At 53.1% G+C, this 71,168-nt stretch overlaps 2 protein-coding genes and 1 long non-coding RNA gene across 3 annotated transcripts; 1 reads left to right on the top strand and 2 right to left on the bottom strand.

Moving 5' to 3' along the window:
* Window positions 1-37,824: 37,824 nt before the first annotated feature.
* Window positions 37,825-42,601, top strand: LOC119103970 (osteoclast-stimulating factor 1). The gene is made up of 5 exons (XM_037227680.1): window positions 37,825-37,935; window positions 39,114-39,220; window positions 40,146-40,263; window positions 40,734-40,945; window positions 41,313-42,601. The coding sequence occupies exons 2-5, from the start codon at window positions 39,125-39,127 to the stop codon at window positions 41,526-41,528; spliced, it is 642 nt and encodes a 213-aa protein (XP_037083575.1). The 5' UTR covers window positions 37,825-37,935; window positions 39,114-39,124; the 3' UTR covers window positions 41,529-42,601.
* A 5,808-nt stretch (window positions 42,602-48,409) lies between these two features.
* LOC119103880 (uncharacterized) lies at window positions 48,410-65,918 on the bottom strand. Its single transcript, XR_005094833.1, has 3 exons — window positions 65,813-65,918; window positions 65,273-65,401; window positions 48,410-48,591 (listed from the first exon to the last, which is right to left on the bottom strand). It is a non-coding gene; the product is annotated as an uncharacterized LOC119103880 (long non-coding RNA).
* Window positions 65,919-66,440: 522 nt separating this feature from the next.
* Window positions 66,441-70,367, bottom strand: LOC119102986 (uncharacterized). The gene is made up of 8 exons (XM_037226436.1): window positions 70,277-70,367; window positions 69,865-70,034; window positions 69,202-69,374; window positions 68,406-68,512; window positions 68,127-68,331; window positions 67,568-67,794; window positions 66,891-67,069; window positions 66,441-66,471 (listed from the first exon to the last, which is right to left on the bottom strand). Exons 1-8 carry the CDS (start codon window positions 70,364-70,366, stop codon window positions 66,468-66,470), a joined length of 1,155 nt encoding a protein of 384 aa, XP_037082331.1. The 5' UTR covers window position 70,367; the 3' UTR covers window positions 66,441-66,467.
* Between the last annotated feature and the right edge of the window lie 801 nt (window positions 70,368-71,168).

Here is a 71,168-nt window from a genome sequence, read left to right as displayed (position 1 = left end):
TCGCCGCCCGCGTGGACGCCGCGCCGGGTGTCGACTGACTGCCAGCGGACGACCCAGGAGGCCGTGCAGAGCCGAGCAGACGACCAGAGCCGAGCCAGCTGATCATCCACCCGCCGCGGGCAAGTTCGGAGTCCGAGCCCGGATTCAAACCCGAGCTCAAGCCAGTCAGTACCGAGCAGAACGCCATGCCAGCAAAACCCCAGGGCCAGGCATCACCCCGGGGAACTCCTGGGGAATTCCGACACACGTTATCCCAAGCCGTGGGCCTGTCTCGAGCCAGGAAAGAGCGCATTCAAAACGGACCTGAACGTGGACGTGGATGTGAGTGAACTAAGCTGATGGCCGGAACCTGGAGCGAGGGGTGTGTAGAACAAAACCCGCGGTAGCGTCGCATTCGAAAGGACAGCGACTCACAGGGCCAGCGCGGACTCAGCGAGAGAACGGCAATCGGACTGGGGGGGGGGGGGGGGGACTCAGTGGACGGAGGCGCTTTGCATTCGACCATCCGCTTGACGCAGCCATCAAGATGCGAGTGGAAAGCTGCGACGAATAGCTGATGTACTGCAGTCTTATCTCCGTCTCCATCCCTCTTCGGCCACGTCCCCGCAATTCTCCCGCCCCTCCCCCCCCCCCCCCCGCCTCGCTACACTTGTCAGACGCCAACAAGATGCAAAAACTCTGCCGGGAAATTGGCAGTTTAAATGGGACTAACCCGACATGATGGGCTTGCCATGTGCCGGGTGGGGGCACGCAGGCGACGGGGTTGAGGGTCGGGGTCACGCACCGGGCAGGTCACGTTACATGTGAGGGTATGTTATTAGGACTATCACGGAGAAGAGTCGTACTGCGTAAATATAAATAAGCGCCGCCTGCTTATATGTGTGTCTATGGATTAGGTTTCAATGCATTAGGCTCGTTGGCTGATTGTGGTTTTAAGGAAAGAAGCGAGACAAGCAAGCGAAAAATGAACATGGTGCAAGCGAGCAGCAATCAAGTCATGCATCCAGACCCTGATGACATGTGGGGTCGGCATCCGGTGTACCACAGCTGGACGACGACTCGTTTCTTCGCTCCAGGCTCACGTCTCCCCATTTCGACGACGCTTCCCTCGCGTCTCGTCCACAATGGGGTGGCCCACTACTCCCTCGGCCACGCCTGCACCAGCGTCCCGTCTAGTGAGCAGGCGTCGCCTCCGGCGCTTCTGAGCCCTCGCCTCCCGCATGCCGGAGTGGGCTTTGCGAGGCGCCGCCCCACAGCGCGTCCTCTCAGAGACCTGGAGGTGGACAGCTGCTGTCGTCCAAAGGTAAAACCGCATATGTTTATTGTTGGTCATTTTGCGTTTTTATGTTATTCGATTCGTCTACTCATGCTGAATTCGGTTATCTAAACCAGCAGTTGAATTTTTCACAAACATTTAGCCCTTTCCTTGAGCTAAAAGCTTGTGAAAAGTTCAACTATTAGTGTGTATACCCGAACTCAGCATCAGAAGCCGAACCAGATGACAAAAAAAAACGCAGTATGGCTAGAAATAAACATATGGGGTTTTACCTTTGGACGACAGAGCGCACCTGATGGGACGGTGGAGCCTTTCGGCAGAGGGTCAGGCGTGACCTGCGCTGTCGCCTAACGGTCTCCACGGTCGGTGCACTCTGCAGACTCAGCCTGACCAGCCTGTCCGACGACCTGGTAGCTTGACACACACACACACACACACACACACACACACACACACCCTCTCCCCCTTCCCATCCGTGCTGAGCAGTCCACCTCCAAGGGCTTATGAGGCCCGACGAGTTCCCCGTCGGGAGAGAACGGTCTGTGTCCTGGTCTCTCCTGAGGCGCTGTCCACCGACGGATAGAGCCAGTTACCACCGTGCATAAGCCCGCATCTCGGACGGTCCGGAATGGTCTCTGGTCATGCCATGACCTACGCCTCCTCATGCCTTCACTCCTGAGGTCGAATGAAAGACGACGAAACGAGTCGACTGCTTGCTGGTCAAAAAAAAGAGAACGAAACCGAGCTTTCTGGTCGCGCTTCGCATGGATACGCCAGTCCGAAACAGGTATCTTTGAACGCTTTAGGATGCCAATTTGCACGTTTGGAAGGTGTTCCTGAAATATGTTTCACCTGAGCAATCTTGATATTCATAATAGGGGTGGATTAGCATTCACAGCACCGCGGACCGGTCCTGGAATGTGATGGTAGGGCCTAGGCAAGTAAAGGTAGGAACTCCATTTTCAAGTCGCTGCCGCTGTTATCTCTTCAAAGGATAAGCTCCAAATTACGCAAGTTTGATATACGCCGCAGTCCATTTTTAACGGCTCGCATTGATTTTAAAAGACTTTTGCAGGCGTTATTTCACCACGGCTGTTCCCGGGCGGCTGGTGCCCTCTGCCCGGCACCTGCAGCCGGCAACGCCGCTCGATCTCATGGAAACTGCAGCCCAAACATTTAGGAAACTCCTTACCTATTTCGGGCACGAGAACCAGTGGGTGCCCCAAAAGGGGGCCTTATATACCCGGGTCAGGGGCTTCAGGGTCATTCGGTTACAGCGTGGGGTGCCTGCCGGCTGCCATGTCGGTGACACAAGGGTGGGACCCCAGGACCCCAGGCTGATACGGAAACCTTCATAAGGATGCATCACATATATATAGATCGCCGACATGACACCGGAGGCCCCCTGACCTGGCCGTTCGACCTCAGATAAGCGCAAAGGCCCTCATTGATACGGAATATCCCTTATCGTAGCGGGTGCCTCAATAGTTGGCATCGAGATACAGTTCGGTATAAATGGTATCTGGTTGAAATGAGAGGGAGAGCACCGTTCGGTGCCGCGGCCCTGCCTGACAAAGGGTCTTCCATTGTCGCTTTGTGGACTTTCATAGCAAACTCTCATTCCCATTCTCCTTGTGAGAGGTCTTCGACAAACGCAAGAGGCCCCTGGCTTTCGGGATTCCATCCCTGTTCCTGTCCAAGAAATGTTTCCCTGGACGACTCGAGGCCTCTTGCCAACACTGGGCCCTTAATTAGTCACTGCGGGCGGCTGACCAACAAAGAAGCCCTAATTGCTTCAGGGGTCCCAACCAATGCAAATCGCGAGTTTCGACCATGTCCCTGCTTGGGAAATGACCCCCAGGACTCAGATATACACGGAGGCCGACTGTTCGGTGTTGGTGGTCTATGACAGAAATAGAGAACGCAGCGTGCTAGGGTATCCCAATCGGTGCGAGGCCCCCTAACTGACATTTGACGGCCCGACTCTGCATTCGTGCGCTCCAATCGAGTACTTGCTCGTCCATCCGGAGGGGCATTTCGGCTCCTACATAGGACCCTCGAACACTGTCCCAGGTCGACTCTGGGCTTATTGTCAATGCAGGGCCCTGGTTAGGCATTGTGGTTTCCTGACCGACACATATTCACTTAAGGACTCCGACCAATGTAGATTGCGGATCTCGGCCCTGCTCCTGCCTGGGAAATGAGCCCTAATTCCTAGACCCGACCTTGGAGCATAACCAGGTGACAAATATTTGGCGTGTCACGGTCTCTTAGACTCCTCCCCCCCCCCCCCCCACATCAGAAAGGAAGCCACCGCCCTGGTCTAATACGCTTGCTTGCTCTGTATCGGCAAAAAATGTTGCCATTGGGCTTCATTCCAATTTTGTTCAGCGTCGTTTGTCGACACCAGGTTTCGGTAATTGACGTAGGGTCGATGCCACCAGGCTTCATTCGTCTCAGGGAGCAAACAGTGTAATTTGAGTTTCGGGAATTATGATGTCTGTTATGGAGACTCGGCTGGTTGTCGCGGGCGGGGTGCGGCTTGTGGCAATCAGCCGCGGGGCGTGAACGGTCTCGGAAGCAGAGCGTAATTTGTTTGCGCAATTGATAACGTCTGTCTTGGAAACCCGGTTGACTGCTGCACGGCGGGGTGGAGGCGCAGCACTCCCGTTAGGCATGTCCGAAGCGGCTGGTGCATGATGGGATGGTTATCGCTATTGGCTTAGTCAGCGGGTGTCGATCGTCAGATTTTGCAGCTATTTCATCGAATATTCCCGTCGGAGTGAAGGTCCACGCATTTGAAGGGTTCTTCCGAATGCAGGCGGTCAAGAACTTGGTCACGTTTTTGAGCTGTAAATATTTCACCGTTTTGTTTTTTTCCGATAAGTCGTTGTGGTAAAGTGACGCAACCTGCTTCAGGTTGCAGGTTGCAAAAGGCAAGACAAGCCTAAGGCTATCGAACGACAAACCAGCCTTGGACAAGCCCAAGGCTATCTAACGACAAGCCTGGTCATGGAATGCAATACACCACAAACGCCGCATGACATAAAACCCCGTGTTATATCATCATGCATGCAAAAATCGTACATTCTGATAAGGCTAAACTGTTCCAGGACTCACTGTTCATTCCAGAAATGTGTGCGAATAGCGAAATGACGGATAATTTCTTTTCAGTCCAACGGGAACCGCCAGGCGCACGCCACCGAAACATACCCACTATTCAAACTAATGGGTTGTGTAGCAGTCAGCTGGCTAACTGGGAGGACTCCGTGCCACTGACGTCATCAAATATGGTATACTTGACGTCATGTAGGCTTTGCTTCCAAACTACCTTTATTCTCACGCAAGCTCGATGTTGCCACTTTTTCGGACCGGACGGTTCTTACCTGGCTAGATAGCCTTGCTTCAGGTCATATAACCCAAGGCTATCTAACGGTGTAACCTAAAACATCGCTGCCTGTTGCCAAAACTCTTCCACAATAGCACAATACTAGACTAGTGCCAGGAAGATACATTAATCGTGTAGTTAAAATTATGCAGCGTGCAGGACAAAAAGCAGGAAAAAACTCAAATAACTCGCCGCAGAGCTCTAATTCTGACTAGATCAGTCAGGCCAAGGCTGTCAAGCGCACTGAGGTGGGCATGACATCGCAGTTTTCGTTTTCTTTGTCTCTTTTGCCTGTGAAGCAATCAGTCGAAGCCTTCTTTAAATCTGATGTATTCTCGAGCTCCTATTTGTTATGTCTATTATGTGCTTGGGCTCCAGAAGGCTTGGGGAAGGGGGCAAACTCGCCGTTTGGGGGCGGGACAGATTGGACATGGAGGACCAGCGGACCACCCGAAAGAATTCAAGCCGACACCCGTGCCGTGACCACACTTCGGCTGATAGCGTCTGTGATAGAGTGTGAATCATCTCACTTTTTACCGGCAGAAAATGCCATCTTGGAGGCCGACGCGTCTCTTGCGGGAACGTCCGGGTTGGTGTGCTGTTTCCGGCGGGCCAGCGAACCACTAGCTGAGTTGCCGCGTCGCCGGAGCGTGCGGGCTGGTGTGCTGTTACCGGCAGGCTAGTGAACCAATGCTGAGTCGCTGAGTCGCCGCGTCGCCATAGCGTCCGGGTTGGTGTGCTGTTACCGGCTGGCCAGTGAACCAATGCTGAGTCGCTGAGTCGCCGCGTCGCCATAGCGTGCGGGCTGGTGTGCTGTTATCGGCAGGCCAGTGAACCAGTGCTAAGTCGCTGAGCCGCCGCGTCGCCATAACGTCCGGGTTGGTGTGCTGTTACCGGCGGGCCAGTGAACCACTGGCTGAGTCACCGCGTCGCCATAGCGTGCGGGCAGGGTGAGCTACCAATCCAGCGGTGGCGGACCGGCTCCGCGCCGCCCTCGTCGTCAGGGAGGAGAGGGGCAGGGCAACGGCGGGGCTCCGGCCCCCTTCACGGAGAGCGCTTCGGCCAGAGGGGAGCATGCCCTCTCTCTTCGGGATGTCGTGTGCCCAGTCGCACACGGCCAACGAGGAATGTAAAACGTCAACATCGAGATCAACATCAAGAATCCAGGAACAAGGCCAAGATCATTACCAAGGTTAACATCGAGATCAAGACCAGCTATATATATATATATATATATATATATATATATATATATATATATTGTGTGTGTGTGTTGTGTAGAGAGAGAGAGAGAGAGAGGAGAGAGAGAGAGAGAGAGAGAGAGAGGAGAGAGATAGATAGGAGAGAGAGAGAGACGAGAGAGAGAGAGAGAGAGAGAGAGAGAGAGAGAGAAGAGAGGACAGAGACAGAGAGAAGAGAGAGAAAGAGAGAGAGAGAGAGAGAGAGAGAGATAGAGAGAGATAGAGAGAGAGAGCGAGAGAGAGATAAGAGGAGAGAGATAGAGAGAGAGAGAGAGAGAGAGAGAGAGAAGAGAGAGGAGAAGAGAGAGAGAGATAGAGCGGAGAGAGAGAGAGAAGGAGAGAGAGAGAGAGAGAGAGAGGAGATAGAGAGACGAGGAGCGAGGGAGAGAGAGAGGCCGCTCTCTCTCCCGTGCGCTCGCTCTCGCCTCTACCTCGCTCCGCTCGCTCGTCGCCTAAGGAGCGAGGAGGGCGGAGAGAGCAGGAAAGAGAGCGAGGAGCGAGAGAAGAAGAAGACGGAGAGAAGAAAGAGGGTGAAGGAGGAAGAGAGAGAAGAAGAGAGAGGCGAGAGAGAGGAGAGAGAGAGAAGAGAAAGAGAAGAGAGAGAGCGAGAGAAATAGAAAAGGAGAGAGAGGCGAGCAGGCCATACTGAGCCTAGGAACCTGTAAAACATCCAAACCAGACGAAAAAACAAAACCCATCACGAGCTAACAAACTAAATCATTGGCAAGCTAAACAGGGCAAACTAAACGGGCAGGTGATATTCGCGCGGTGTGGACCGACGTGGGAAAGGTCACGATCCAACGCACCCAGGGTGACTGCACCCAAGTCATCGAGACAGAATACGGTCTGAACCCACCGACAACGTCTGCCTAAGCCTAAAGACAGACGTCTACCTGAGCCTACGGACGGACGTAAGCATGAGCTCTCTAATGGACGCCTACCTGGGGCCATTGACGGAAGTCTACTTGAGCCTATTGACGGACGTCGACCTGAGCCTGCTGACGGACGCCTATCTGAGCTTACCCATGAAAGTCTATCCGATCCTATTGACGAATGTCTACCTGGGTTTACTAACGGACGTCTACCTGAGCCTGCTGACAGACGCCCACCTGAGCTTACTGACTGACGTCTACCTGAGCCTGCTGATGAACATCCACCTAACCCTACTGACGAACGCCTACCTGAGCTTATTGACAAACGTCTGCTTGAGCTTACTGACGGACGTCTACCTGAGCCTGCTGACGGACGTCTACCTGAGCTTTCTGAAGGAGGAATACCTGAGCCTACTGACGGACGTCTATCTGAGCCTACTGGCGGACGTCTTCCTGTGCTTTCTGACGGACGTCTACCTAAGCTTTCTGGAGGACATATACCTGAGCCTACGGACGGACGTCTGCCTGAGACCAGCCCTGCCAGCCTTCCCGGAGACAGCTGATCTTACCAGGTTGAACTGCTGATCTTGGCTAGATCGGTGGTCGGCTGCAGCAGCGCCGGCTGAGCGGCCGACCCGGACGCTTCGCACGGCCGCTGGGTCTGGCTGGAGCAAGCACTTGGTATTACCAGTGTGGTGCGCCGGCGAGTACGGGCATTTGACGAACGGATAAAAATATTGTCATGGTAGTAGGTAAGCGTAAGGTAGGAAATGCCCCACTCCAGCGTGACATTCAACGTTATGCCACCATAGTACATGACATCAGGGGTAGAGCTTTGTATCCCTTTGGGGGTCAGCCCCCCCTCCATGTAGAGCTGACCTCCAGCATTGTTGAGCTGCCCCCCCCCCCCCCCCTCCTCAATGCGGGGCTGAACCCTCATATTGGACTGGGCCATCGCTGTATTTTGCTCGGCCTTCACAATGTGGAGCCTGACTCTCAATACCCCATTCAGTTTTTTGAAGCAAAGATAATTTAAGATATTGTGGGGACCCACAAGCTGGAATCAAAGGAGGCATTTATGCAGCACAATACCCCAAAAGCTTACGTTAAACGAAACCCGCAAAAAGTTGTCCTTTTGTAAGTCTCTAAACTCACAGTGAGTGCTTTTTGCGTTAGTTGGGGCTTTACGACGCTTCTGGGACCATATGGCGACTGCCTGCCTTTCATCCAGGCAGAAAGGGTGGCACCGCTGGGAATCGAACCGCACAGTAAATCGTTAAACGCAAAAACAATGATCTGTGCACCTTGTCTAACTCGCAATACTACTCGAGCCACATGTCATGACGCGAATATTGAATTGTTCCTGGTGGTAGCAAAAACTGACATCTATGAAAAGTTATAGGTTTTTGAAGCAATACTTTCTTGAAGTGAAAGATACGACTAGCGCCCTGGAATATGAGTAACATGTTCTGTGTCGTCAGCATGGAAATATTCAGATAATGTGCTGCAAGGCCCTGCCAGATGTTCAGGTCCTCTGACCTGGTCATCTGACACAGGACCGACGCAAGGATAGGACACTGGTGCAAAATGATCCCTTATTGGCACTGGGAGTCTAATGTTTAGCTGTCGCGATCATTTCTATTGTCTCTTGTCGTTGGCAAGGGAGTCCTTACCAACGCAAGAGGTCTTTTGTCATTCGAGATTCTGCTCCTGTCCCTATTCAGGAAATGTGCCTACGGCCGACTTTGGACTTACTGTCGACACGGGGCCCGTGTTGGGCACTGCGAGCCCCTGATAAGCATAAGGCCGTACCAATGCACGCCCTTTCGGATTAACATTTGCAGGCCCGGCGCTACCCCTACATAGAAAAGAAGCCCCAAGGCGAAGACCTGCGCGGGACGGAGTGTTCGGTATTGTCTACTGGCTGATGCCCCTTCCCCGGGCTGCCCTTCGGACCCTTTGATTGGACCCTTAATTGGCGCTCCCTTGGGACCCGAATGGTTCCTCAGGGCCTCAGGACCTAAATACCTGAGGTAGATCGTATGCCTATGTCCTACCGATAGTGGTGGGCTTGGTTCCTCGTGAAAATGAAAATGTGGAAAAATATTTGTGCCTTCTTGATTTTGACGCCACTTGAGAATAAAGGGCTTGGAGGTTCTCGTGGTGCTCCCCTAGAAGTGGGTTCCTCTTCAGAATACAAGTCGTGATGCCCGAAATGAAGGCACGGGATAATTCTTCGGCAAGAGGTCCGACTCAGGGTTTCGGCAGGGTGGAATGCATAGAAGTGATATAGTTCCTGATGTTGGTGCCCTTTGAAAAAAGAAAATGCAAGGGTCGTTGAAATGGACTGGTTTTAATTGGATGCCTTCTTAACAATAAAGGTTATGGTGCCACAAAATAAGAGCTTTCGCGGCTCAGTTTCAATGCCGAATGGGCCCGTTTCGCATTTCCTCCCATGAAAAGGTGCGAACATTGTGGTACCGTGAACTTTTTGTCTCTTGAAAACAAGCGTTTTTGGGACCCATTGTGGCGCCCCCTGGAATGGGATGCCTGATTAAACAACGTCTGCAATACTCCGCACTCGAGGTTTTGTGGTGCCTCTTCGTGGAGTGGATCGATCCAAAATTTGATCAGGAAAGACAGCAAAGAAATCCTGATGTTCCTTAAAGTGAAGGTTGCGGGGCCCCTTGGATGGCCGGCTTGGACTTTGATGCCTAAAGTAAATGGATGTATTGGTGTTGCGAAATAAAGGTTTTGGTATCGCTTTGCCGAATGGGCCGATCCCTGACTTCGTCTATCGAGCGCCACAGATATTGCAGTTTACCATGAAATGTGTGGTCCATTGGAAAGAATAGTTCTGGGACCCTACGAAGTGCCCCCGGAATTGAGTGTCTCTGGAAAGTAAAGGTTATGGGTACTCAAAATGAAAAAAATTGTTAGTGCCAGTGTGTCAGACACCAAAAATCGTACGGATCAGAAATTTCGTCACGGTAAAACGCGCAGAAACCACTCTTGAAAATGAAGGTCATGATGCCCCGAAATAAAAGTTTTGGAGCATCTCACCGAAGCTGTAAGATTCTGTCCGGGGTAGAAGGTGCCTCTTTAGAATGAAGATTTGCGGCCCCTCGTGGTGGCCTCTGGAATCGGATGCATCATGTAAACAAAACTTGTGGTGTCGGAAACAGTGGTGGTGTATCCGGGGGACGATGATCCGGGGGATACATCCACGGATACATGTATCCGTGGATGTATCCAGACGGGGGCAGCGGACAACTTTCCCGCATCTTTTGAAGCGGGGGCAAAGATGTCTTTTTGCCACCCATAATTTCATGTGGCCTAGAAGGGTCCTAGGCTTGCTTAATGGTAGTATACTTAATGTTACTACAGCAAGCGTAGAGGGTCCATGTCCGGTCCCGAAAGTGTCCATCTTAAGCTCAGATTGGAGTTGTTTCGTGTCTGTGAACGGCCCACCTTAAGCTAGAAATGGCTCCTTTCCAGACGGGAAAACACACATGTCACTTCCAGACACGGTGGGGGGGGGGGGGGGGCTTTCTGGTATGGGAGGGAATCATCGTAAACCCAAAAATGGCCTGTCTCAGATCGGTAAAAGGGCCCAACGGAGGCCCAGACCCTCTCAAGTCCGAAAAGCGTCTATCATAAACCCAGGCGTCCGTCTCAGGTCTGGATAGAGTCCATCATGAGCACAGAAAGGGCCCCTCAGATCTGGAAAGGGCCCATCGTACAGTCAAGAAGGACAATTCTTAAATCATGAAATGACATATTTTAGACTGAGAAAGTGGGCATCTCAGGTCCGGAAAGGGCCCATCTAAACACTTGAGCCCGAGAAGAGCCTATCTCAGATCCCACAAGCTCCATCTTATACCAGGGGAGAGGTCAAAGTTTTGGTAAGAAGGGGTGGAGCGGCACATAGCTTGAGGAAGGGCTCTCGGTGAAAAGGCACCGCGAAAAAAAAACACGAGATTTGGCCCATTTTATTTCGAAGGATCCAATATTTCTTCATTCGTTATGATCATGCCTACAAACGCGTTCGTTAATGGTCCCATTGTATTTAACACTAATGAGACACCTTTCCTCTCGCGGACATTGAACTCAACAAGTAGAACACTAGAGACACCAGGGGCCCCCTAGGGGATAGGAGGGTTAGGAGAGAAGGATGCGGGAGATTTCCGTCGCAACCCGCCACCCGGGGTACCTGCCGTCTTATAGCCCAAGCTTCTAGCGAGAAGCCCAAGGGCCCATATGGACCAGTAGCGCGGGCATAAGAGGAGGCACAGGGGGCACATGCCCCTCCCTACCTTACGTTCCGTGGGATCCTTTGGGCCCATCGGGACCTACGTTAAGAGCTCAATTTGAGCACACGAATGGTCCAAAAGGCCGGTCGAAAGTCGCATTCAGGGGCCCGGTCTGCAGGGCCTAGCACAAACATGCCAGCTAGAGGGTTCTGCGCGCTGCTCAGGGGCTCCTGTGTCGATAGAGGTCTATACGTCGGCTCGACACCCTCAGTGGCGCACAGTCGGTTCCGTGGCGGCATGGGCCTGAAGGTCCATTTTCCAAGCGGGGGCAAAGCCGGAGCCAGCGATTTACATTTGTAGGAGCTCCACAGCGCCTATCGTGGGGTCCTGTACTGGCAAGGGGCAAAGTCGGCCAGAGGCAGTGTTCGAGGAAGCCCGAAGAGGATGGAGGGTCCGCCGGACCCGGCGATCAAAGGCTCGATTGGAGGGTCTAAGTGCACTAAGGGCTGGTGGGAGTCTTATATTCAGGGGCCCACAGCGCCCAACAGAGAGTCCTCTAAGGGTCTCGTGTGGGGCCCCGAGCAGACCAAAGACAGTGTTTGCTGAGGCCCGAAGAGGGGCCCGGGAGGCCCAACGGAAGCGACTATTACAGGCCCGGTTTGAGGGCATAAGGGCCCGAGGGATTGATTGTAGGTCATATGAATAATCACAGTTTGCAGGTTCGTGATCTGACATATCAGTTAGAGGTTCTGTTTTACCGTTTGGAAACCCCTAAGACAATGCAAGTGCGTAAGTTGGCCAGAAACCATGAACACCGAACCATTGGCTGCCTGTTAGTTTGAACCCTGGTGACACATTTCCCAAGAAGGAGGATGACCGAGGGCCTTGATTGGCATTAGTCTGGTCTGGTTCCCTGAAACAGTGGTTTGGGCCCTGTGTCGGTCGGGGCCGAATGTGCATAACAGGGTGTCATGTCTGCTGAAGGCCTCTAGTCGGTCATGGGCTTTGTCTGAGGAGGTCCAAAGAGGGACTGAAGGGCCCTTCGGGGCCAAAGATCAAGGACCCGATTGGACTGGCACCCGGCCCCCACCCGTAGTGTCGTGACCTGAAATGTCAGTCAGAGGGCTTCTATTAAGGCCCTCTTATAAGGGTTCTCTATGCCTATTCTATAGGGCCTCGACACGGAACCAGACACTCGGCTTCATGTCCGTCCGAGCTCTTGAGGCCCATTTCCCAAGCCAGAACGAGGCCGGGGTCCTCGATTTGTAATATTTGGGGTCCTGGACATAATGAGAGGCTTCTCTGTCGGTCACGGGTCACAGTGCATAACAGGGGCTGTGTAGCGGCAAGTGTCGGCGAGAAGCGGTACTTGCGGGGGCCCGGGGAAGGACCGAAGGATTTCTTCAGACCAATGATCAAGGGCCCTATTGGAAGGCTGAATGGCCCAAAACAGGCTGGCTGTAGGTCACATTAAGAATCTCTACCCGTAGAGCCGTGGTCTCAAATGTCAGTTGGAGGATCTCTTGCACTAATTGGGGACCGCTGACACAGAGCACTCCTCTGTTTCGGCCAGAGATTACCAACACCGGACAGTCGGATTTTTATCGGTGTGAGCTCTGGGGCCCATTTCCCAAGCAGAGGCACAGCCGGGCCCGCGATTGGTCGGTCCCTTGGAACAATGCGGAAACCCTGTGCTTTCAGGGGCCAGCAGTGCTTAACAGGGTATTCTGTGTCAACAAAGGGCCTCGAGTCAGTCATGGGAAGATTTGGTGAACAGGGACGGGGACAGAACCCCGAATGGCAAAGGGCCTCTTGTGTTGGTCGTGGTCCACTGACAATAACAGGAAGCATGAGCGCTTATGATTATTGTTTACCTTGAGGCAGTCGAAGGGTGCTGTGCCGGTCAGGGACTCCAGCACCGAACGGTGGGCCCTCCAGCCCAATACCAACGTGGTCCCGTTAAGCTTAAGTGGAACCTATGTGCTCATTATTGGGCCGCCTGCGGCGATCAGAGATGTTGCGTCAATAAGGGTTCCTGCATCGATCCGCGGTCAGCTGCGGTCTGCTTGGGTCAGAGGGCCCGCCCGTATCAGGGAGGGGACCAGTTTGATATGATGTATCCCCCTAAGGTCTTCCGGACTGGCCAGGAGATCTCGCCCGTCTTGCCAGAATCTCAGCCGGAAAAAAAACGCGGTGGGACGGAATGGCCCTTCAGCCCTTGACCGGAGACAATAATGTGCTCCCTAGCATTTTTTGTGACGTTTCCTGGAAAGAAATAAATGGTCTCAAGAGTTTCGAAGCGGGTGGGTCCAAACAAGTTTAAAAAAACGATCAACGCCATCCTATGTTAGCCTGAAAATGTTTATTCTTTTACAGGATCGACTAGTGAAACAATTTGTCAAAAGGTTTGAGCCTGCGCGCCTGCAAGCCCAAAGGAAAGGGCAGCGATTGCCTGGGCCGCAGTTTCTCTAAAACCGAACGGCGTCGGCCACCGCAATTAACATCAGGCGAGCGGTGCTGTGCGCGCGAGAGGACCGTCGTGGAATGATGCTTCCTAATGTCTTTTGAGAAATAGCCCATGGCGTTCAAAGATTAGGCTGTGTGTATCTTTTTGCAACTTTTAAGATGTCTTCGTGACATAACTTAAACTGTTCAGTGCATTTGCGAGAAATACTATTCACATAGATATGACAGTAGTAATAGCCTTATTCCTCAAACGAAACCCAGGAGAATGGAGATATAGATTGGTTGATATTTCGGCAACATGCATTTAGCGAAACAATGGCAGAAGTGAATTCACCACTGCCTGCTGATGATCCCACTCGATTCTTAAGTTGTTTTTTTTTAACAGCAAGCCACAGTTTTTACAGGACATCAGTATTCAGGGGATTAAAAAAGAGCGATTGCCAGTCATTACCAGGATACAGCGCATATCTAAGAATTAGAATACGCAAAAATTCGTGTACATGGAAACGAATAGCAGTAAATATGCCTTGTGCGTCACGCTTCATTCAAACCTGCAACCGAGTAGAAGTATAAACAAGCATCACGCATCGCGCATCAATTATACATGCAGGCGATTTCAATTAAACAGGCATCGGACATCACGCGTCAGGCATCACTTACACCTGAAAACATTTTAAGCTGGCACATATCGCACATAAATACACATATCACGTTCGCATAATCTGCCATGATGAGCCTCTTACGTTAAGATTTGGTCGCCGACTTCTTATAAGAGTAGATCCGCTTATTTTCCTATCAGGGTGGTTCCGTGCTCTGTATATGACTTTGAGCTCTAAAAACGGCAGATGTCCTAGATACCTCGCTAGATTTCAGCATGAGCGTGTTTTACCAAAAAAGTAACCGAAAGGGATATTCTTTGCTTTGTTTTTAGTGTCTTGCAGGTGTTCATTTTATCTGAAGCGAATAGGGCGCATAAACTCCCCGACATGGACTATGTCCATTCCATTTTTTTCACACAGTTTACAATTGATTTCGTAAGCGTTCTTGGGTTCCAATGGGTTTGCACGCAAAAAACGTGGTTTACGAAATCAAGTGTAAACTGTGTGAAAAATTCGGAAGGGACATAGTCTTTGTCGGGGAGTTCATGTGCCCTATTTATTTGAGATATTATGAACATCTGCGAGACGCTAAAACAAAACAATACCCCTTTCGGTGGCCATTTTTGGCAAAACACGTTTATGCTAAATCGGGGAGGTATGAACCCTATGCCCCTTTTAGAGCTCAAAGTCATGTACGGAGCACAGGACCGCCCAGACAGGATAATAAGTGAATCAATTCGTATAAAAAGTCGGCGACCAAATCTTAACGCACAGGGCTCATCATGGCCGCCGATGATGCGAACGTGATATGAGCCTTTATGTGTGATATGTGCTAGCTTTAGTTCGTTTACATGCGTAAGTGGTGCCTTACGCGTGATGCGCTATGCCTGTTCAATTGAAATCGCTTGCATGTATAATTGATGCGCGATGTTGATACCTGTTTACTTCAGCTCCCTTGCATGTTTGAATGAAGCGTTATGCGTGATGCAGATTTGATTGAATTCATTTGAATGTACACGCATTCTTGTGTATTCTTATTCTTAGATATGCACTGTATCGTGGTAATGGCTGGCAATCGCGCTTTGTTTCATCTCCTGAATGTTGTTGTCCTGTAAAAACTGCGGCGTGCTGCTTTAAAAAAAAAAATAAGTCGAGTAGGATCATCGGCGGTCAATTTTGAATTCACTTCTGCTATTGTTTCCATCAGGCATGTTGGCGAAATATCAACCCATTTCTGTCTCTATTCCCCTGTTTTTTCTCTGAGAAACACGTTCATCACTGCTGTCTTATCTGTCTCCTCCAGAAAGATTGACATCTACAGTAACACGGATAAAGAGATTCTACCTTTACTTCTCCAGTTCTACCACCAGATTCCAGCACCATTTCGCGGTGCTGTAAGAGCCAATCCGTTCAATTCGTCAGGCTGAAAATCGCAGATGTGAAATATATGCCTGGCCACCTTTTAAATGAACTGTTTGATATCTTAAAGCTGCCAAAGGTGCTGCTTTTAAATGCGTCATCATTTTTCGTCCCTCGCCAGCCGCGGATTAGCATCAGCCGCGGGACCGACGCCGCGCGGCCTATGGAGGCTGCAGCGCCTCGTCACAAGGTTTTGTTGCTAAGATTAGGGAGCGCGCATGTTTAAAACTACGTAAATAATTGTTATCACTTAACTGAGTCCCCTGGAACATTGTGAAATGAAGAGTTTAAATGGCTAACTTCTTGCAGTCGTTTAAGACATGATTTCTTTAGTTGACTGGCAATAAAATTCAGACAGAATCTATCTCATGGTAGGTGCTGGCTTCTATTTCAGTTATAGAGGGTAAGAATGAAAAAGATATCAAAGAGAAGCTGACACTCATGAACAACTGGATCATGCTTGGCAATTTCTTTGTTGGAAGAGGGTGTCTTTTACTATCATGCGGTCCTTTGTCAACCCTGTGCCCTCCCTTGCCATGGCTTGGTTGCGCGCCTGTCTGGACCAAAGGAGAGAATGTGTGACTCCGGTGCCTCCCCCCCCCCCCCCCTGGCCTTCGCTCCGCCTTCAACTCATGATGGGCCTGTCTCGGGTCTGAAAAGAGCCCATTTCCACATAAGAAACGCTCATGTAAGTATAGGCCTGGAAATGACCCATCTTCGATCACGAAAGGACCATCGTAGACTCAGAACGGGCCCGTTTTTGAAATTACGACCGAATAAATGGCCTCACTAAAATATAAGGACCCATCAGCTTGGGGAACCCTTCGTTAAGTTTTACCCCTCCCCATTCTAAATTCGGATACGCCGCCAGTGGTCGGAAATAATGGTTGTAGAGCTCCTTTGCCGAATGGGCCGATCCAGGATTTCGTTAGACATGGCACAAATATAGTAATGCTCTTGGAATTGGGTGACTCCCGAAAGTGAAAATTTATGACCCTTTGCGGCGTCTGGAACTTGGTGCCTCTTGGAAATATGGGCTACTTGGTTTCGAACTGAAGTTTTCGTGGGACCCAAGGGTGTCGCTCATGAGTGGTCGAAGGGGCGCGTGGCGTGGCCCCATACCCTCTCCCACCCACCCTTAGGGTGCACACTGTCTGTGTTGTTCGATTACAAGCAGGATGAGGCCATCAAATTTAGACAGCTCTGGAGCATTGCCATCACATCATTCAATGAAGTATGTTCTTTAGCCCCAGTGGCTGGTACTCCCGGGAAGAGCTCAACCGCCATCTAAATTCGTTGCCTTCCTGCAGCCTCTGGTGCGGCCTGGAACCGGCACCAGTTGTGGGCACGTGCGGTGTTCACTATGACAGGTAAGTGATGCAACCAAGAAGTGGCTGGTTATTCTCCAGCAAGTGATCTATCTTTGAGCCAAAACAGGATGCAAAATCGGCATATTAGGTGCTCAGAAGCTACGAGACGACTATGAAGCAACATTTCTAAAGTAGAGACGTCCATGACTCATCCTCAAGAGATGAGCTGTAAGGACGAGCTCATCTCGTTATCTGGAGTACAGTCAATATAACCGTTGCATGGCACAACAACGACGCTTAATCAGCATCTCAATGTGCACTGGAGGTCGTTAACTCAAAATAATGACTTTGTGCTCATAATGATGAAAAACTGGATCTGCAAGCCTTTCTTTCTTCTCTGAACTTTAAGTTATGACCGTAGAGTAAATTGAACACAATTCGTGAAGGAAATGCGGCTTGAAAGTAGGATGGGCGGGGTTCATGGGTCCATCCCCTTATGAAAAGCGCGAAGCTGCAACCTTGCATGATAATGCATGTTCAAGATGCCTTGTACTCGTGGGAATTTTGTATTTTGTGCATTTGCATTGGGGATAGTGCTAGGACAAGCATCACACACTTCATATGCATCATGCGCCTGTGATATCGCGATCAGCAGCAGATTATGGGGCTTTTGCGAAGACGCATTCGCACTCGTATATGTCACAGATAACCACTTGGTCTCTGCCGTCTCTATGACTCTTCTGAGAGATGCTGGCGCTGGAGGTCGTCCAGTCGTTCGGTCACGACCCTGTTGGGCTGCGCGCTAGCACTGTCAGAAGCATGAAACCAAGTAGCAAGCTTTTGTTTTCGCGAGCGTTGCGTGCATAGGCCGCGCAAACGGATGTTTTGGGTAGTGTGACTCATGAGCAGCATTCTGTAGCTTGACATCTGGCACGCTGGATTCTATACTTGTGCGGGGCAAGCACGCGCGCGCCTATTGTTGCGCTCGTGTATGTCATCCAGTCATCCATTGCACCGTGCATGTCATCCAGTCATCCATTACACCGTGCATGTCATCCAGTCATCCACTGCACCGTGCAAATCAGCCGATCAGCAGAACACCTCCCAGCCAGCGAAACTTCAGAGACGTTGTGGTGCTGGTCCAGTCATGACGTGACACCTGTGATAGGCACCACGCCCTTGTGATATCGCAAGCAGGCGTTAGTCCATGTCAAATGTCACTGATTTGGTGCACAGAGTCCACCACGCCGGCTGTGGGTTGACACATGATGCCACAAAGATGCCAACCTTAATGCCAGTATTGTCTTTTCATCTTTTTTTCGCCTTATTTGTTTTATGTTATTTCGAACTTCGCCTACATTTATTAGTTGGAGTTTGCGTCACTGAGACAACCTGACATGTCGACTTTGCGTATGTCGGCTTTGTAAACACAGCCTTGCGACGAACTGAGCATCAAACTGCACTATGTTTCCCAAAGCTAAAGTGCCCTGGAAAAGAGTCACTGTGTTAAACGTCATAAGAGGGAAACCAGTGGCGTAGTGAGACGTTTCGCTGAATTCGTGTGATAGAAACCTCATATTTGCGTGTATCTTTTCCTAACTAAGGTTTCCATTTCCTATGCAATTTAGTGAAAAATTTTGCCGACCAAACAGTGTGCTGTGAAAAATTTCGCGGTGAGTAGAATATATTGTTATGTATTCTGTCGGAGCGGCTTTTCAAACCGAATTATTTGTAGGTATGTCGAGCAAAATGATAATAGTGACCCAAAGAGACGTGTCCGAACCAATTTTGAGTGAAAGGCAAAAACAGTTGGCATACTTTTTCATTGGTCTGCTACCAGTAATGTGCTTTGACAAATACCTTGGACGCGTCTGTCCCGCCTAGATGCGTACATTCTTGCATCAACCTGGTTCTGTGACCGCGAGGCAATCGCATTCTGAGTGGTTAGCCTGTTTGTCCATTCCATATTCTTGCTAAAAGCTCGCATTTATACTGCTTGCAATGCTATAAGTGTTTTTTAACAATCGGTGCTTGTTTCAAATACATTATCTGTTGCCCTAACACAAAGCCGTACCACAAGTTTCATTTCGTGGTTGCATCGCGTTCCACAGCCAATCATCGTAGGTATTGATTATCTTGATTCTGAATGTTGATATATACATGTGTATTTAAACACACACACACACACACACACACACACACACACACACACACACACACACACACACACACACACACACACACACACACGCACACACATGAACACACTCACACATATACACACATATATATATATATATATATATATATATATATATATATATATATATATATATGAAGTAGTACAAACTTCATGGCTAGGACAGAACTCGCTGTCGTTTATGTAACTGTCATGTTATGCAGTTATTGTGTAGTTAAAAGTTGTTTATGTAGTAGTTGCAACCTCGGAACCTCTGTGTATTGAATGCCCACGCTCACTGGTCTTGTACTGAGGTTTTTCTCATTTATTCCTGGAGCTTTCAAGCTATGACGTGTGAAAAAGGTATTAAGAGAGCTTTCCGTTTAAGTTCCAACTACGAACTCCTTTGCTCTAAACTTGACGGACTCAGATCGTTCTCGCGGGGAAACGGCTTGCGACTTTCAATCAGTAATAGTTTGGTAAAGATTGAGCTTTTTAAAGAGAGATAAAAGCTGCTTGGATGCAAAATATGTCAAAGCTCCCACCGCTCATGAAATTAGAAGGCCAAATAAGTATATGGTGTTTCCATTCTCTGGAAAACAGCCGAAACAAATGAAAAATGAGCTTGCAAACATGCTGCAACGCTTTTGTCCTTTTCTGTCGCGTAGAATTAAATAAGTTGACTCTTGTAATGTTGCGTCTTCTTTCAGTTAAAAGACAAGTTTCCCTAATGTTCTGTCTCTGGCATTTATAAATATTAATGTGCTTCGTGTGGAGCATCTTACGTGAGTTCAACGTTTCGCAGAGTTCAACAGCAGAGTTCAACTGCAGGGCTCAACGCTTCGTAATTTGCATTGCAGGGAGCAACAGCATTTGGGAGGGTCTGACCGTACAAGTGCATTCTGTCTAAACCAGACCCTTCGCCCATCCGAGAACACTCATTTGCGTGTAGCGGTTATTTTAACATTAACAACATTGTCATGTTTGGACGGTGCAGCAATTCTCTCGACCTTCGGCCTTTAGAATCACTTCATTTTACCAAAAAAGGCCGTTATTGAAACTATTGGGTCTGCATATCTTTTGAACATTATACGGTCGCTTATTTCATGAGGAGTCAAAATGACATTTCGTCGTGTGAATTCTGTATTTTCCATCTGTCCTGTTTATGCGCAGAGGTCGTGTTGATTTGTGTAACTGTGGTCGTTGTCATGTCTAGCGATGTCGGTTGAGCGTTTTGATATTTCGTCGTAACATGATCGAACTTCAACCATTGTACTCGTCCTGATGAAGGCACGCAATATATCGAAACGTTGACAATTACGTAAATGATAGCCACTGTTGTCTAGCCATTAGGATTTTAGTACTTCTTACCATCCGAACATGGAAGCTCACGTTTACGCTGTTATCAATGCTGTAAGTGATTTTTTTAACAATTGGTGCTGGTTTCAACTTAATCATGTATTGCCCCAAAGCAAAGCCGTACCCCATTCGCATTCACGTGTTGCATTTACCAAATGAGACTTGCGATACGGCTTTCTGTTGGGGCAATACGTGATTAATTTGAAACCAGCGCCCATTGTTTAAAAAAAAAACACTGATACATTGACAGCAGTATAAATGTTAGTTTTTAACAGGAATAGTGACGTGAAAAACAGCCTAACCATTCAGAACGGGATCGCCCTGTGGTCGCAGAGCGGGGTTGATGCGAAAATGTATGCATCTACGCCGAGGCAGACGATGTGTGCTGAGGGAGTTTCCAGGGAAACTGCAAGGCACAAAATGTATATATGTGGCGCTCGCATTCTCGCTGGGTCAGGTAATCAGAGCATGCCGGCGCGAAATCACCGGCGCAAGTCCCGACAAGCAAAGCGGTACCGACGAAGCTCAATCGCATACGTTCGGCCACCCACTGTTCTGATCACAGACAGCAACTCCCGCTGAAAAGGTGATTGCCTGAGAAGCTGTCAAGTACTTTATCTTGTGCTGCATAGGACGTGGTGGTGCGACCGTGATGTACCTGGCGAAGGTGTGTGGCGGCGCTTTGCTCGCTGTGAGCTGCGGATTTGTCCTGATCGTTGTTGCAAGCAACAAGAGCTTCCCCGAAGACACAGTTTTTGTTTTGGTCACAAATCTGGCTTTTTCCAACATTCTCTTGGGGCTCTCTTTCATGGCAATTGGCATCGAAGATCTGGTGTTTGACGGCCAAGTTCCTCTGCGGTTATGTCTATTTACGCAACAAACTTGCGCAACTTTCGCGATGAATTTGAAGTTGGCGACTCTGCTTCTGGGCGTGGACCAGTTTGTTGCAATTGTCGTCCCTCTCCGCGCTCAGCGCCTCATGGAAACGTACTCATTCAAGCTGCTTGCCATGGCTTGGTCGTGTTGTTTGCTGCTATGGCTGTTCGGACATTTATGCCACTTCATGGATCTGGAGACAGCTATAGAATACGATCAGCGTGTCTTCAGGCTGAATAGCACTATGGATGATTGTCGTCTTGAAATGATGTCTAATGTTTTCATTTTCGTCGTTGAGGCAGTACAATTAATGGTGTCCGTTACAATATTCTCACTCTTTGTATATACTGGGATTTTCGGCTTTCGCTACAAAAGACGAATAACAGGAAACTCAGAGACGTTGTCTAGCCGTGACTTCGCCAGGCGGATCAAGTCCATTCACCGAATATTCAAGGCCCTTGTTGCTTTCCTCATTTTAGACATCATGGGAACATGTTTAAGGATCGGTATGAGGTGGATTGCTCCTGCACCTGGAGTCGTAACCCTGATAAAGAGTACCCAATATGCGTGCGTTATATTCGAGGTTTGGATTTATGGGTTAAATCACTTCAAAATCCGAGATGCCTTCACCGGGATCTTGCACCGCAAGGCAGAGCCCAGGGAGCTGCAACCTCCGGCTGCAGTTAACAATCAGGCGTTCCGTGGGTGCGGAGCCGTGCCGAGCCGTGCCGTGCCGCGTAGTTGAGAGATTCACACAACCTTCACACATACCTGTTCCCTCCAGATCGCATGGTTGCCCATATCCCTCCCACCGTCATTACACAATCAGCAGCGGTTTACTGCTCTGCATGCACACCGTCAAGAAAAGCGTGGCACGGGGCGCGATTCGCCCCGGCCTCGGCCGACTGCGACCGTGTGTGAGTCGTTCTCCGCGCGATGCGCCGAGCCGCCAGCACGCCCGATGGAACTGCTGAGGCCGACCTCATAGGCCAAGTGGTCAAACTGTTTTGCTTCCGGCTGCAGGCCGCCATTGAGCCTGATCAAGCCACAGCACTTTGTCCGTGCTGATGAAGCCAGGTATTGGCCGTGTGTGCCGTGCCATTGAGCCCGATCAAGCCACAGCACTTTGTCCGTGCTGATGAAGCCAGGTATTGGCCGTGCGTGCCGTGCCATTGAGCCCGATCAAGCCACAGCACTTTGTCCGTGCTGACGAAGCCAGGTATCGGCCGTGCGTGCCCAGCCATTGAGCCTGATCAAGCCACAGCACTTTGTCCGTGCTGATGAAGCCAGGTATCGGCCGTGCGTGCCCAGCCACTGAGCCCGATCAAGCCACAGCACTTTGTCCGTGCTGATGAAGCCAGGTATCGGCCGTGCGTGCCCAGCCATTGAGCCTGATCAAGCCACAGCACTTTATCCGTGCTGATGAAGCCAGGTATTGGCCGTGCGTGCCGTGCCATTGAGCCAGATCAAGCCACAGCACTTTGTCCGTGCTGATGAAGCCAGGAATTGGCCGTGGGTGCTCACCTTTGCTCGGTCTTTTGGAGACTCGTCACTAAATGGCGATACCAAGGAGAAGCCAGGATGAAGTCCTTTTCTGGTGGATTGACCTCAGTTGCGTCAAAAAGGCGCTTATATCTGTTGCCAAACAAGAGCGTTTTCCTGACTTCAACTGAATGACTTTTCTTGAATCGTTTACGGTGGAGGCGGGTCTGGAAAGGTTATAATACAACGTGAAGGGTGCGTTTGTAGAGGACGAACATCCATTCCTTTAAAACTGTATCCAAGCCCAGTTTGAACGATTTCCCGACAGAGTGCAAGGTCTGGCAGACCACGTCAATGAAAACGACAACCCACGAAAAGAGTGTGCGATGGCTTACGAGAAAAAGAACAAGTGGGAAAATTGAACGAGGGAACGGAAAATCGAGATTGCACTGTGACATCCCTTGTCTCGCTCTGTTTGGTCGCGCAGCGAGTGAGGCGGAGACCATCGATGGCCTGATTATCAGCACGGTCCGGACGTGCCTGACTGGTCTAGACACTTCTGGCAGCGATGTTGACCGGGCACAATGACTCCTGGGATCGAACGATCCTGTCCTCATCAAGTTCGTGCGTTACGGCCCGGGCAGCGTGCGGCACCATTGCATGACGTCCTGGCTGGAGCTGAGAGACGACGGCTTCCTCTTCATCTACGAGAGTCTGACTGCGCAGACAAATCGGGTCTATTGCGCACCCTTGAGGAGAAGAAACCGAAGCGGATCTAAAACGTCTCACAAGGACTTTCAGGACCAGACGGAAAACCCTGGTACTACCTCGCGTATCGATTTTCTTCAGAGGCCAGGTGAAATAGGTCTACCTGAAGTGACTAGTCTCTAATCTACGGTTTAACGAAAATGTGTGTACTCTTGTGCCTGATTGGCGTCTCAACGATGGTGGCAGTGCTGTCTGCCGATGTTTCCATGTTGTACGTGTTTTGTTTTGTGATGTATGGTTGTAAAATCACAGCAAAAATAAAGTTTCTTCGCACCCCAGTGCGTCCCATTTCTCATAGGTTAATGGTTAATCCTAGGACCGTACACGGTAACGCTACTCGAAGCTGCTGCACGGAACAGACCGGATCCAGGCGCAAGCCAATGGCACGAGACAGGTCAGAGGGGTGAATTCATTGATCACGCTCATTGGTTAGACGGCGTGGTAGTGGAGCTTGGCCGAAGTCGAAGAGAGCCGGAAAGGCTCCTGTGCGGTCGGTTCTATTCGCATATCGGACGAATCGGTGGTAGGCATACAACAAAGTCATCAGATACATTACGGCTGAAAAGTTGTTCCGCGGGCGCTAATGGTATGGCCATTCGCGTATTTTACTTGGCTTGAGTCAAATATTCTGATGCATCTCAAGTCTTAGCCATCTGAGTACGTCAGTAGCATTTTTGCTTCACGGTCACATGGCTTTGCCTGAGGCCATAGGGTTTTGGCCCGGACGTCCCAAAATCGGTCAAATGTATTTCAAAATGCTAATGTAGTGGTGCAATTATCCTTCCCAAAAGGAGGTTAGATAGTCAACAATATGCAAATGAGCGACATGTTTGTGGTATGCTTTGTTGTTCTTTATTCTAAGCATGCAATTTTTAATCCGGAGTTGCGAATGTTTTTCCTCAAATGATGGCAAACTAAAGGCTGTCCCGAAAAAAAGGTATTGGTATTTCATTCCCCTTCACTTCCATAATATGTGCCATATCTCCGTTGGTTAGAGCGCCCGCATTCAGATTTGCCAGTGGTGACGGGAGGACTCGAGTCGCTTTATGAGCTCATTATTTGGCCCTGACTGACGTGGACCGCGGCAGGTGGCAACGGGTGGGGAAAAGGTCAGGCGACGTCAGCCGGTCCTGTCCTCAGGGCAGGTCGCGCATTGCCAATGCTGCGGCAAGTTAAGCTTTTGTCGCAGAATTCTACCGTTGATCCTGAGTTTCACGGTCAGATGATGGTCTTGGGGTTCAGGAAACAAACACTGCTTAGCGTGGGCGCGGATCTTGGAAATGTATTCAATAAAACTGTTAGGACGAAATCTTCTTAAAAATATCAAGAAATCGAAAGCCAAAGCGATTTCTCGGTTTTACGTCCTATATCTTACAGAATTAAGGCCGAATGGCGATGCATGTGCACCACTCACTTGCACGACGTGCGACAGAACCGAACGCACATCAGCCGCTCCAGCTCACTTCGATTCCGGTCTCGAGTTTCATTACCATATCGACGAAGGAATCAGGCAGCCATCAGTCACTCCTCCCTCCAGCCTCCCCCCCCCCTGACCTGTCTACTGACGCGTGCCTTTGGATCAAGATTTCTCCGCACAGCAGCTTCATGCTACGTGAAAAGGAACGTTCCCCATTTATATGGAATTTTGAACTAAAATAGCCATCTTGAAGATCTTTCGGTGCTATTCACGGCTTATCCTTATTTAGACCTAAGCCCCTCTAGAGACTGAGCCACACGCTTGCGAAAATTGGGAAAGGTATAGCAAGGAGAGTATTTTAAAGTCACCTCGGCATTCATGACGTAATAGTTACGTGATTCAATTCCTATCATTCCATAAGGCGTGCACTGATCAAGGCCAAAAAAATATAGCTGTTGTGGCGTTCATATCTGGCGTTCGTAAGCACCATTTCTCGACATAACGGCCGTCCATTGGCTCTCAGTCAATGCCTGCAAGGTACAATGGCGAAATCAAAACATGACCCATTGAGGAGCATATTTACTAAACGGAGAATTGTTTTATATAGAACAATCTTTTCCGCTTCATAATTATTTCCATAGCTATAAGTGAGCCTGTCATATCATAGGTGATGCTTGCTTCAATATCTTCACATGCGAAACAGCCTCTGTTAAATCTAAGTTTCAGGAACAGCCTCTGAGAAGTAAGGCTTACTGGAACCGCGAAGGGGCTTTCTTTCTCTGTTATTGTACGTGTCGTCTGTGTTTACCGTGGAGCTATCAACACCACTGCGCTTGGGGTACACGCATATATCTACGAGCCCAAATGTTGAAGAAACAGATTCATGGTACGCCCTGAGACTCTAGGACATAAGGAGCACGGGAAGAGCGTAGGGGCATTTTTCCTGTAATTGCACATGTACTGTATGCTTGCCATGTGACAAGTTATTTAGGAACTATCGGCGCGGGTTTGGCTGGGGTACGCATGCCTACCTACGAGTACAATTTTTAGTAAATTGTGCATCAGTAAGGAAAACGTGCTTGAAGATGTCCATAGAGCCATACCATGGTGATCTCTGTACTCTGCTGAGAACGGATTATATGGCATTCCAAACAAACGCTGCTCAAACAACGCACAAACACACCGACACCGCTGCCTAGCTGTGAAATTAAGGAGAATGACAATGTTAACGTGCATTTAAACCCACGCTTTCCAAATCACTGGTGACATGAGAAGGACGATACATGAGTAGGTTTCGTGGGGCACCTTTCCGCGTAGCAATCGTCAACTAACCTAACCTAACACATGACGTCCTTCCCGTGGTTGCCCATGACACGCCAGGAGAGGCGATTTTTCGTCAGGTTAAGAGAAGCGAGAATGGTAAACTCTAATCTCTCTCAACCCGACGCAATTTACATGTTCTGGTCTAGCAGGGGTGGAAACATAGCTCGGACTCCTTTGGTCATCGTTCCGTCTCTCGTATTGTTTAGTTATCTTTAGCCGTCTGGCCATCCAAGTAACTATCAGCGCGCCAATGATATACCTTGGAAAAACAAAAGCAAAAGGCTGATTGACGCGTGGGTACACTGCCGTCAGCGTACAAGACATGTATGGCCTGCATTGTATGGCGTAAGCGATGTATTTGGAAGGCACTGAACGATGCAAATGGGCGGCTCTCTAATGATTTATCATGTTGTGTACTCTATACAAGACGTCCGATATAGACGGACTTCTCCTGAAAGGATCGGTTTGCATGCTTGCCTTTCCCGCTTTATACTGGTCGCGCTTTGACCAGCAGGCCGTTGCACTTGTTCAGGAACCTTGGCCTGGTGCCGGTGGTGGTGGCGACGGTGTTGAAGTTTACCTTCTACATCACCAGAACAGCATGCGTCCAACCATGTGTTCCACAATGGGAATGAAAGACATTGAAGCATCGACTTTCTTAACGTGTGTGCCACCAGAACAGGAGAACATATTGTCAGGAGAACATATTGTCACAGGCGTACACGGAGCACGAAGGCGCAGAAAGGTGTACGTTGTTGGCGTACACCGGCAGTTCGCATCAGTTTCGTGCAAACGCACCTGTTTTGCGAAGCTGAAAGGGTGTAGCAGTACCTCTCTTTCGCAACTGAAAAGTGAAATACGCGTGCAATTTACTATTTTGTGCTTCTGTCATTTGTTGGGGTATATATTTGTATTTTAGCACGGATAGTGTTCACATTATATCTGACATTGCATCCTGTTTGCAGGAAGGTCCTCAAAATTCTAAAAACTTCATCGAAAAACCATACACATTTTAGTAAAGTCATTCAGTATACAGTACATTAAAGTAAATGTAAAACAAAACATAAGCACTCCTCCACACATCATTTTAGAAAATGGTCCTCAACCTTTCCCCAAAACGTTTAAGCACATGCCCTACTCTTGAAAGTGGCTTTCCCCACTCACTTAACCAAACACACATTGCCCGTCGCTGTAATCCGGGGAGACACTGTTCCAAGCTGCTGTGCCACGGAGGGGAAAGCGGCTCTGACCCGCTTCATTTCAAATGGATGGCAAATGAAACGACTATGGCAACGTCACGCACAACACAGATTGATTGTAGGAGCCTTGCTAGTTGAGTTAGCTCCTCAGTGACCATGCTGGTGTAGGAAGGTTTAACCTTTATTCAGAACCGAGCAGCGGAAGAATTACATAACGTAGCCTTGACACACGAGCTCTCAAGTCTTTAAACAAAACCCCCATGCCCGGCGTTGCAGTCCCGTGGACCTCGCGGCGTTGGCCTGCTGCTGACACTAAGCGGTGACTGGTGAGAAAATGACAACGCTTCTGAAACAAGCACCTTTGAACGCTTTAGGATGTCAATACGCACGTTTAGAGGCAGACTTGTATTTGGTTCGAGCTGAATCATGAGTCGGCTCATGAGTCAATCAATTTGGGGTGATTCGTGCGCACAGTCGGCTCACTAGCAAAAATGCCGCTTTGGATCATGAGCTAAATCACACTTTTTTGTAACTTACATTGGATGTATCGCGAGCCAATCATTTCTAAAAATGTTGCGTCAGTGAGCCGCATGGCTGAAATGAGGATGGTAATATGAGGAAACACGGCATGCCCCAGACAAATGGACGCATCATTTCAGAGCATCAAAATGAACAGGATTTGGCATTACTTGTCAAGCACTCTGTAATTCCACCACAAAGTTTGTTATAATTTCTTAATAGCAAACACAATATTGTTGATCCTCACCTAAAGCCGGCAAACTCTCAGTCAGGAACCAGAAGGCATCACATGGTACAGATACCCTGCATTCATGCATCCCTTGCTAAAATCTGTGAAAGCTGGTTTGTTGCCTATAAGATCTGAGGAAATAAGCTAGTTTAATTCTTAAAAATTACCGCCAGCGGATGGTTCCTTCAGATTTTCCTCCTACGAGTTTTATAAAGGCTGCGTTCGATTTGTCGTCAGAACGTCTGTCAGCTGGAACGCGCGACGTCATGCATGCTGACGGAGTATTGAATGTGCAGGCTGACGGGAAAGCTTTTTAACTTAACTTTTCCTTGTTATTTTACCTTTTACTTCAGACCGCACACAAACACTGGCTTACCGCAGACCACGACACACCGCAATGCCTATAAAGTGGCGTTAAAAAGTGTGGCTTCTGTTCCGGTATTACCATCGCGTATCCAATCCGTATGTTGAGTGCTTCCTCCCATTTCCAATTCATTTCAATTTCTTCCCTCTCATTTCAAATGTTTACTTATAACGCTATTAATTTACTGGGGAACGCAACCACACACCTCGCGAATCACTGTCACCCAACTCCGCTTGGCTACTCTTGGCATTTCAATACCCTGCCTTATATATCTTACGTCGCACTTGTCGCACGTCACACATCCCCCAAAATATGAGTTAAGTGCCCCTACCCCCACCTAGCGTACTCGCCACCGGAAGAGCTACCAAATAAAACTCCCGTTTCTTTGCCAAAGTGTTTTTTTAATATGGTAGCGCTTTCTCTCTATGCTGACAAACTGACAAAAATCGTGGCATCATCGTCAGCCGGCGCGTGACGTCACGAGCCAGGTGACTTCGTGGTCACGTGACGTGACGCAGGGAGAATACTAGGTCGTGACTGCTGCTGGCAAACACGCTGACGACAGATCGAACACGGCCAAAGCTCGGAGCAAACACTCTCCTCCACGAGAATCCCCCGTCGTCGGGAGCGGTTTCCCGGCACCGAGTTTTATATACAAAATGTGCGGCGTGAAGTGCAATGGTAAATTTGCAGTTATTGTAGACAATGGGCCGATAAAATTCCACCCCATAGTCGCCTTTTTTAACCGGGCCGACGTGCTCTTGTCACAAGGTGTCCTAATTAGATTGTAATGGCTCAGAAACCTAGTTTCAGGGTGCGCGCATCTTAATTGCCTAACTTGTATTGTTTTACTCCCACCTGGTCCACGATTAAGTCAACGTAAGGCTACAACGGGCTATTCATTAGGACCTGCAGCGTTCATCATGCTTCGAGATGCCAATGTAGTGCTTTGGTTCTAGCCCATGCGCGTAAGACGCAGAAGCATAGACGTCAAGGAAATTCGCTGGAAACATTGCCCAGGATTCAGCAACATGTTATGGCTTACAGGTGAGCGGTAGTGCGGGCGGAGGGGGGGGGGGACAAGAGGCACATGCCCCCTCCCTCCCCTTAGGTTCCGAGGGGCCATTCTGGCCCCTCGGAACCTACGATTAGGGGATTGACTTGAGGGCCCGAAGGGCGCCAAGGGTCCCATTCAGGAGCCCCAGCCTGCAGGGCCGGGCACTTCAGTGCCTGCTAGAGGGCCTTACGTGGTGATCAGGGGTCCATTAAGGCCCTGTATTTCGGTCAGATTCCATCAGTAACGCAAAATCGGCTCCGTGGCGGTATGGGCCTAAGGATCCGTTTCCCAAGCAGTGACAAAACCGGAGTCCGCGATTTACATTGCTCGGGTTCTCACAGCGCCTGATGGGACCCCGTGTTGTCAAAGGGGCCCCGAGTTGGCCAGAGGCAGTGTTCGAGGAGGCCCGAAGAGCCAAAGCGCCCACCGGGCTCGACGATCAAGGGCCCGATTGAAGGGCGTAAGGGCATAAAAAGCTGGTCGGAGTCTTATTCAGGGGCCCCAGCCTGTAAAGGCGGACCCCCACACAACGGTCCAATGGCCCATTGTGGCGACGGGGGCGTCCCTGAGACGATATGGGCCTATGTATTGTCCAGGTACTACCGTACCACACAGGCGGCTCCGCGTCGGTGTGGGCCTGAGGACCCACTTCTCAATCAGCTATAAAGCTATGACCAGTGCTTTGTGCTGGTCGGGGGCCTTGTATCTGCCAGAGGCCCGCAGCGCCTAACAGAGCGCCCTGTGCTCGCAAGGGCTCCGAGCCAACCAAGGGAAGCATTCGATGAGGTTCGAAGAGGGCCCCGGGCAGCCCATCGGAACCGACGATCAAACGACCGATTGGAGGCCTTAGGGGCTCGGAGGAAAAACTTAACGTCACATAGATGATCGCGATCCTTAGCGTCGTGACCTGCAATATCAGTCAAAAGTTCCTTTGCAGCGTTTGAGGAACGCATGAGACAATGCGGGCATCTAAGTCGGTCAGAGACCACGAGCACCGAACAGCCGGCTCCATGTTCGTCTGAGGCCGCGATACCCATTTCCCAAGGAGAAACGGGGCCGAGGTTCGCGATTTTCAATGTTCAGGGTTCCTGACAAAACGAGGGCTCCTTTATCGATTACGAACAACGAACAGTCGGCTCCGTGTTGGTCTGAGCTCTGGGGGCCCATTTTTTAAGCAGGTACAACGCCGGGCCGCCGTTTACATTGGTCAGGTTCCTCTGTCGTCCAGGGATCCACAGTGCTGAACAGAGCATTCTGTGCTAACAAGGGGCCTCAAACCGGTCAAAGGAAGATTTGCTCAACAGGGACGGAGACGGGAACCTGCATGGCAGAGGCCCTGTTGCATTGGTCGGAGCCCAATAAATTAAATTATTATATTTTTTGTCATCTTAACAACTGAAGGAAACAGAAGAACTTGTGATGAGTGTTCACATTGAGGTGATATGAAAGTCCTGTGCTATTCAGAGCCCCAGTACTGAACGGTGGACCCTCCATCCCCATGCTAGCTTGTCCCGTTAAGCCCGAATGGAATCTGTGTGCCAATTACTTGACCACCTGCGGCGAGCAGGGATTTTTTTTGCATTAATGACGGTTCATGCGTCGATCCGGGTTCAACTGCGCGTGGAAGAAGGCCTCCCGTGTCAGGAAGCGGACCAATGTGATATAATTATCCCTCTAAGGGCCTCCGGATCGGCCAAGGGATCACGCCCCGTGTCACCAGAATGACGGCCGGAAAACACGCGGCGGTGGAACAGAACGGCCCTGCAGCCGTAAACCGCAAACAACAATGTGCCCCCCCCCCCCCATAGTGTTGTACTCAAAGAAGCCCCTTTACCGGAAATAGAACATTTTTAGGTCATAGCTTTGTTTTAGCGAAGAAGGTATTTTGGACCCACTGCATTTACTAGTGTTGAATTGAATAGGTCGAAATGAATTCAAAACACACAAGGACATCCCACATTTCCTTGAGAACGTTCATTGCGTTGCAGAGTATACAAGTGAAGCAAGTACCATCAAAAAGTTTGAACCTGCGCGCTGGGTGCCGATAGTGTAGGGCCTCACGCGCCCGTGTTAACCACTGCGTGTCTGGGAAACCACAGAAACGGAGTTGTTCGATTCTTCGCAGTGCCCGCCCCTCCCGCCAGAGTCAAAGGCTGGCGGCTCCACACAGCACCAGCAGCTGAGTGCGTCATAAAGCCCCAATAACACACCAGCAATCTCGGGGAGCAAGGACAGCGATGGCTTCGGTCGCAGTTTTTGTAAAACCGAACGGTGTTGGCTAATGCAAGCGATGCTAGGGGGCGGGCGCCGGGCGTGCAACAGTGACAGTAGTAAAACAATGGTTCTGAATGTCTTCTGAAATCAACTCGTATAGTTCAAAAAATACACTATGAAAATCTTTTTACAACTTTGGGGCTGTGCCCTGGACAGATAGGCAAATAGATCAACACGACGAACAGAAATTTTGCCAATACTCTTCCAGTTCCACAACCAGATTCCAGCACAACTTCGCTGTGCTGCAAAGACCGATACATTGTTATTATAATTGTTTTTTAAAAGGTGAAAGGTGACATATACGCCCGGAATATCTCTAAATGTATGATTTAGTGTTGAAACGCATTCAAAAGTTATTCTTTCAGATGCGTCACTATTTTCGTTCGCCAATTACCTGCGACCTAGTGTAAGCCGCGGGGCAGACGCTGCGCGGTCTCAAGAGACTGCAACGCCTGACGTTGAGTTTTTTGTTTCTAGGTTATGTCATCTCGCATGCTCAAAACTACGTTATATAATTTGTGCCTCTTACCAATTCTGACTGAATGTTGGAGGCATCCAGACAAACATGGCCTGGCCATGTTATTTCAAATTGCTGGCCCATTTTGGTCTTCAATCTATATTCGCCGAAACCTTGCTATTTCTGTGCAACCCAGATAAAAATACTGACGAAGTTTCTGAGTTATATGGGTTAAAAGATTGTCCACTGGAGCAAGTGAGCACCGATTTATAGATATCTGTGCTATTGCTGGATTTGTCACAGCTTTACACACATGCCAAGATCCTGCTGCTTGGCCGCGGATTTGAATCTCGGCAGCTGATTTTGAGTCTAAAAAGTCATCGCCTGTGAAATTGACGTGTGGTGTCAGAACCGCACATAAAACTCGGTAAACGGAGGATTTGTTTTGTTGTTGATTATTGTTACATTATTGATATTGTCATATGAGTCATTTTTTGACAAAGAGCGGCGATAGTTTTTTATGAAACTGGCCTTTGGTGATATTTAATTGTGAGTTGTCACAACAATAAACTCGTCCATACCTAGCCACTCATATGCTACTACTTAAGCTGCTTACAGGCATGCTGTTGCTGAGGCTACACGAAAGAAACAGCAATAGCGGGATTTTTGATGACTTCAACCAACGTTATTCGCTAAGAGAGGAGAGCGAGCTCCTTAACTAATCCCGCACAAAGGCAGCTCGTCGTAAATAGGCCTGAAGGCCAGGGTAGAAAGAGAGAGCACGGAAAAACCACACATAGGGAACTTTGCTTTGTTTGACTAGTCAATACGAAAAACATGGTCAACAAGGACCCGCCATGCTAGGTGACAAGTTATTGTGTATGTGTGGGGAGGGGGGAACCATGAGGAAAACCTTGCCCTACGTTGGGGCCGTGCCGTTTCGTTGTCCCAGTATTATGCGCACGGGCTACGATGCTGGGGACAGTCCGGTCGTGAATCAGATCGCGTCAGATTTCCGTACCCAATGGCGACTTAATCACGAAGTCCAGGACAAGACCGGTTCAAACAGGATCATTGTCGCCAAGCAGCGTTTGGAGGGTGTGGGGAAGGCGATGTGTCATCAAGTAACTCGCGACATAGCAACGTTCCTGAGTAAGGGCAGTACATCCAACCAATGCGTGCTCTGCCGTGAGCCAGACATCACAAGTCTTGCAGACCGGTGGTGCAGAGCGACTGAACAGCTGGCTGTGGGTGAGAGGAAGGTGACCTCATCTCAAACGCACCAAGATCACTTCTCCCTGCTTGTTCTACTGACAACACTTGACCCACGGTTAGAGGATATACTTGATTTGATACATGTGGCTAGCACGCAAAACATCCCATTGATTCTGTAAATATCAAGCGAAACGGGCTTGAGTTAAATGAAGAAATCCCTAATGTGAGAGGCACTTCAAGAGGCGCTGGTAGACGGACGCCTTCGTTCGCAAGGGTGTCGGCGAGGACATTTTCCGCGGTGCCACAATGCCCGGGTATCCATAGAAAGGTCACATGCTGGTGACCTTTGCATGTTATGCCTTACCTTATGGCGTTTATGTCCTTCGAGCGTTCTCGTGGACATCATGGAAGATTTCGATCTTTTTGATGATGAGGTATAAAGGAGATTGGAAGATCAAATATTGGGAGGAGTTAATGTGATGTGGGCGGTTCAAATGAGACCTATGAGATCTCGTGATGATGACAAAGGGCCCTCTGATAGCAAAAGCCCCCCCCCCCCCCCAATCGCCAGATATGATCCCTTTATTATTGAGGGCATGTCTTTCCTAGATATTATATATGTGTATGTATACACACACACACACACACACACACACACACACACACACACACACACACACACACACACACACACACACACACACACACACACACACACACACACACACACACACACATATATATATATATATATATATATATATATATATATATATATATATAGCACATGTTCACCTTCTACGACTGGAAAAAAGGCCAGACCCCTCCGCATAGTGGATTCTGTCTTAAGTTTATTGTAGATAAGCTGATGAAATGACGCGTTAAATGACTGCATGAAATAAATCGCCGGCGCTGATTATATAGCAGTAGTTCAGTGGACTTCTTATGCACCGTTAGAGCTCAGAAACTTTGTCAGAATTTTTATCTGGGTTGTACAGAAATAGCAATGACTCTGCGAATGTAGGATGAAGTTCAAAATCAGTCATCAAATGGTATTAACAGGGCCTGGCCATGTTTGTCTGGATATCTTCAACATGCAGCCAGAATTGGTCAGTGGCACGAATTATGTAACGTAATTTTGAGCATGCGCGCTCGCATATCGAAGAAGCAAAACAAAAAGACTAAGCGTTGCGGTTTCCTTAGACCACGCAGCGTCGGCCCCGCGGCTAACAGTAGGCCGTGGCCAGCAGGCGGACGAAAATAGTGACGCATGTGAAAGAAGTACCTTTGAACGATTCCGGACACCAATTCGTACATTTAGAGATATTTCGGGCGTATATTTCACATGAAGGGTTTTGAGATTGATGACAATAACGTACTGATCTTTACGGCAACGCGAGGTGGTGCGGGAATCTGGTTGTTTAACTGGATGAGTATTGGCGAAATTTGTATTTGTCGTGCTGCGGTCGCTGTTAATTTGTCCAGAGAACAGCCTCAAAGTTATAAAAAGGGAAATTCGCCCAGTGTAATCTTTGAAATGTACGAATTGATTATGCAATATATTGAGACTCATTATTTTATTATAGTCGTTGCTGCGCGCTCGGCGCCCGCCCACTGGCGTTACTCGCAGTGGCCAACGCCGCTCGGTGTTAGGAAAACTGAGACCGAAGCCATCGCCATCCTTGCTACCGGATATTACGGCCGTGTCGTTGGGGCTTCATGACGCACACAGCTGCTAGGGCTATGTGACGTCGCCTGCCTCTCACCCTGGCGGGCAGGGCGGGCACCACGGGAAATTGAACCCCGTACCTCTGATTTCCCAGACGCGCAGTAGTTAACGCAGGCGCATTAACCACTTTACTATTGGCACCCGGCGCGCAGGCTGAGACATTTTGGTGGTATTCTTTACGCTACTTGCTTCTGTAAAATGATGGACGTTTTTAGGGAAACATGGGATGGCTTTGTGGGTTTCAACTCCTTTCGACCCACTCCATTCAGCATTAATGAGACCCCTTATTTCCGGTACAGTGGCCCCCCTTGAGTACAGCACTGCGGGGTACATTGTTGTTTCCGGTCAAGGACGGAAGGGCCATTCTGTCCCACCGCGGTATGTTTTCCTGCCGCCATTCTGGCGACACGGGACGGCACCCTCTGGCCGATCTGGAGGCCCTTAGAGGGATACATCATATCACGTTGGTCCGCTTCCTGATGCGGGAGGCTTTTTGACCCGTACAGTTGACCCCGGATCGACGCATGCACTGTTATTAACGCAACAGCATTCCTGCTCATCGCAGTTGGTCAAATAATTGGTACATAGACTCCAGTTGGGCGGAACGGCCCATGCTGGAATAGGGATGGAGCGCCCACCGTTCGGTACTGAGGCCCTGACTTGTGCAGGACTCTCCTATTACCTCAATGTGAGTACTCAACATAAGTTTTTGTTTCCTTCAACTGTCAGAGGGTCCCGATCAACGCAAGAGACCCTCTGCCACTCGGGCTCTCGTCCCCGTCCCTGTTTAACAAGTCTTCCCCTGACGGATTCGAGTCCCCTTGTTGACACAGAATGCCCTGCTAGGCACTGTGGGTCCCTGAATACAGGAGCCCGACCGATGTAATCGTGGGCGTGACCTTGTCCCTGCTTGGGAAATGGGCCCAGAGCTCCGACAAGCACGGTACCGACTGTTCATTGTTACTGATCTCTGGCCGAAATAGGGGAACATTCTGCCTCAGGGGTCCTATCAGTGCAAGAAACATCTTATTGACATCTGAGGTCACGATCCTATGCACGGGGGTCCTCAATGTGACCTACAGCCAGCTCTTTGGACCTTTCAGCCATCCCACTGGGCCCTTGATCTTTGGTCTCGAGAGACCCTCGACCTCTCTTCGGGTCCCCTTAAGCACCGCTCCGACTCGGACTACCTGCCGCCACAGGATTCCTGTTCGGCACTGTGGCCCCTAACTGACACAGGAACCCCTCATTGTGTCAGGTACCCCGAAGATTGCAAATCGCGTACCCCGGCCTCGTTCCAGCTTGGGAAATGGGTCTCAAGGGCTCAGACGGACATGGAGCCGACTTTTCGGTGTTCGTCGTCTCTGATCGACTTAGACACCCGCATTGTCTCAGTGGTTCCTCAAACGGTGCAAGAGGACCGCTGACTAATATTTCAGGTCACGACCCTTGGGGGCGTGATTCTTGATGTAACCTACAGCCAATCCTTCAGGCCCTTATTCCCTCCAACCGGGCCTTTGATCGTCCGTTCCGGCGTGCCGCTCGGGCCGCTCTTCGGGCCTGATCAAACACTTTCCTTGGTCGGCTCGGGGCCCTTGCTAGCACAAGGCGTTCTTCTAGGCACTGGGGCCCCTGGCAGATGGAAGGCCCCCTACCAACGTAAATCACATGCCCGGATTTATAGCTGATTGGGAAGTGTGTCCTCAGGTCCACGCCGACGCGCAGCCAGCGATGTGGTACGGTGGTACCTGATCGACGTATGGGCCCCATATGGACTCAAAGGTCCCCGATCGGCACAAAGGGACCCTCCGACTGTTATTTGAGGGTTCGTCTTCGCAAGTCTGAGTCCCTGAATACGACTCCGACCAGCCCTTTATGCCCTTAGGCTCTCCAATCGGGCCCTTGATCGTCGGGCCCGGTTGGCCTTTTAGGCTCTTCGGGCCTCCTCGAACACTGCGTCTGGCCGACTCAGGGCTCTTTGACAGCACAGGGCCCCTGTTAGGCGCTGTGCGGCCCCGGCCAGTGTGAGTCGCTGGCACTGGCCTTGTCCTGCTTGGTAAATGGGCCCTGAGGCCCATGCGGCCACGGGGCCGGCTGTGCTGTACTGGTGGTGTTGACCGAAATATAGACCCTTATCGACGCAGTGGGTCGCTGATCAGAGCGTGGGGCCCTCTGGCTGGCATTTGGGTGCCCGGCCCTGCGGGCTGAGAGCCCTGAATAAGACCTATGGCTGGCTTTTTGGGCCCTTGACCGTAGGTTCCGGGGGGACCTTCGGGCCCCCCGGAACCTAGGGGGGGGGGCACGTGCCCCTGCGCCCCCCTGCCTGCGTTACTGCCGTTAGCACATACATCGAACGCCCCGTCAGGACGCATGACCTCACGCATTCCAGCTGACAATCGTGCTGACGTGCTGACGAACGGAGACTGAACGTACACACAGCACGTCGTTCACCGATGTGAAAAAACTTCACCGTTATCGATATGGTACCAATCGCATGAGGCATCTGTGGCTTTCGCGAGATGAACACTGTAGTCAAGATAAAAAAGCGGATGAGCGGTTGTCAGTTATGCCGGTTTCGAGCCACGATTTCCGGTTTGAGGGCTATAGGTTACTGAAATAGTACCTTTAAGCTCAAGCCAATAATTTTCTCGCCCCGTGGAAGTGGTAAGTGGTTTGTTTGCTAGATTACCTGGTGAGCTTTTGGAAGACCTGCAACCTTTTGTAAGCCTAGCTCCCCAATACGTAGAAGGGTGTGTCCACAACGACAGGGGATCATCATCCGAATTGAAATGTAGGTACTTAGTTGGTGGTTAGTGGGCAGGTAAGCTCCATGGCACTTATACAATCTGGGTCATCATGATTGAAAGCTTGCCTCCCTGGTTTTACCTATGTTCATTTGATATGTGAGTGGTGTGGGGCAGTGACAGTAAAACTATATGAATGGTTATTACAATATGTGCTCCCAGAATATATTCTGCACAAAATTATTTGGCAGCTTGAACACTATAGCTATTGCACTTTGTGTGTCATATGTACACTTGTCAGTGGATGAAATTAATTGACTGAGTCATGAGGCAAGGTCATTGATGATTGAAATTTGTGCCTATCAGCTATGCTGTATGGGGTACTGTTGTGATGTTGCTTTTTTAGCATGCTGAAACCTGAGGTGACCTGACCTGTCCAGGTCAAAGTGGGCTCCTTTTGATGTGAAATGCCCTTTCTGCAGCATGCAAATGCTAATATTGTATTGGATAATGCTGGCCTCTCTTAGATTAAGAAATATTGGTACAATGATTAGCTTGTGGCCTACCACAAACATCACTGGATCATCTCTTAATTTTGATTTATGATATATTCATCATCTTCATGTCCCACCAGACCCTAAATATATAATTGCAGCAATGGTTGACGGTAGCAAACCATAGATATAGAGTACCAGTGTGCTATCTGTGACAGTTAGTTGTGACTCAGTCGAATCTCAGGCACAGGATGACTGGATAGATAGAAAATCTCAGAAGTAAAAAGTTGTGTTCATAGAAAATCTCAGAAGTAAAAAGTTGTGTTCATCTCAGCTCTAGAGAGCTGTGCAGACTGGCTGGTGATGAAGCCAAATTGGTAGAAGTATGCCAAGTCACATTTCTGTATTATGAAAAAAGAAACTCATCAGGCTGCAGACAACTAGAGCACATACACATGATGCCTTCAGACAGATCATATTGGAAGAATCTGGTTTGCCTCTTTCTCTGGCCTGTGTTGCGGCAGCCGTGATGCTGCCCAGAACACAGCTGAGCTGCAGGCCATTGTTGCAGGTCATTGTACTGTGTTGTTTTCCTTGTTTGCAGACAGAATTCCAATGGCTTTGAGACCAGCACCACCACCTCCAAAACTAGCCCCCAAGCCAGGTCAAGTGAAGGTTTTCAGGGCAATCTACAAGTACACTGCACAAAATGTATGTGGTTAAAAGTGTAGTTTTACTTGTCCTCTTCAATTGTTGCACTCGATGCTGGAGGTTGAGTTGCCAGCCTTTTCCAGTATCACCTTGAAAGATAGCTGGAACTATAAAAAAATTATTTATTCTTAAGGCCCAGCTTTTTGAAACTTGCAGCTGGTGCAAATTTTTCTTGTGTACAGCTTTAGCATATCACCAAGTTGATAACTTGCCATTCTATTGTAGCTGCACAAGGCATTCAATGCAACTAGCTCACCAATCGGTGGCCCCAGCATGCTCAGTTGTGTGTGGTGTATATCTGTGATGTTTGGTTATAGCTGTGTGTGTTTAAGGTTTGTTTTTACTGTGTTAATGGTTGAGAGTGCTGTCAGTGTCAAAACTGTAAAGAAGTGATCACTATCAATACCACTAGCTGTCCACTGATGGCAGATGAACCAACAGGCCTTGGAGTGATGTCACTGTTCTCTGCTCATATGTCTGTGGAGAGCTGCTTCCTGCCAGGGATAATATATACTGTGCAGCCTGGTGATGGAGTGTTTCTTGCTCTTCGGGATCCATCCCTCTCGGGATGTGCTTCCCTGTCTGTCAGTCTGTTCTGGGATCACCTTAATGCCAGCACCGATGTAGCACACCAGCACAACCACTCCAGCAGTGCTGGTCCCAGCCACTTGGCCAGAACCAGCCGGCTGACAGCACAGGCCCTGAGGTGCAGACAATCATTCTTGTGTCACACTGCACGGGGACTCAGGTAATCAATGATGAAAACATCAAGGCAACTACTGCCACCTTTATCGATCGCTACAGAAGGTTAGTTCCAGTGCAGCACTATATTAAGCCCACATCTGAAACACATGTTGTCCCTATCACTAGCAAACACCTGCACTGCTCTTTTCAAATCTTGTGCTGATATTTGGGCTGGTGTCAGGCGGATGAGCTGTCTTTCGAGGCGGGTGACCTGCTGTACATCAGGGAGCCGTCGGCCGACCAGACCTGGTGGACGGCCAGCTGCGGCTCCAGCACCGGCCTCATCCCTTACAACTACGGTCAGTCGCGCCGAGTGCTCGGCGCTGGGCCGCGCCGCTCTCCTCTCAGTGCGTGTGCAAGAGGATCATTAAAATTTTGACCATGTTATGATCTAGCCTGTGTGTTTTACAGGTGCCTGTACCCATCTGATGCTTAGTGTATATGTGCAATCAGGAATATCTGACCATAACGTTGGAGAGTTTCCTGCACCGATTAAGCTGGAAATGCTACTTGTTCAGCTGACTGTGGCCCATGCCCAGTTTTGCCAGGATATACTGCTGACTGCAGTCTGACTTACATCCCTACAGCTGGCTCAGCAACAAATAATGCATGCCACCTCTGCTGGCCAAACCTGTTTGGAGCTCATGTAATGCTTGTGAGCTGATAGGCTCCAGTAGGTGCTTGTTACCTGTGCCGCCGTCCCTTCACAGTGGACGAGCGCTCGGAGCTGGTGGAGAGCACTGTCTGACCTGCCGCGGTCCCTTCACAGTGGAGGAGCGCTCGGAGCCGGTGGAGAGCCCGCTTCACGAGGCGGCCAAGCGCGGCCACCTCACCTTTTTGACCGAGTGTCTCAGGCACAACGTGTCAGTGAACGGCCTGGACAAGGCCGGCAACACGGCGTTGCACTGGGCGGCGCGCGGCGGCCATTTGGACTGCGCCCAGGCCCTGCTCGGCACGCCCCGGGTGTGCGTCAGCGTCCAGGTGGGTGTCCACCCGTCCCCTGCCTCCTCCGCGGGGGCCTGCCGAGGCTGGCGCGCTGACTCGTGCTGCCCGAACCTGGCCTTGTGTCTGGTTCGTGAGGACGCCAACATGGTGGTCATCTGTCAGTACGTGTTCGCCTTGTGCTGCCGTTGACGACGCTGCGGTTATAACTCCTAGGCGATTTTACAATTTGCTGACTTGACGAATGGGCATTTGAGAAACCTAGGGGTGGACCCGTGAAGCCCGTCTCCAAAAAAGCGTGGTGAGGGTGCACTCGTCTGCCTGCGACCGGACCGCGGCGCGTGACTGTGGCGCTCTGTCCGGTGCTGTCTCGCCGCCGGGCTGACCCGCCGCCGCCGTGCCGCAGAACAAGCTGGGTGACACACCGCTGCACCTGGCGGCGTGGCGCGGCCAGGCGCCGATGGTGGCGCTGCTGCTGCGCCACGGCGCCGACCAGCGCGCGCTCAACGGCGAGGGCCAGCTGCCGCGCCATCTGGCGACGGCGGCCGACTGCGCTGCCCTGCTGCGGCCGCCGTCGATCGGCGCCGGCGACGAGTACGGCGACGAGGATGACTCGGACTGAAAGCAGACCGGGCAGACTGAGAACGGGCCGGGCGGAGAGAGACTGGGAACTCCGGGCGGGGGTATCAGTCCGACATCTCGCCGCGCCGCCCGCCCGTGGAAGGTGGCGCCCCTTGGTCCCGAGTCGGCTGGGGTTATACCCCGGTCGGCCACCGCCGTGTCTCTGTCCGTGCGGACAGTGATGCGACGGCCGCTCCGCGAGCCACGGCCGCCGCTGCCTGTCCGCCCGACCCCTCGTCTGCGAGACGAGTGTGCAGGCTGTGCAGGGCGTGCTGACTCGCTCGCGGCGTGCGACCTCTGCGGAAGCTGGAGGTCGCCGTGTCACTGCCGGGGTGTGTTTGGCCACTACCGCGTCGCTGACGCGCCTGCTGCTGCGGGAAAGTCGCGAATCGGAGGCGAGCATCACTCCCAACGACGGTTGGAGTGTTGAGAACGCGCTTTGGTATGACGTTTTGCTGGTCCACGTCATGTACCTATTTGATTGTTTAATCGCACGTGCGCAACGAAGGCTTCAGGTTGCCCTCGGCATCAAGGTTCTGTATGAGCGGTGGATTACCTGGCATTACATGTTGTGTGTACTTACGGCTTTTGTATATGCGTGTCGTCATCCTAGGGCTTCGACGCGTTAGCTGATTATTGCGACCAATGTGATTAACGATGCACAGTATCGCGTGGCGGTTGTCTTTCGGGCCTTCCAAGGACCTAGACATGGCGTTGCTCTGTGCCAACCCCTGATTAACCAATGAGACGGCCATAGTCGATGCATACGCTTAAACACATTCCAGGGTGAACCGCTGAAACCTGAAAACATGTTATGCTGAGCGTTTGTGCAAGATTGTTTTTGAGGTCGCATGAGGCACGGCGCGAAGCTGTGTGCTGCGCTGTTATGCCCAGAAGCAGAGAGGCGGAGCTGGAGCGGCGCGTCTCTGAAAGGGTGACCCTGCTAGTCTCAGGGCAATCCATGACTATAAGGTGCCTTGCGACGCCTCGTGTTGTTCGTGTTGGTGAGCTCTAATGCGAGTTTATGACGTTAGGACGTCCTGTAGTCGTGCCTCCTACAATGAGCTTCTAATATATGCCTATTGAAGTGCAACTGTGTGGACCTGTCTTAAATGTTTGGCAGCCTGTTTCTGCCTACACTAATGCAATATGCGACACGAGCAGCACGCCGTACGCCAGTTTTAGTTCACAAAGCATGGCTTCCAAATCGCCGTGTGCCAATGATCCGCCGGCGGATACCAAAGACGCGGTAGCAGGTCGCGTACATCGCGTGCCGGGGTCTGGAGGACCGGCCTCCACAACTGAAAAGTCCGACAGGTTCCTGCCTGGTTGGCTGGGTTCTCATACGTTTCTTACAGCCATTCAACGCCAGTGTCATCGACCAGAACGCCATCGTGCGTCCTTTGTCGGCCGACGGATTGTCAATGTATGATGGCGACGAGGCTGCGCCACCCGCGAATACTTCCAGGCGACAAACCAGAGGGCCAAGTTGTCGACGGCGAACATTAGGTTTTGCCACTCCTGCATCATGGTACTGCAAGACCAAGCGTAATGCATGCATCCGCTGCATGTCTATTGTGTTGTCAGAAGTCCTCGGCACAGCCAGGCAGACGGTGCTGATATCCAGCGGCAAGAAGACCTAAATGCCATGAGCCGAATTGTTACATAGCATTTTTAGGTTTCAGCGCATAAAACATGCCGATGTGCTCAGGAAAATAATCTTGAGCATTTTTGGAACTATCCTTTTCTCGAATTGTTGTCCTTAAGTCTTGAGCTGCAGGTCTTCGAGCTGCATCTAAATATATAAATAACCCTATTTCCAAAAACGCCACTCGGGCTATTTCACCTCTGCAAGGCAGTGTGACGTTGCAGCAGATCTCCTTGGTCCCATCGACTCCACCGAAGCTGGGCGACGACGGCAAGCTCCCTGAGACCTGCCCGCCCTGGTCAGGCCGGCGTGCCAGCCGCAGCCGCTGGTGGTCCGCCGGTCTCGATACGACTTCCAGCCTCAAAGCTCATGTGTATTGCAGCGCACACGATGCCGTCACGGCCAGATCAGGTACGTCTGTGATAAGCACTCCAACCCACCCGCCAATCAATGAGGCGTCCAAGCAACGGTGATATGTTAAAAAAGCGAAGATGATCGGCAGCACACGCTGGCAGAGGAGTGCTGGCCTGTCGATGACAGTGAAAGGAGCAGAAGAGCAAGAAGAGATCTTGCAATGGAAGTGATCCCATAAGCGTGCGGTCAATTTGTATAACTAAACTTGTCTCATATCGATAAAAAGCCAGTGGGTGGATTGTCATGGCAGTGCCTCCTGGAAAACGCATCGGGTGCCTTGCGGACGGCAGCTACAGTGACTCACACGACACTGCAGCGTTCTCGAAACGGGACCATACCGACAACTTAAAATTCCCAGACCTGGCTAAACGCGAATGTTTTCATCCACAGCAAGCGACAGCGTGCGATTAACAAAGGCCGCGGCGCCGCACGGAGCGGCGAGCGCAGCGTCCGCTGACGAGCAGCGCGAGCTCCGCCGCGTGCGACCACGCGCGCGGCGGCGCCGAACTCGGAGACGGAGTCGCGCCAGCCGATCCCAGGCCGCGGCGCCGGCTCAGGGCAGCTCGCGCCGCCGGCTCTCGTGGCTGAAGTCTGGCCGACCGCGCGGCGACTGCCGCTGGCCGGTGATCACCGAGGTGATCACCCACTGGCCTGAGACCAGCGGCACGGCCAGCTGCTGGGCCCAGCGCAGCACGGCCGGCGGGCTCTCCGGTCGCGCCACCACCAGCTCCGGCGCGAACAGCGATGCGGCGTCGGCCGGGTCCTGCCGGCACCGGTCGGTGAGCAGCAAGACACGGCACCGGCAGGCCGCCCGGTGAGCGGCAGGCTCCAGCTCAGCTGGGCCAGCGGCCCGGCTATGCACGGCATCAGCAGCTGCAACGTCGCGCCGTGTGCCACCGTAACGACCGACGCCTTACGCAACATCAGGGACGCGCTACGCCACGATACGAGACGGCGACTCCAGATCACGTGTGCCGCTGCCTATTCAGTTTGGAGAGGGGCCCCCACCCCTAACTTTAAGAAGGCGTTAAAACCTCGATAGGCACCCGTTTGAAGTCTATTTTGGCATCAGTTCTGGCCGTTTTCCCCACCTGGGAAAGAACTCTGGAAAGGTCGAAAATTAAGGCGTTGCCCCTCCTCTTCCACACTTAGTTTGCGACATTACACCGCTCCCAAGTCTCAGCCTCCCCCCCCCCACCCCCCCCCCCCCCCCACCCCCAACCGCCATAAGTTATTTTGCGAAATAACACGCCTGCGGGAACCCGACCGGTTCGCGCGCCACGGCTGCCGGGGATGCCGCAGCAGTCGCTGGCCCGTGCCTGCCGCCGCCCGCGCACCTGATCGTCGAGTTTGACCTCGGCGCCGGCCGCCGCCAGGATACGGGTCATGGTCTGACCCCACTCCGAGTCGGCCGGGTCGGCGACCAGCACGCGCAGGCCGGCCAGCGGCGGCGGCGCGCCCAGCCGCTGGTCGTACAGCTCGCCGCCGCGCGGCTCCTCGCCCGCCGGCAGCAAGTAGTCCTCGTACGGCAGCCGCTCCTTCTGCGGGCGGCGCTGTCGTCACCGGCGGCCGGCCGGGGGCGGGGGCAGGCGACACGGCCAGGCGCTACGAGAGGGGAGATAGGCTGGAAAGGGCAGGGGAGGGGTATGAGGCGGGTGCGCGGAAAATAGTGGGCGGCGTTGAACAATAGCGAATACACGAGAATAATGTGAATTCGTCAGACGTTTTGGAGAACATACACTAAAACATGAACCCCTTGGGGAAAAACACAAGTCAAACTAGACCAGAACACACCGTACGACCTTCTGGCTTGGTTAATATGATCTGTATCTGTCAGCTTCAGCCTCTGCTCTGTTCGCATCATATCAGCACCTCGCCGCGCCTCACCACCGGGGCTGGCTCACCTCCTTGATTGAGTCGACGAGCCAGCGGACCCCCACGCAAGGCACGCGCATGGCCAGGCAGGTGATGTACTTAGTGGTGCGCAGCGGCCCGTTGGCGATGAGCAGCAGGTCACCGAGCCGGCGCACGCGCGCCACCTCGGCCACCGTCAGCTCCACCTCCGGCAGCACGCGGCCGCCGCGCCGCTCCACGTGCTGCACCACCTGCTCCTTGTCGTAGGGCGCTGCCGGCACGTGCGCTTGTCAGCGCTCGGCCGACCGACCGGCCGGCCGGGCCGCGTCCGCCGCTTGCCAGCCGGTCCGCACCGCTTCGTTAACGAATACAATGACAAAAGTGATTTGGGATTAGGAGTGTCAAGCAATTTCATATCAGACCATGCTGGAGCAAACGTAAACAACAACCCTACGTCCGACAGCGAATGTAAACGCCGATTTGTATGATAGTCACTACACGAACGGTCGGACCCAGGAAGACTTTCCGCGACTCTGGGAGGTAAACCACTCGCTCTGTTGCTAAGATACCACAAGCCATTGACGCAGTCGGTCACATTTACTGCATTACAAACACAGCCATGCTCATCACATCAAACCATATACACAGACACAGGCACAGACACAGACATGGAAACAGAAACAGACAGAACAACAAACGCAGACATGGACACGGAAACAAACACACATACACTCACCACATCAAATTACAGACACAGACAAAGACACATCCACAGACACGGACACGGGCAAGGACACGGGCAGGGACACGGACAAGGACACGGACAAGGACGCAGACACAGACACGGATACGGACACGGGCACGGGCACGGACACGGGCACGGACACGGGCAAGGACACGGACAAGGACACGGACACGGGCAAGCACACAGACAGTCACGGACACGGACACGGACACGGATACGGACACGGACACGGACACGGACACAGTTACACTCACGCCACCACGAGCGTCGCGACCTCCGCCGCCAAACAGCGTGCGGTCATGTGTGTTACGTCTGGGGTGCGCGGAAGCCGCCTCCTCAACGCTCGCTTCGCGAACACAACACTGCCAGGGCGCGGTCCTCCGCCTCCAGCTTGCTGCCACCGGGTGAGCCCTGGTATGGACCAAACGAAGGCGGACAGCCTAAGGCGCACGCCCCGGCAGACACTGTCACTGTCACGGCACTGTCAGGGGGCGGCTGTCAGTCATGACAGTGTCACGGGTCGGCAGACAGAAGCGCGTGCGAGGGAAGGCCGTGTCCGGGGTGGCAGGGACAGAGCAGACGACACGGACGGGACAGCGGCCGACGCCCGGACACCGGACTAATCAGCCTCGTGCGTGGCGCGGAGGTCGAACCGAACAGCGCTGCTCGCCGCGGGCGACCGGGCCACATCTGCAATCCGCGGTCCGGGCAAGCACGCCCGAGAACCGCAGCGCAGCGTCGGCCAGTCCAGCGCAGACCGGCGCTGGTCGGCTCCGGTCAGAAGCGTGACCTGTATCCCTCTCATGGGGCCGCTCCGGCCTGCCGGCACGGCTTCGCGTATCCGGCGGACGGGTGAGCGTGTGCGCGGCAGGGAGCCCGGCGCTGGGACACGCAGGCAGACAACTCACGCGTGATGGTGTGCTTCCACTTGCGCAGGTTCACGCTGGAGTTGCTGGCGCAGGTGAGAATCACGGTCACACCTGCAACGGGTGACGGGTCAGCGTCGCTCGCGGACGTGAAGACATCGTGCCAGCGCGGTTGTGGGACCTGGTGATATGGCCTGGAGCGTCGGGATACAGAGGTCGCGTCAAAAACATTCCACCGCCGTGAAAACAGGCTCAGCCACGCCGCAGGCCTGGTATCTGGAGAGTGAACAGTCGGTCTATGGCAAGCTGGCAGATGGCGCAAGTCTCACTGTCAGGCCTCAGCGAACAGGTGATCACGTGGGAGTGAACGTCACGTTTTCCGGGAGACGAGTGGTCGGGTCGTTGCATGACGAAGCTGTCCTGAACCTGGGACATGTGTGAACCAGACCCAGACCAGGCCGAATCGTAGTGAACTTTCAAATAACCCTTTCTTTAAAAAAATGTTTCGTGATATTTTTGCTTGAAACTGCCAAAGGAGCTGCATAATTCATTTAAACATTGGGTCCATATGCTCTGATATTGGTGCTGACCGTAGGCCAAACTCGAGACTCTCTGTCTCAACCGTAACGAGGAGAGTTCTAAAAAGCAACTACGCCGAGAACGGCACTATTCTGATTGCCAAAAGCGGACGAAACGGCCCAAGTACCGTTCATTCTTAATCAACTTGGAAAATGCCGACATGCAAAGGGCATCGCTCTATACGTGCATCTGGCAGCGTTCGGCAATACAAACCAGATTGGTTAGAATCGTAAAGAGGAAAATTTAAAAAAGTAAAACCAGACCTTTGAAGAGAGCTGACTTGGTGAGAGGAATGTTCTCCAGAACTCGGACCAGTTCTGGACTGTCTGAAAAGCAGGAGAACCCGTCGTCTACATCAGCTCAACTCAATCAGAAGCAGCGCGCTATCCATGCCGCTGCAGGATAATCTCACAGAGCAGCAGTTAAAACCACAGCACACTGAAACGCCTGGCAACTCGTCACTGACGCCTTAGAGTTACAGGTGGCCCGTTCGTGAAAGAAATTACAACTCTCACTAGCAGCTGGGCCCTGAGAGCATGTCAGCAGCACCGTCCTGCTGCGCGAGACTGGCCGGCAGCGCGGGCAGCCCGTGGCGCCGGCGCCTACTGACCGGGGGAGGTGTCGGCGGCGGCCACCGCTGCCGGCTCCGGCCGCGCCGGCGACACCGTCCGGCGCTGCCGGCCGCGGCCGCTGGGCGGTGCAACTGCCGCCGCCGAGTCGACCCGCTCGGTCGGCGTCGACGCCTTGACTCGCTTGCGGCCGCGGCTCGTCGGCGTCGCCGCTGCCGGTGCCGCTGCCGAGCCATCCGACGAGGAGGAGTAAGCCGCCCGCTTCCGTCCGCGCCCGCCAGGCGTCCGCTCTGCCGGCGCCACAACGGCTTCCGTCGTTGGGGTGGAGGTCTTGACCCGTTTCCTTGCACGGCTGCTGGGCGTCGCCCCCGCCTCGGCGGCGCCTGCTCCTGCCGAAGAGAGGCCAGATCGTTGGAGAGTGGACACCATAGCCTGCTGCACGGCGCCACACCAGCGGCGACCAGTGGGTCGGCAGGCATCCGCCGTTGTCACGGCGGCTATGCATCGTGAGTAATGGCAGACAAAATGCAACATAAGCATGGTGCAACACAGCCACTAAACCCACACATGTCAACACAGACTGGCCATCGCAGGCCAGCTCCTCTCTAGCTAAGCCGTCCGCCCGGCTGGCCGGCGAGCGCGGTGGCCGGGCGCGGGCGCGTGGCGCGTCCTCCCACGTGCTAACGGCTCTGTGCGAAAAGGCGGGGCGCGCGCCTGACCGGAACTGATCGAGGTGCACCGCTCGTGCCGCGCCACTCCAGGAGACGGGAGCCGCGCCGGGAGCGTCACAAACGATACCCAGGCCGGCGGCCAACGCTGACCTGCACGCGGGGTCCCGCCCGTCCGGGTGTGCGGAGCTCATGGCCCACTGTCAGGCAGAGTCGGCTTATTGGAACTGGGAGCACGTCCGGATAGGAAAATGTTGTTTAGAGTGGGCAAAGCACCCACCATGATAGGCGTGCAACCCTCAAACAAGGAGCAACGTCTTCATCATTTGACTCGAGCGCGGGCACAATTGCAAACAGCGCAAAGAGTAAAAAAAGACAGCGGACCTCGTCAGTGAACGTCCACAACCCCCCAATATAACAAAAATATTACCGTACAAAAACAGGCGTATGAAACATACCGTCTGAGGTAAAATAAAAGTACAATGAATGTGAAGATAAGAACAGCCGCTATCTCGCTCAACACCATAAAAGACATAGATGCATGCCTGTCTTTTGCATCTTGGGCAACTGCCATCTGAGAAGTGAGGGCCATGACTGCTGTGCCGACAGACGGAGAAAGCCCAGTCGTCATCATCGCCGCAGCGTGCCAGATGGAACGGTGCTGTCAGGGCAATGCCGCGGCACGCAGTGTGGAAAGCTTATGACATCGATGGACCGCGGCCAGATCACGACATCACGGCTCTCGTGTCCCGGTACGGACCAGCGGCGCGGCGGAGCGGAACGGCCCACTCGACGGCCGCTTCACCTCAGTGACACGCGCGGAGCCTGTCCGCTCGCTGGAGACGCGCCAACGCCGGTCTGGGTCTGGGTCTGGGTCTGAGTCTGTGTCTCGGTCTGGGTCTTGGTCTCGATCTGGGTCTGGGTCTGGACCTAGATCTGGGCATGGGATCTGGATATGGGTATGTGTCTGGGTCTGGGTACGGAATCTGGGTCTAGTTTGGGATCGGTGTGGCCCTGGAGCCTTGAGTCTGCTCTCGGTCAGCCCTGGTTCTGGGGGCCGGCCTGAATCTGGAGTCTGATCCGGTCTGGTCTGGTCTGATCTGGTCTGGTCTGGTCTGGTCTGGTCTGGTCTGGTCTGGTCCGGTCTAGTCTGGTCTGGGTCTGGACAGACACTTGGTCTAGGGTCTGGTCTGGCCCTGAGTTCCAGCCTGTGTTTGGGTCTGGATCTGGGTCCGGAACCTGAGTCTAGTTTTGGATCGGTGTGAGTCTGGGCTCTTGAGTCTGAACTCGTTCAGGCCTAGTTCTGAGGTCTGCCCTGTGTCTGGGGCCTGGTCTGGTTCTGGGTGCGAAGCTGGATCTGGGCCTGGTCTGGGTGTGGGTGCGAGACTGGGTCTGAGACCTGGTCTGGATCTAGGTCCGAGCGTGGGTCTAGATCTGGGTCTGGATCCAGGATCCGGGTCTGGATTCGGGATCTGGATCTTGTTTTGGATCAGTGTGAGCCTGGAGCCTTGGGTCGGCTCTAGTTCAGGCTAGGTTCTGGAGTCTGGTCTGGGTCTGGGATCTGGCCTGGTCTGATCGGTCTGGGTCTGTGACTGGGTCTAGGACCTGGTATGGGTTCGGTCTGGGTCTGAGTTCGAGCGTGTGTCTGGGTCTGGATCCCGGATCTAAGTCTAGTTTTGGATCGATGTGAGCCTGAAGCCTGAGTCTGCTCTCTCAGGTCTGGTTCTAATGTCTGGCCCGTATTTGAGGCCTGAGGCTGGTGTTTTAGCCTGGACCAGGGGTCTGCGTCCTGTCTGAGTATGTCCGTCGCCCCCCGGGAGTGTCACGCGTCACCTCGCTGGGAGTCTGGGGAGGTCGCATGGGCTGCGGGTGCCGTGGTCAGCCATCGTCTCCTGTGCGCCAGAGTCATGCACCAGGCTGGGGTCGCAACCGCGCCATATTCACTGAGGCAGGAAGCAGAACCAGAGTGGGGTCGTAACCGCGCCATATTCACTAACGCAGGAGGCATAACCAGAGTGGGGCCGCAACTGCGCCATATTCACTGAGGCAGGAAACAGAACCAGAGTGGGGCCGCAACCGCGGCATATTCACTGAGGCAGGGAGCAGAACCAGAGTGGGGTTGCAACCGCGCCATATTCACTGAGGCAGGAAGCAGAACCAGAAAGGGGCCGCAACTGCGCCATATTCACTGAGGCGGGAAGCAGAACCAGAGTGGGGCCGCAACTGCGCCATATTCACTGAGGTAGGAAGCATATGGGTGGGCCCCAGAAGGTATGAGAAGGAGCCGGTTGGTGTGTGGATAGAGCGCATAGTGGATACAGTGTGCGCCTGTAACTCTTCTGCATCCGGTCGTCACCGTATCTTGGCCCAGCTGGATGCAAAAAGAGTTCTCCCCAACTGAACATTTTGAACAGGAAGTAGCTGGATAAATCGGGGAGACATTTGCACCAAATACAGCAAATAAAATTAAAGAAAGAAGACTACACACGAGAGGACTTTATAAGTGAATGTCATAAATGAAAGTCACTATCTTACAAATGACAAGAGCCGATTGTTTTCGTCCTCTGCTACACGCTACACATACCAGTGTGTGACAACATAAAAAACGAAGGCGGGCGTAAACTGGCAAGAGACTGTCGAATCGCCCCCTCCCCCAAGACATATCCAACCTTTGGACAGCTCAACATTTTGGCCACCAGCGAAACAACAATACAAAATGCTCCGCTGAACGTCGGTCTGGTTCTAACGCGTCTGTAATTGAGTTAAGGCTGTTGGCGTATACTCCACGAAATCATTTAACACCTTTCATTCCGCCACCAGTCTTCTTTTTGCGGCATGTTCGCTTTGCAAATTGTTAATTTCATCACTGGCCCAATGACGGGCGGAAACCACATGGTGGTCTTCCACCATCTCAGCGTTTGGGTCATTGACGTTACGGACGATAACAGGGCGCAAAATGGGCAATATTTCAGGTGATGAAGAGTTGTAAGGGCTCGAAATCTGAGTCTCGAATCCCAATTTCTCCTACGTCGGACACACACAGCATTACGAAATTGTTTCGTGCGCCCAGTCGTTTGAACCAAAAGCATCGCGAAGAGATATCGAATTGGATGAATGATTTGATGCGCCCAACTCTCTCCACCGAGTCCATGATTCATTGCTTGAGAAAGATAAGTGGTCATTCATAAATTATGTAGCGCATTCTGAATTATGATAACAACCCCCTTCGCTCAGTTACGTTGTTATACGCTTAGCTGCTGCCCGTCAACTATAACGGTCGCTCCAGTTATAACCCGCCCCCATCGTCACGTAAGTCATAAATGACCGCCGATGCCGAAATAACAGCCTGATAAACGCAGCAAAGTATCCGCTGTTTGTAACCACTGGCCATCACTCATCTATACCAGCATTTCTCCCCCCTCCCCCCTCGGTCTTCCATTTTCCCTTCACTCACAGCCGTCAGTATTTCAGTAACTCTCCTTGTCAGCGTTATTCGATGTTCCAGACGGGCAGACATGTTCACATAGCCCTCCCGCGCGTCGTCACACTGATCTGTCCGCGTCAGACCAAAGTCTGATCAGTCCGCGTCACACCAAAGTCTGATCAGTCCGTGTCAGACCGAAGTCTGATCAGTCCGTGTCAGACCAAAGTCTGATCAGTCCGCGTCAGACCAAAGTCTGATCAGTCCGTGTCAGACCGAAGTCTGATCAGTCCGTGTCGGACCAAAGTCTGATCAGTCCGCGTCAGACCAAAGTCTGATCAGTCCGTGTCAGACCGAAGTCTGATCAGTCCGTGTCAGACCAAAGTCTGATCAGTCCGCGTCAGACCAGTCTGATCAGTCCGCGTCAGACCAGTCTGATCAGTCCGTGTCAGACTTAACTTTGATCGGTCCGTGTCAGACTTAAGTCTGATCAGTCTGCACCAAGCTTCTCAAGTTGCCGCGTAATCTAAGCGCTGCTGCCCTTAAACGAGTGTGCTCAATACGGGGTGCGTACATAAGTTTGCTGGATAGGGCAAATTGCATTCTACGGGAAAACAACGAAATGGGTACAAACCCCGAAAGGCCCGTCAGAGCAAACGAGGAAACCGTGTTCGCCGGCACCGTTTCCATTTCGTGATCACGAGCTGCGCCTCACAGAGGAGGACAAGTTGCTTCCCCTTTTGAGGAATGCAACATCATGCATGCACCGCTGCATGGCAAGAAACGCCCCTACACAAAGCTGCAGGAAACGTTGACCCCTGACAGGGATCCCTGCCGACTCTCACGCGCCAGTTGGTCACTTCATTCAACAATGAGCGTCGAAACACACACGGGCCCACACACACATACGCATACACACACGCACACACACACACACGCACACACACAAAACACACACACACGCACACACACACACACACACACACACACACACACACACACACACACACACACACACACACACACACACACACACACACACACACATACACACACACACACACACACACACACACACACGCACACACACACACACACACACACACGCACACACACACACACACACACACACCAAATCTTCCTCAAACCACGTGCATAGCCGCGGCAAATTCAGACCGTCATCAGCACACGCCACGTAGTGACACGTGCCAACGCGACGTCTGACGTGTCCCATCAGCAACTGTATTGGCAACATCGAAACGCGTGGATTGGAGAGCATATGCTCAGCTCAGCCAACAGTCAACTCATAAATTCTTGGTTGGAATCTCACAGTATTTTGCACTGCTCAGGTATCAGCGGGTGTACCTTGTATAGCTTCCTGCCGCGCACTGGAGACGCTTGCTTCATGCGGAGCACATCGTTCGCACAGCACACATTGCTGTATAATTCTCCAGTGTACCACGTGTTTCGCTTACTGTTTTACTTATAAACAAGAAGATCGAGACAGGTGTCACATTCAGTATATCTACAGCGATAAGTTCGCCCCTATTGTCGCGCCCGCGTGCGACACTCCTAGATGAAATTCCAATGTTTATGAACAAGAACGATAAAGTTGTAACATTCAGGATATCTACAGCGACATGTCGTCCTTATTACCACGTCCGCGTGCGACATGTCTACATTTAGGCCGCCATCTCTCGAGAGCTGGCGAGAGTGCAGCGGCTCACTTGAAGCCAGGCCACCGGAATCTCACTCAGCTCACTTGGAGCCTGGCCACCGGACCTTTCACAGCCGCGTCCTCCGGCGGCCGCTGACCACGCTCGCCGCGTCCGGCGTCGCGTCCGTGGTTCGGTCCGGTCCGGTCCGGTCCGGTGGTCCGGTCCCACGCGAGCCGAATGGTCGCTGCACGGTCCATTAGCCGGCGACACCGGCGCTTCGCCGTCCGGCACTGGACCGTCGCCGGGGCGACCGACGGTGGACCGCAGGCAGACGCCACCCGGGAGCCGCTCGGGGGTCGCCCGGGAGCCTCCCGGGAGCCCCCCGGGAGCCGCACAGTGGTCCGCCAGCCAAATTCACGCTCCGTCGCCGCCAGCTGACGACGCACCCCCGATCGGCACCGTTTCGCCCACTTAGCGCTGCTGGGCGGTGTGTGATGACACGCGTCTGGCGCCGCAGAAAGTAGGTGGGCGGACATCGACGGCGGCGTCGGGCGAGGACGAGCGAGGAGCGTGTCCGACATGTACAGCTTTCCCGGAGCGAGGAAGGGGGCGCAGGCAGCCGCCGGCGCCAGCCAGACGCCCGCGTGCCCTACCGCGACTCGATCGAGTCGGACGGCGGGCGCGACGCGGCGGCGGCCGAATCGGTCGAGTCGGACGGCAGACTGGTGATGGAGCCGAACGAGGCCGAGTCCTGCTCGCGCAGCAGGGTGCGCCGGCCGGCGACGGCCGCGCGCCGTCGCGCCAGCACGCAGCCGGCCACACGCACCGAAAGGTAGCTGGCCACGCAGGTCGCGCACACCACAAAAACGGCCAGCACCACGTACGGGAACCAGGCGAGCGCGGCGCCGCCGTCGGTGTCGACGTCGGCGCGCGCCGGGCCGGCGGCGGCGAAGTCGACGGAGCGGGTACGGCCGCGGCCGACAGCCGAAGCCAGGCGCGCCGGCCGCCGCGCCGCCTGCAGACCGATCTCAGTGAAGCGGCGGCCGGCCAGCTCCTCCGCCAGCAGCAGACACGGCCCGGCGGCCGCCAGCAGCGAGCGCGCCCATCCCAGGCTCGCCGCGCGCATGGCTCGAGCGCCCGCCGCCGCCGCACGGTCGCCACTGACAGGCGGCGGCGGCGGCTGCGGCAGCGGTGGCGGCCGGGTACGCACCGGCCGGCGGCTCTCTCCCACAGCAGCGGCAGAAGGCACGCCGCCGGCCCAAAGACGGCGGACGCACGGGTCCCGGGAGGGCGGCAGTCGAGAGGTACGGACAGCGGACCAGACGGAAAGGTCGTCACGGCACATCAGAGATCGACAGGCTCCGGACAGCTGACAACGGTTTGCAATATCACTGTATTGGGCATATTCAAGGAGAGCGCTTCACTTATTGGTCGCTCCCTAGGGAAAGCATGAAAGAACTGCAAAGCAATTCCCGCAACTTCTCTAATATACTATGTGCAGAAGGTGTTTCGGGCAACTTATTATCAGCAGTAATTCATTTATCGAAATGCAGAAAGGAAGTTCGCCGTGCATTATATATGTATATATATATATATATATATATATATATATATATATATATATATATATATATATACCGCACTGATGGTCCACCGGTGTTGATCCAGTCGGCGTGCTGATCTGACTGCGAGTGCAGTGGAAGATTAACTGCTGTGATGTGACTAAATCGACGCGTCGAGACCAATATACTGCTAATACCCTGTTCACATGGGCAGCCGAGGGTGATTCGAATTGATATAGGAACGGATTATGCGACGTTAAACCTCCCGCCGCCGTGCGTTTACAAATGATGGGCGAGACTGGCTTTACGTCGGATTAATGGTCGGCAGTTCGATCCCACTTAGTTCGAATCCAGGAACGGATTGTGGGTGAAAACTGCGCTTTTGAGACGAATCAGTGATCTATATTTGTTGATCGGTCATTTTATGCAGGAATTATGGAGCTATTTATATCATTCACATTACACTGACAAGCAATCAACAACCTAGCTGCATCAATAGCAAATATTTGAGCCCCCTGCTTCCCTGTCATTTGATCTCAGTTGGTTTACCACCGTGATGTAACTTCACATTTCCTTAAGGAGTCAGTCATCCAATATTGAGCACATCCCTCCATCCAATAGCTTGTCAACCAAATATTAAAGGCATAGGAGGAACGTCTGCAAAAACAATCCTGGGGCCTTCAGGTATTCACTTAATGAAAGAAATTCAGTAGGATTCTATGCAAGAATTTCAAGGGCAATCCAAAAATCAATGTGAGAACAATTTAAAGCTGAATGAAATGATAATGATAGCTACGTATGGTTTTTGGAAGTATGGAGCCTGCCCAGATGTAAATTAATCCAATCCTGAGACGGAAAGGTAACACCAAACACTGCTGACGCCTGTTTTCTGTATAGATCAAGTGCCTAACAAGCTTAAATTGCGCAAGCATTTCTGTGCCGTTTGCCACCCAAGGCCCTCAATAATTGGAGTGTTTGTAGCAGCATGGTGCCAACTGCACCTTCCTCCTCTTTTTTCTATTTCTTCTCCATATTGGTCCCGGATTGTCTTGAGCAATAGCCAAAAATCCTTGGAAAGGCGACAGCACCAAATAGAGCTGAAATGACCTTGGATAGACCTGCATGTACCAGGCAGTTTCAGTCAGAAGCGCCATTTACGGCGAGTATGCTTTCAGTAGCCTTGACCACCGATAATTCGACTGAAATCCCTCCCTGCACGGATGATCCTCTCACGGGAGAGGATTCCCGCCGGCGCATGATTCGAATTTGCGGAACGGCGCGTGAGCGTATACATGGGCCCGATGGTTCAGATCGAGGACGGATCTCGGCTTAATTCGAATTAGAGCTGCCCGTGTAAACAGGCTAGCTAAGACGCTACGACACTGTCGAGACACTGCCCTACCGTGATAGAAATCGGTTAAGTTTCGCGCTCCCAATCAATGTGAGGTGGTCATTACGAAACGTTCAACGAAGCGTAACGCATGTTTATATCGCTATCATAAACTCATGAACGATGGCCACTAGCCGATTAGTGGTCAGTGGTTCTGTTGTCCTAATTATGGGATGATCCGTGTCTTATCATTTGTATCACTTTCACTAACCCACATCTGCGTCGAATCATGCTGTCGTTGCCAGGCGAGGGCGTCACAAAACCGTACCGCACGGCATAGTCACCGATGGCCAGGGCTGCGCACGGCATAGTCACCGATGGCCAGGGCTGCGCACGGCATAGTCACCGATGGCCTGGGCCGCGCACGGTATAGTCACCGATGGCCTGGGCTGCACACGACTGGCCAACGGCCTGCAAGCCATGCTAGGCCCGCAGGCGTGCTTTTGCCAGTCTTGTTGGATCATGATGGCATTGTTGAGCATCACCCAATAAACCAAATCCGGCCTGCGTGGAGAGCTCACCGGCCGCCACACGGAGAAAGCTGGTGTGCTTCGGCACATAACCACGGATCCAGTTCCAAGGACCAGCACGCAGCGCGCCTTCGGCGTCCGCGCAGCCGTGCAATACAGCGGCGCCCGTCACGCCCCGGCCGGGGGTGGGGGAGCTGCAGCTGCGCGGCCGGCCGGTCAGTGCCGTCTGTCTGTGCGTATCTGGGTTACGGGGCTGGCCTGGTGCCCGGCCGCCCCACCACACCATCTGTCGCCGGTGTGCGGCACCGGCCGGCCACAATCGAGGCTGCTCGGCCGTGCACGCTGCTGCCCTGATTGGGAGCGGACTGGGACCGGCGCCGTGGCCGCCGCCGGAGCGTGTGCACTCGCCAGGGCTGAGTCAGAAACACTTCTGTGGAATGGCTCTTCGTCCATTTCGCCCGATACGAGTTGAGCTATTCTGGGTCCCGATTCGTCAAAATAAAATTAACGTAACGCACGCATAGAATCTGTTCGCACACAAAGCAACTAAAACAATAAATATGGGTCAGCACATACCTTGTTTCCTGCACAGTTTGGGCCATCCGGACCTGTTCACACCCGGCGGAAAACAAATGGAGCTTCTGTGCGTTCTTCAAGCCAAACACCGCAGCGCGAGGCGGCCATATGGCGTCAGTTAACGCGCACTAATAGAACCAGCCAGCCGTGCGTCTGATGTCATTAGTCAGCAGTGACCAGCGCGTCGTTAACGGCCCACAAACAGGAGAAGCGGGAGGGGAAGCGCGCCACACACACCGCGCCACCCCGCTCCCGCTAGCGGCCAGCGAAGAGGAGAAGCGGGAGAGGAGGGGGGAGGGGAAGCGCGCCACACACACCGCGCCACCCCGCTCCCGCTAGCGGCCAGCGAAGAGGAGAAGCGGGAGAGGAGGGGGGAGGACGCGCGCCACACACACCGCGCCACCCCGACTCTGCTGGCGCACGGCGGTCAGGCGCCGGTCACGTGACACGGCTTTGCAGCGGAGGCAGGGATATAACAAGCCGCAAACAAAACGCCACATACGTCCAAAGCTGAACCGGGCGACACAAAGCAAACGACTTCGAACACAACAGCTCATGACACCAGTTTTCGACGCCCGGCTGCGCACCGGCACGCTCATGTGACTTTCCGTGCACAACAATGGCCGGTCGTCGCCTGCCAGCCAAGTGCATGGGCGAAAAACGCTCGTCATTGGGACGGCATGACGTGTGCAGTACAAGTGCCCCGATGAACGAATTGGTAGCGCTTGAGCGATCTAGCGGACGGCAGCTTTGGGCTGGCCTCTACACAGACTATGACGAAACGATACAGCCGATTGTCTCACATCATGCGAGGGCAGCCCCTTCACGTAATGGGTGTGACGGAGTCAACGTGATTTGCCACAGTGCATCATCCAAAGATGGCATGGCACAGACACGTATTCTTTAGAAAATACCCTCTACCAGTTTCACTGCTCACACCAAAACAAATTTGACGATCGCGTGTCTTTCCGGCTTTGTCCTTTCTCGTTCAGTCGGAGCTCCAAGGCTATTTAAAGACAGCAAGTTACCCCATGAGTTACACGCCATGACAGGCAATCTCCAACCTCACGTGCACCACCTCTGGTATCTGACCACCGTTCGGAGCGATAGGTACTCCTCCTTGCCGCCGGCTCACATACCCAGCGACGCGCTCACAAATGCAGTGTGCGCGCTCGCAGATCCCGCGGTGCGTTTACAGATCCAGTGTGCGCGCTCACAGATCCAGCGGCGCGTGCCCAGATCCAGTGTGCGCGCTCACAGATCAGCGGCGCGTGCAAAGATCCAGTGGCGCGCTTACAGATCCAGTGTGCGCGCTCACAGATCCCGCGGCGCGCTCGCAGATCCAGCGGCGCGTGCATAGATCCAACAGCGCGTGCACAGATCCAGTGTGCGCGCTCACAGCTCCAGCGGCGCGTGCACAGATCGGCGTGTCTGCCAACCGTCCGCCGACATCGGCCGACACCGCCCGTCACCCATACGCGCGCTCTGCGGTACGGTACTGGCGGCACCCGTCAGTGCCGTGGGGTCGGCTATGCCGGTTCAGCTGCCGCAGAGCCACAGCGGCAGCACAGGCTGTGGCCAGCCGTGCAGCCGGGAGAAGCTTCAGCCGGGAGAATGCTACAGCCGGGAGAAGGCTACAGCCGGGAGGAGGCTACATCCGGGAGAAGGCTACATCCGTGAGAAGCTTCAGCCGGGAGAAGGCTACAGCCGGGAGAAGGCTGTAGCCGGGAGAAGCTTCAGCTGGGAGAAGGTTTCAGCCGGGAGAAGGCTTCAGCCGGGAGAAGGCTACAGCCGGGAGAAGCTGCAGCCGGGAGAAGGCTTCAGCTGGGAGAAGGCTACAGCCCGGCCGGCAGCGCTTAGATGGCATACACGCCGTATGGGACGGCTGGACAGGCTCAGACGCCTCAGACATCGTGTGGGCCGGCAGGACAGACCCAGACACTGTGTGGGCTGGCAAGACAGGCTCAGACGCCATCGGCGTCACCTGCGGCGACAGGTCCGAGCGCGCGACGGCCGACGCGTCACGGCGCCGTGGAAGCCTTCCTCGGAGCGAGGTGGGCGAGACAGCGGCGCGCCCCGTATCAGGACAGCGCACAGATCGGAGTGAAGAACAAGCCCACGTCCTCAGCACCGCTGACCCCGTCGATCCCACCACACCACGTGGAGTCCAGGGCGCTGAAGCGCCGGTGGATGTACGCTGCGACCAGACGACATGAAAGGGAGACGCTACTACATACCACCCCGAGCGAAACCATAGAGGGCAAACAGCGGCGAACGAAGGCACCACGTCACCGGCTTCACGTCGGCACAGAGCGGGCCGTGCAGTGAACCAGTATCGGAGCGCCGCATCTAGCTTTGCTGCCGGTCCGGTCCGCTCGGCCCACTCTCCCTTTCTAATGCGCCGGCAGCGGCTGTTGTAACGCGGCCGGTAATGCGGCGGTCAGGTGTGCCAACGCCAGCGGCGCGCCGGCACCAGCCAGACCGCCCCGGCCCCGCCCGGCGGCGCGGCCCCGGCTCGACACGCGATCCGCTCAACTGACCCGGACCGCAGCCTGGCCCGCACACCGCTGCCTGGCATGGTCAGAAGGCCTGGAGCCGGAATGTCGAATCCCGGATACATACACACCAAAGACCCACTGTTGGTTGTTTGTGAACAGGTCATGATCACCCGTCGATCTAAGATCTTCAATTCGGCTGCAGAGTTTTTCTTTTCTTTTCTTTCTTCCTTTCCGGGTAAATGACGGGCGTGGGTGAGCTCAGCAAAGCTAATCCAGCCGTGTCATCCTGCATCACGTCCGGCTTCGAAGCTACCGGAGAGCCAGGCCGGCTTTTCCTAGCCCACCTCGCCAGCCCTAACGCGCTCTGACTATCCATTGTCTATCGCCACCCCTTGCTGCCTGGATATCATACCTCGATAGGCCGGACCTTGTCAGGTGCTCACACAATACGTCTTCGAGCAGTACGTCTTGCGAGCGTGGGTACTTTGATTTTCGGGAGCAGGCCTTCCGGACATGAGTCATTCCACAGGAAGTCTCGAGATTATGGGTTTTCCAAGCGTAGGTCTTTCGAGCGTACGTCCACCGAGCAGTAGGTCCTCCGAGTGTAGGTATTGCGGAAGTAGGTGGTTGAACAGGAGTAGATGTTCCGAGAGTAGGCATTCCAGGAGTCAGATTGCCAACTGTAGGTCTTCCGAGCATGGGTCTTTTCAAGCGTAGGTCTTCCGAGCGTAGGTATCCATGCAGAAGGTCAGCCGAGCGATAGGTCTTCCGGGCCGATCCCACCGTGTCCTTCCTTCCCAAACAGAGAAGCGTGGCCGAGCCGGCCGCAAACCAAAGCTTTTCTGCATAGCCACTAGATGGCAGTACGGTCAACGCCGAAGACCAAACTGTTCCCTTTAACCATTGAAGTCAGCGACGAAGGACACTAATGACAACGAAATTCCAGGGAGCAATAGCAACAGATGCAAGCGTGACCATATAAAATACATACATTATATATTACGTTGCCATTATGACACGAATAATACAACAACTAGGATCGAAGAAACATGATAGGAGAGCGCTACATAAGCCACCTTTAAGTGCCGCGCACGTGACGGTGCGCCCCGAAGTGGTACCTTCGGGCTCACGTGGGCTATCAAAGCTCCCCTCAGCCTGGGAAAAGTCCCCGCACATCGGACCGAGAGGGTCACGAGACAGTTCTCGTTAATTTGGCATCAATTACCGCCCCGGTGGTGAGCAGCTGATAGTTGTGCGATCACAGTTCTGTACCGCGAATCAGAATGGGGCTTACTCTCGGGGCGCACCCTTTTCGCACCGCTCGCACCAAGGGTACTCCCGAAACCCGGCTAGCCATGCTATGCTATGACGTTATCACGGGACTAAGTCCTACGGAGGCGTCAAAACGCTGGTTTGCTGCTGGTGCGGCTGGTTTAAACATAGATATGTCCATAAGCCGATTTTTTCGACCTAGCACATTCAATGACACATGTTCAGCTGGGAAATCATGTTGGTTTGCAACAGAGCCACAAAATTATTGATGAAATGCGTTTCGAGCCTACCCCCGACAGACAGATGGGGTTACCTATTCACCAGTGATTTATCCCGAAGACCTCTAGCCGGAAGTGCTTAGAACCAGTCTGTGTAAAAGAGTACGATATGCAACAACAACATAGGAGGGAAATGAGATACGGCGGGCCAGACGGGCTCGCGGCACCCTGGGACGCGCATTGAGAAGTTGGAGTACACATCCTTTAGCCTTAGCCAGAGCGTCTGTCGGGGTGGATGCAGGGTTGGCCTGCCCTTATTGGGGTAGTGAGCGGTGAAACCCGGGGGCTTAGATACAGCGCGTGCCATTTCAGTTCAAGATAGCGGAATTTTCCTGTAAAATGGGCCGATTTCTAGCAAGTTTTGCAATTTCTGCCATTCAAAGAGTCGAAGTGCATATTTCAGCTCCAAGAGTAGTCTACAAAGGATATTTCAGGGTGGTGGTGAGTATCATTCTCCTGCGCACCATTTTTATCTAACCCATCCCACATTATACATCTACAAGTTACCCAACACTTGGAAGATCATAGCAGCAGCAACAGAGAGATTCTTGGCACATGCTCTCCTCACATTACCTTACTTTAGCACATTTCGCTCCATACACGTACTGCAGTGCGAAAAGATTATGCGCAATAATGCCCTATTTATTAATTCAATGTAACCATTACATACTATAATGTTAATTTACACGTCAATACTCCTTTTACAAAAGCGCATTACATACAGACATTTACGCGCGTTAGCCACGACGAATGTGGCGTGGGTGCTGCAACTAGAAAAGGTGGTTTAGTAGGACTTATTTTCGCAATCATGATCCTAGTATTTAATTGTCTTTACAAGGTTCAAAATGAAACATTATTATAGATTTTCAAATAACATTAAAATACAGACGAAGAATGGGGATGTCTTCCAGTTCAATGGCGAAATCACTGTTTTAAATCGTGTGACTAGTATCTACCAATCTGTTCGTAGTATCAACCAAAAACCATCCTGTGGGCTACTAAACTTTAGTCCCATGGTGACGTCACGTCTCGTAGCTTTCTCTAGTAGCCTTGGGTTGCTTCTCCCAGTGCCGCGCACTCGACCTTCCCAGCCTACAATTGCAGCATGGGTTCAAGCTTCAAACGCACAGACTCAGCTGGCATTTCGAAGATGCATTTCTAAATCGCACTACACATCCCAATGTCACCTTGGCAGACCGCTCACGAATTGATATGCGATCATGTCAGGCAGCAAATATCACGGTTCGCCGTACTCCCACTGGGCATCTAAGCGGACGAAATCCCGCTCTTTCGACGCTTTTCGAACACAAAACCGTCGAATGTATTTATTCTTGCACCGAACCCACTAAGACGACAACCGCAACGGCGAGTATACTTTTGCTTATGCCCAGATATACTTAGGATAGCCGGACTTAAAGTCGAGCAGGCTCAAGTGCATGCCATAAATCACCATCAAAGTTTGAACCGCGGTCACCTACGCACCGTTTGAAAACATTTCGATTCTGCGCGAAAACACGACCATATGCATCGTAAGGCAACAAACTTTAAATACTTCCATCGTGGTCAGAGTCAAAGAGAAGTCAAGTTGTGGTCGCGAGTCGTGCAATAAATGTTATGATTTTACCATTGACACCAGAGGCACAGCCAGAATTTGAGAGGGACGAGGACTGCCACGACTTTGCGACGGGACGGAGATAATTTTCGGCTAGTGAGTGCCAGACTACTGACAGCACTTTTGCACTTCGAACAAACTAGCAGAATCCCCCCAAACGCTAATAGGTAAAGTGCCTAGCGTATCAATGAGCCATCGATGTTGGTTTGCCCTGATGCGTTAAACAACTGCTTCGACTGCGAACCGTGCACATTCACTCGACCATCCGCAGTCTCGTCACCAAATTACGGCTGTTGGCCTATGCATACCGCTGCTCACGGTCGTGTAGGCAAGCCATTTTAATTCGAAATCTCATAGATCTATGATTATGGAACTTAAAAGCAAAATAGTTTTTCTAATCGACGGATTCCGGAACTACATTCAGGAGCGTCGTGGTGAGAAGCTGCGCTCGAACATGACGGTGGAGCTACTGTCTCGCCCCATTGTATGCGTCACCGGTTGGAACGCAACAAACACACCGATAATTATTGGTAAATTGCCTGTCCTTAATAAAATGGTCAGTTGCAGCTCAACCTGAAAAAGCTTACAATTGTTTCAGGCTGAGATTGTAAGTAATGTATTGCTCCACAAGCAGCTACTGAATACACATCCATGGTTCCCCTTTTCAGTCATATATATATATATATATATATATATATATATATATATATATATATAAATATATCATGTATTATATCTAGATATATATATGTATATTATATATATACTACATATTATATGTCTATATCTCCTCTCTCCTCTCCCTCTTCCCTCTCCTCTCTCTCCTCTCCTCTCTCTCTCCCCTCTCCCTCTCCCTCTCCCTCTCCCTCTCCCTCGTCGGCTTCACAGCGCCACTGGCGGCTGACACCAAGGCAGCGATGGGCAGGGGCGGGCGAGCAGGTTCAAACTTGAGCAGTTAGCAAACATTTCCTATATCGAGAAACCGCAGAGGAATTACTGGTTTGCCTGCCCCCCATGTCTCGATCATACCATTCTGCTTCACAACTGAAATTATCTATGAAGATAAAGCTTAACACGCGTTAGGTATATCTGGAAATGACAGACGTGAAAGTACAGTGATTGTGATATGAATTTCCTCATAATCATACCCTGCAACTTGCCTTCTTTTCGTACCTCGCGAGAACGGTACGTGTATTGGGGACCTACTGAAGTCAAAAATACGCGGCAGCCGTAGCTAAAGCGTCCGTTTTTGGTTTTCCATTGAAGCAAATAGGTCATTCACGAATGTTTACAACATATGGGCCTGTTTTCGCGGATACGCGGCAGGACAATTTCAAGGATGTCAATTCGATGATGTGGATATGTCCTGAGCTCATATTCACTGCAGCCGTTTCATACCAATTGGTGGATATGGATATATCCGAGTTTAAATCCACTGACCATTTAAAAAAGCACGCCTGCGCCGCACACCCTCGTCTTGATTGGAAGCAGTCGGACCACTAAGCCACAGTGCGGCCACAGGGTAATGACGCAGAGATACCCAACCGACATTGCTGGTATTGACAACAATGTCAAGGGCAGCAGACTTTGCCACGCTGCGCGGTCTCTTTGAAAAATCACAACAAGGAGGCTATTCTGCCGCACTATTCAAAGGGGGGACAGTACCTGGTGTGCCTGCAGACTTCGCCTTCGTCTTTCGGCCCCCACGCGAGGGAGTGGCAGGCGGCTGCTGGGCTGCTGCGGCAGCTGCAGCCGGCTGCTCAGCTGCTGCTGCGCTCATAGCTGGCTGTCGGTCTGCAACAAAACACGACCCAATACAACGACCGGCTGAAAACGGTACGAAAGGGTCCACGTTCCTGCAGGCTGGAGGGAGAAACCAGAGTAAGGCATGTTGTGCACGTAATTTACATTCCACCCATAACCAGCCAGACACAATCAGCATCACCAACACCTCTAACGGCAGCACTGCCAGCCCGCCAACGTGGACCTGAGTGACCCGGGACTCAGTCCGGCACCAGACCCTGCTCGAGCGGATCCCTCCCACTCCCAGACTGTCTGCACGCTCGGTGCCGCGCCCGCCGCCCGCCTTCGGCCGGCGCCGTCGGCCACGGCAGCGGCCGACCCGACGCAGAGGAGGGGAGCGTGCCGATCGGTGGCCTAACGTTGGAGCCGAGGCCGCCGCCGCCGCCGCCGCTGTCGACTCACCGGGCGCCGCCGGCCGGTCCGCCGCCTCGGCCCCAGCTCGGGACCGCGTGCTGGCAGCCTTCGCGCGGGACCCCTTGCGGCGCGGAGTGCTGACGGAGGCTATGAGGACACGTCAGACGCGGCAGGAGCAAGCCACGCTACATAACGCCACTGCTGGCTACGGACAATACAGCACAGTACAGGTAGCGGACAACGTTACAGCTACAATGTTCTGCTTCTGTTTTTTCCGCTCGTCACTGTTGTTTTTTTACCCAGCTTTTGTTGTTAAGACTATCTTTCACGTTCCGCGTGAAACTCAAATGTTGTATAAAGACACCCGACGGCGTACCGCCGTCTACGTACCACCGCCGTCTACAACCTACAGCTCAACGAAGGACTGCAAACATCACCGTGGACGAGACCAACCCACTCGGCAATCTGGTCAGATAGCCCGCCACCCATACAACCAGACCCCATTACAGCCGGGTGTCTTTGACTCCCACGTGACCATACTCCGGCGCCCATGCCGGCCGTGTTCCCGCGGCACCGCTGCCTCCACCTGCCCCGCCGGGGCCGCCACTAACCGGCGCGGCGAGGGTCGGCGGCCGCCTCCTGCCCGCTGCTGGTGTCGAAGTCGGGCTGCCGGAGGCCGGTCCGTCGCCGGCCCGTCATCAGGTTATCTGGCGGTGGTTATCGGTGGTTATCTGGCGCCGGGTCAGCGGGGTGGCGGAGCGGAGGAACGGCCCGGCCGCAGACGGCACCGACTCACGCCACTCGGCCCAGCGAGCCGAGCGGCGCGCTCGCCGCCCCCATGAGTCCAGCCCTGAGGTCGGCACGACCACGGCTCCCCAGCGCGAGCGCCCCACGTGAGATGAACACTGCGTGGCGCTCTAACACGCTTCGCGCATTCCAGCAAGGCGAGCCGCTGCCAAACATCGCACGGAGCACGTCATGGGAAGCGTTACACCGCGCGCGATCGGCCCCCGTGACGAGTACAGTTGGTGAGTGGTGAGTACAGCAGTGAGGTGAGTGTTCCCCTAGCCATCAGCGGCGGACAGCAGGGCGCCGGCGTGGCGGGCGGCGCGCCGGCTGTACCCACCGAGGCTGAGGTCGCGGGAGGGCGAGCCGACGGCCAGCCTGCCCAGCGACGGCCGACGGCGCTCGGTCACGATCTGCGCCTGGTCCCGGGTCAGCAGCACGCGGGCGCGGCCCACCGCGCACGTCACGCCGCGGACGTCCAGGGACACGATGTACTCCACCTCGTCCTCGCGCGTCGTCCTGCCGACAGAGAGTTCGGCTCGTTTCAGGCGCCCACCGCCAGCGGACACCGGAGGCGAGGGGAGGGCCGGCCTGTCGCCGCGTCAGACAGCCACTCAGCGGGCCAGCCCCCAACAGGCGATGGCGGGTTCCATGTCCAATGGCGGGTCTCGTGTCCCATGGCGTGTCCCGTGTCCATTAGCGGGTTCCGTGTCCGGTGGCGGATCCCGTGTACGGCCCGACGGGCCAAACCTTGGCAGGCCTAGAACGAGCGATGGCGGGTCCGGGGGCGCGGCACTGCTGGCGACTGAAGAGCCACGTCGCTTCAGTTAGCAATGAGTTGGTTTCTACGGCCCAACATCCATCAACGATGAGAACAGCTCACGTGGCGGTGGGTCAACAGCTGCCGAATCCAACATACGAGATCACGGCACCGGATGCCGAGCTGTTTGCTCACAAAGTGATCCCCCAACTGTTGCGGCGCCGCCTGCGAACAGTCGCCGCCACCCGCCGACTCACAGCCGGTGTCCGGTGATGATGGCCGAGTGGTACTCCTCCTCGGCCTCGGGCCGCTACGAACACGGACAGGCCGCTCCAGAGCGTGATCACGGGCAGCACCTGCGCCTCGGGCACCTGGCGCTCCGTGCCGTCGTCAAACTGCACCTGCCAGCGGCCGCCTCGGCCGGGCGCCACCAGCCGGCCAGGGTAGTAGCTCTGGTCCACCCACATGGCGAAACAGGGCAGACCTGCGGAGGGAGGACCTCCGTCAGCTGGCGTGTCGGTGGAGGGCGGATCTCAGACCCTGCCGTATGGCCGGTACGGGGCTGTGTTTTGATCAACAGAAGAGCTGCGTTGTTTGTGCCGTGAGCGCATGATCATAATACGGCTGTCCCTTGTGGCACGCTTCCAGCTACACCTGCCTCCAAGACCACAATTCGCTCAGCACAACTATCAGAATAAGGCAAAATTTCGCAATTCGAACGAAGCGCATTGCTTCAGCAGCTACACCAGCCGGCGGTGGCAGGCGCGTGCTGAGTCCGCGCGGGCGTACGCGGGCGGACGGCGGGCGGCGGCTCACCGGGCTGGAGTGCGCGGCTCGCCAGCTGGCTCTGCTCGCGCTCGCTCAGTTCGTGCTCCTCCTGGCCGGTCAGTCGGCGGTCGGGCTCCGACACCGGCGGCGGCAGCTCGCCGATCTCGGGGCTCGAGCTGCTCGTGCCCGTCACGTGCGACTCGTGCGCGCCGGCCTCCTGCGAGAAGGCCACCCGCTTGGCCGGCCGGCCGCCCTCCACCTGGGTGGAGGTGGCCGCCGGAGGGCTTCCAGGCCGCGCGCCAGCAGGTCCAGCTGGCGGCGGCGCGCCTGCGACTCCTCCGGCAGCGAGTCGCCGGCGCTGGCCAGCGACGACACGGCCGTCGGCTGGCCGTGCGGCCGCGGCGGCCTGCCGTCCGGCGACACGAACTCTGGAACTGGGCCGGCGCCATCAGCGGATCGCGCGCGCGCGGCCGCGGCGCTGACTGCGGCCCGGCTCGTGCCGCGGGCAGTATTCCACACCCAGTAACACTGTCGGACAGCACAGCACGGTCACCAAAGGACGGATCGCGATTCACTGAGGGCGTTAACTTATGGCCTCACGGCACTGGTGAGTGTTATCAAAACTCAATCAACGTGGCAGGGGCCACGATGTTTGGCTCTTACGAGCTGGTCGGTCAATGATGTCACTTCGTCCGATTTTCGTTTTCCAAATTAATATGCCTGGTGTAATCAAGTAGGTTCTCCTACTCTTTTCATCCATTTCCAACCATACACATGACACACATGGGTGTGAGCGCACAATGACGATAAAACCGAAGCTCAGCATAGCTTTCTTACTAAATATCATGCGTTGAAAAAACCCGAACAAAGACCAGGTGTTTCGACGTGATTCAGAACTGTGATCAGGCGTGACAATGGAGAAACACTGGGACAATAGAGGCGAGCGTCGCGGTCACCACGACGTGGCCTCAGATCGATGAGCTAACTCTCCCAAACACGTCAACACGATCCACTACATCGTTTCCGACAGCTGTCTTCTGCGCGTGAGGCGTGCGGCGTGAGATGGCGCTGGCATCTGGCCGACCTGTGACAGGGCGGATGTGTGTGTGCGGCCACCACTCACTGGTCGGTATGACCTCCACATCGCTGCCGGGCGAGTAGGGCTGCACGGAGACGACGGAGGCGCGGCGCGCCTGCTGCGACGGTAGCGGCACCATCTCCATCGACGAGGCGATGGAGAGGCGCCCGCCGCGACCCTCGATGGTCGACAGCGTCACCGACGACAGGGTCGAAACGCTGCGGGTCACGGGGGTGTGAGCGCGGGCGGTCACACCCTGAGGGTCAGGGAGGTGTGACCACGGGTCACATCCTGGAGGCATGGGGACGGTACGGACGGTCACCCCGGGGGCACGGCGGATGAGGTCGGTCGGCCAACAGCCATCTGTCAGTCAGACCAGCTATACACAACGTCCACAGCCTACCCGGCACGGGTGGCACGGTAAGAAAGTACACACAGCCAGGGGCCTCTGAATGTCCAAGCTATAAACCGTAACTGATAACAAGGTCTGCACCCTGGAAGACGAGGGAGGTGGGAGTACGGGCAGTGGGCCCCACTCTGGCCGGCACGACCACAACCAGAACCAGATCAACTGGCAAAAGCGGCATCTGTCTCCGTCTGTAACGTGCCCGGTCACAGTCCAAATCCAGACGTCTGGCTAACACGGCGGCTACCCCGACGGACAGGCACCGTCCGATACAGGTGCGAGCGTCGGGCGACCGCTCCCACCGTTTGGAGGAGCCGTTGCTGGACTTGGACGTGCTGGAGGCGTCGGCAGTGTACCCGCCGCTCGTGTGCCCGCTGGCGGTGGAAGCCGAAACCGATGAAGATGAAGACGCCATCCGCTTGAGGAAGGCATTGCCGGCAGATTCGTCAAGCGAGATGTTGTCAACAATCTCCTGTCGGCGGGAATGGAAGCTGCTGGACCATGAAAGACCACCGGCGACGGATTCCAATCGAGTAAAAACGGTTCCTGTGTAGGAACGAAACAAACCACTTACGTTCACTCCCTACATAAAACGCATCCAATGCACCAAATGTGCACGACGTTGAGCTCTGTCGCACCAACTGTCACCAGTGACAAGTTACAACGCGCGCACCCACAGACCCAACAAACCACGTTGACGAAATGACATCTTACCTCGCCTCCTTTGCGCCATTTTACAGTGATCTGGATTTCGTTCAGAACGCAGCCTTCACGGGCTCTCGTGCCCGCCGAATTCAGCAGCATCTGAAGGTACGTTAGTCATTAGCACCAGGGGTGTGTCAGTCACCCGTACCAGCAGTGCCTCGGGGTACGTCAGCCATCAGTACCAGCAGTGCCTCGGGTGTGTGTCAGTCATCAGTGCTAGCAGCGGTTCAAGGTATGCCAGTCATCAGAGCCAGAAGCCGCCCAGTCATCAGTACCAGCGGTGCCTCAGGGTATGTCGGCCATCAGTGCCAGCAGTGCCTCGGAGTACCTCAGTCATCAGTGCCTCGGGGTATGTCAGTTATCAGTGCCAGCAGTGCCTTGGGGCATATCAGTCATGAGTGCCAGCAGCGCTTCAAGGTATGTCAGTCATCAGTGCCAGCAATGCTTCAAGGTATGCCAGTCATCAGAACCAGCAGTGCCTCGGGGTATGCCAGTCATCAGAACCAGCAGCGCCTCGGGGTATGTCAGTCATCAGTACCAGCAGTGCGTCGGGGCATGTCAGTCATGAGTGCCAGCATTGCTTCAATGTACGTCACTCATTAGCGTCAGCAGTGCCTCGGGGTATGTCAGTCATTAGTGTCAGCAGTACCTCGGGGTATGCTGGTCATCAGTGCCAACAATGCCTCGCGGTATGCCAGTCATCAGTGCCATTAGTGCCTCGGAGTATGCCAGTCATCAGTGCATACAATGCCTTAAGGTATGTCGGTCATCAGTAGCAGCAGTGGCTCAAGGTATGTAAGTCATCCGTGCCAGCAGTGCCTCGAGCCATGTCAGTCATCAGCGCCAGCAGTCCCCTCCATATGTCACGATTATAAGCAGTGGCAGGAAGTGCCAGCAGCGA

Source organism: Pollicipes pollicipes, unplaced genomic scaffold (genome assembly GCF_011947565.3).
Source record: "Pollicipes pollicipes isolate AB1234 unplaced genomic scaffold, Ppol_2.1 Scaffold_5724;HRSCAF=6776_pilon_pilon_pilon, whole genome shotgun sequence".
Lineage (NCBI taxonomy): Eukaryota > Metazoa > Arthropoda > Thecostraca > Pollicipedomorpha > Pollicipedidae > Pollicipes > Pollicipes pollicipes.
The sequence above is the reverse complement of the archived record's forward strand: the minus strand, read 5'-3'. Positions and strand labels throughout refer to the sequence as shown.

What these genes read in the sequence shown, in the direction of transcription:
- LOC119102986 (XM_037226436.1), bottom strand. Translation starts at nt 70,366, where the DNA reads ATGCTGCTGAATTCGGCGGGCACGAGAGCCCGTGAAGGCTGCGTTCTG. An exon ending in TGTGGAGGTCATACCGACCA is followed by an intron (nt 68,513 to 69,201) that starts GTGAGTGGTGGC and finishes GCGCCGGCCCAG; the next exon opens with TTCCAGAGTTCGTGTCGCCG. An exon ending in GAGCCGCGCACTCCAGCCCG is followed by an intron (nt 67,795 to 68,126) that starts GTGAGCCGCCGC and finishes CTCCCTCCGCAG; the next exon opens with GTCTGCCCTGTTTCGCCATG.
- LOC119103970 (XM_037227680.1), top strand. Translation starts at nt 39,125, where the DNA reads ATGGCTTTGAGACCAGCACCACCACCTCCAAAACTAGCCCCCAAGCCA. An exon ending in CCTCATCCCTTACAACTACG is followed by an intron (nt 40,264 to 40,733) that starts GTCAGTCGCGCC and finishes GTCCCTTCACAG; the next exon opens with TGGAGGAGCGCTCGGAGCCG. An exon ending in GGGTGTGCGTCAGCGTCCAG is followed by an intron (nt 40,946 to 41,312) that starts GTGGGTGTCCAC and finishes GCCGTGCCGCAG; the next exon opens with AACAAGCTGGGTGACACACC.